Genomic DNA, 68,966 nt, shown 5'->3' with positions numbered 1-68,966 from the left:
AGAAACGTCGGATGCGGCATTGGCCTCCTTCCTCCGCAGAGTCCGTGGACCCAGGGCGGGTCTTTCATTTGCAGACGACAGGACACAGTCCACCGGCAGTGGTTCTGCAGGTGGGAGTTCCCACCGCACAACTGGCTGCCCCGTGAGCCAGAGCTGGTGCCAAGGGTCCGTGCCCGGCGTGGTCCACGGGCTGCTCTCTGGGCCCAAAGCCCGCCGCCCCGCTTTCTGCCGAGCAGGGCGCCCGGGCCACCCGCAGCATCGCCTTCAGCACTTGGAGACGGAACTCAGACACAGTGAAACCCGGACAGGTGACTTCTCAGTGTGACATTCGTGACCAGGGACGGTGTGCTGGCCCTGCAGCTGTGACAGGAAGTTAGATGTCACCCGCGTTTTAGTGCAGGTTCGCTCCCAGACCAAGCACTTTGCAGTGCGTTGAAAATGTTATCCCTGGGCTTCCCTGGTGGCGCAGTGGTTAAGAATCCGCCTACCAATGCAGGGGACACGGGTTCAAGCCCTGGTCCGGGAAGATCCCACATGCCGCAGAGCAACTAAGCCCGTGCGCCACAACTACTGAGCCTGTGCTCTAGAGTCCGTGAGCCACAACTACTGAGCCCACGTGCCACAACTAATGAAGCCCGCGTGCCTAGAGCCCGTGCTCCCCAACAAGAGAAGCCACCGCAATGAGAGGCCTGCGCACTGCAAGGAAGAGTAGCCCCTGCTCGCCGCAACTAGAGAAAGCCCGCGCACAGCAACAAAGACCCAACGCAGCCAAAAATAACTAACTCAATAAATAAATTTTTAAAAAAATGTTATCCCTTACAAAAATACAAGTTCTTACAGAAGTGACATAAGTGATGTACGTCACTCGTTGAGTGGAGGCTGACACTGGCCTTTTTATATTTAGATTATACTTTATTAAATAAAGCTGTCGTGACATGCAGATAGGAAATTAACTCTTTTTTTTTTTAGCCTAAACTCATGTCTTTATTGAAAATGGCAACATGGTAAAGGGGTTTGTGAGCCAGAAAGGCAGGCGGACAGAGCTGGGTGCCGGGGCTCCTGGGGCTGCTGGTGGGGCCTGGCGTGTGAGGGCGGCGTGAGGGCAAGCGCGGCCCTGGGGTCACAGTCTGGCGGAGACGGCTGCTGGCTGCAGGCTGGGGAGGCCGAGGGGTCCGACTGGGGGCCGAGCCCCTTCCCCGCGCTCTCCATCCTGAAGGCTTCCTCGTCCCTGCCCCCGGGGCCAGTCAGGGAGGGGATGTGCCCCTAGGGGACTGGTGAGCTGTCCACCCGAGGGTCCTGAAGGTCCATCCTGGGGTCTGGGAAACTGCTCCTGGGGCAGCAGAACCCCGGAGTGAGGACGGGGGAGGTGGGGAACCTCCACATAGACCAGGCAGCTGAACTGCCAGCTGCCACCCCCAGCCTGTCCCCACCTTCAGCCAGGGACACAGCCGCAGACAGAGCCATGGAACCGCCAGCCACTACCCCTCACCTGTCGCCGCCCCCCGGGACCCTCGGCCTGCCCTGCTCGTCAGTCAGGGACCTCCAGCCCTGCCTGCTCTGTCCCCGGCTTGCGCTGCGGCCGTAGGGCGGGGGGCGGAAATGAGCACTGATTCCCTGTCGTATTTAACAGGCTTCCTGTCCTCACTGGCACAGTGAGCATCTCTGTTACGTCGTTTAATGTGACCGACCGTGGGTTAATTGAAACATCTCTGGAGTCCGGGCAGCAGCAGTAACAGCTGGCGCTGGCTGGCCACAAAGTGGGTGATTTGGGGTTCTTCTCCGTGCTCTTGTAGACTTTCCAAATTCCCCACAAAGTGCATCAGAAAGAATATCATGTATCCCAACAGCCGTGGAAAGGTGTGTCTTGAAGCCGCACACGTCCGCGTTTGTGGTGTGACCTCACAGGAGCAGGCGCGTCTCTGAACACAGGCCGGGTTCCCGTGCCCAACGCTCACGTCCAGTGCGTTGTGCCACGCCGGGAACGCGGGCCCCTCCGCAGGTGTGCGGCGGCAGGCGGTTTCCCGAGCCCGGGGGGAATGGCCGGGTGTCCGTCCGCCCGCAGGATCCTCTCTAGACCCTCCCAGAGCTGGTGCCACTGCGCCCCGTGCAGAGCCAGGAGCCCACACGCAGCCAGGCCCGTCCCGCCTTCATGCGGGCTTCCTGCAAAAAGGAAAACTTTAGATAAGAAAGCTGAGCTGAGGGACTGGAAGGGGGAGTTGATCGCATTTCCAGTTACTTCGATGGGCAGGAAGGAGACTCCAGGACAAGTGGCTCCCTGTGGTCGACAGAGGAGCTGAAACGCCCCCTCCCATCCCCCGCCCGCCTGGTCCTGGGGAGGGAGGCAGCACCCCTGAGGTGTGGCGGCCGCGGTCTCCCGGCCCTAGACTTCTGAGGCCCGCGTGCATTTACGTGCAGGTGCATGTGCCCTTGTGTCCGTGCGTGCGTGCGTGCGTGCGTGCGTGTGTGTGGATTCACATCTACTCAGAAACCCTGCTCCAGGAGGGAGGCATCTTTATTGGGAGGCTGTCATGGGCCCAGCAGACCAGAGGTAACCGAGGTATAACAAACAGGTGCTGGGGAAGCTTGGAGAACAGCAGCCTTCCCACAGGTTTCTTGCCCTGAACCAGCAGTGCTTGCCCAGAGGGGCTGCCTGGGGGGCCCTCGGCAGCGCCCCCCGCCACTGCCAAGACAGGCCAAGTGCAGATCAGCCCTCTCCTGCCACTCCCCTGGAGAAAGCCTGGGGCTGCAGGCGCCAGCCAGGGTGCCAGGAAGGCCTGGGGAAGGAGGCCCGCTGGCCCTGGCGCCCAAGGTCGAGAGCGGGCAGACGCCTTCCTCTTTCCCAGCAAGCAGGTAGCGCCTGCTTAGGGGCCTCCAGGGCTGGAGGAGGCTCGCGCACTTCCTCGCTGAGCCCGTGCTCGCGGGGGGGGGAATGTTCTGGATCTAGTCTCCATGTGCTGCGTGTGGAGTTTCCCAGGCGGCAGGCTCAGAGAAAGTAAACACAGCGGGGCTTGCCCGGAGGAAACGAGCTGCCCCAGTGGCCTGGCCGGGGTTTCCCGCGGCTCCTGTGACTCCGGGCCAAGACCCACACTTTCTCCAAGCGCTTCCTCAAACACCTGAGTTTGGGGTCCGTCCACGCAGCACGTCGGGGAGACGGCAGCTCTGGGACAGAGGCGACGGCTGCACAGGTCTGTGGATTCTTGGTGCCCCTGAGTGAACAGTTAAAATGGTGAATTCACGGTGTGTATTTTACCACAATAAAAACGAATGAGTAAATGGGAGAAGCCGCAGGCACTTATCGGCTCGCCCTGTAGGTGGCAAGTCCAGCCCGGCATGGCTGGGTCCTGCACGAGGTCGCCGGCGAGGCCTGTGCTGGCCAGGCTGCGACCTCGGCTGGAGCTCGGGACCCCTTCCACGCTCACTGCCGTCACTGGCGGAACTCAGGTCCTTGCGGTCGCAGGACCGAGAGCCCCATTTTCCTGCTGGCTGCTGGGCAGGAGCTGCTCTCTGACCTGGACGTCGTCCTGGGTCCTTTCCTGGTGGCCCTCCGTCCCCCAGCCGGCAGCAGCCCGTCGACTCCCGCGGGGAGGACTCTCTGCTCTCGAAGGGCTTGTGTCCCGGGGCCCCCCGAGCCTCTCCCTACTGAAGGTCCGCGGGGTTGTAATGTAATCACAGGCTCGGGTCTCTGCCAAGTGTCCACGACCAGTGGGGAGCGTGGGCCTGAGACCCCCCGTCCCCGCGCTGACGGGGCGCTGGGGTCAGCCTGCTGTCCCTCCAGCCTGAGTCCTTCCAGACCTTCTCAGGACGGACTGCGCCTGCGTCACGGGAGCCCGTGAGACGCAGGTGCAGCTCGGGGGTCCGGGGTTACCCTCCCACGGTGCCCAGGCTGCCGTCCACATCCCTGAGCAGTGCGTGCAGAGCTCGCACCTGTGTCAGCCCCTCCCCACGGGCACTATCCGACCCCACCCCCGACCCGGGGCCCACGAGCGCCTCCTGCCCTCCCGGGCTGAGCTTAATGCGGCCCTGGTCGGAATATGGCTCCGCCCACCAGCTGCCGTGCTCAGGAGGCTGTGTCTGTGTGCGTGTCTGTGAGTGTGTGTGATGTCTGCATGTATCTATGTGTGTCTGTGTTGTGTGTGCATCTGTGTGTGTGCTTGTATCTGTGTCTGTGTGTGTCTGCTTGTATCTGTGAGTGTCTGTGTGTGTCTGCTTGTATCTGTATCTGTGTTGTGTGTGCATCTCTGTGTGTGTCTGTGTCTGCTTGTATCTGTGAGTGTGTGCATGTGTGTGCATGCGTACGGGTGTGTGCGGCTGCAGCCCGTGCAGACCCCGGCGTGGCAGAATAGTGCTGGTGGCATGTTCCGGCCCCGACGACACCGCTGGGCAGGGCAGAGCAGGAATTAGCTGGTCATCAGCCCACATGGACCCCACGATCCCCGAGATCTGCCCCCTGCCCTTTGGGGAGAGCAGGACCTGAGCGGCTCCCAGGAGCCTGGGCTGCACGCAGGGTGGACCCATGCAGGCCTGCAGGCCGAGGCCCGTGGGTGGGGTGGTCCCAGGGGAGCGGGAGGCCCCCAGCTTCCGCTGTGTCGCTGCTCCTGGCTCGGAGCCGCTGTGCCACTGCACCTCTGCGGCAGAGCCTGGTTGCGTGAGCGTCTTTCTGACGCTTTTTAACCGTATCTGCTGTACCACTCAGGGTTCACTTCCCCCGCTATTTTATCGAGGAGCAGTTGACACCCGGCAGGGCTCTCGGCTGCAGGTAGTGGAGGCTCACTCGGCCTCACAGGGCTCTGGGGCCAGCGGGGAGGCAGGAGGGGCCCGGGCCTGGGCCGCCCACCAAGCGCTGCCCAGATGGCCTGCTTCTGGAGCACATGCCCCAGACCCCCGGTTGGGCACAGGGATGTCCAGTGGCCAAACTCAGGCCCCAGGCGGGGCGCACTGGGCCTTTCCGCGGCCTCGAGCCTGCGTCTGCAGGATGCCAGCAGCTTAGCTGTGGGCAGCAGCCTGTCCGTCTGCACAACTGCACGTCCCAGTTACATGGTGCGGTTGGCGTGGCCCATGCGACGTGAACAGAAAGACTAAGGACCTCGGGTCCCTGATGGCCCCGTGGACTCTGTGCCAGCTGTGGTGCCCGCCCCACTTCCTGGTGCAGGAGAAGAAGTAACCCCCGCCCCAGTCTGAGCAGCCCTGGTCTTACCTTGGTGCCTCCTGGGCGAACCCTGCAGCTTGTGCCCCATCGCCACGGGTTTGAGCTTAGCCTGCAGGGGATTCCAGCCCTAGCCCTGCTCAGAGTCACCTACTGATGCCCACGGAGAAGGGGCAGTCTGGCCACGTGGAGCCCTGCCATGTTCCACCCCCCAGGCTGAACAAACAGATGCCATTGTGGCAGCCGCTGGGTTTTGGGGTGTCTGTTGCAGAGCAGCGGATAAGCAGAGCACAGCCAACAATCACATTTGTGAAGAAGGGAGGCTGCCTTCAGGGGCCGTGTGCTGACGTCTCATTGGATCTGGTCTCTGCTTTCATCCTGCCAGGTCTTCTGGGGCCCCGGCCCCCCACGCGCTGGCCAGACCTGGCCCTCGCCCCACCCCTGCCCACTGGAGTGTTTACACCGTGGAAAGAGGCAGATGCTAAAAGTCAAGGCTTTCCTCCCAGGAGAGGCAGTGTGGTCCCTGAGCAGCAGAGCCTGGCGGTCCTCGCCGGCTCCCCTCCAGGGATACGTGTGGCTTTCTGTCCACCTCTCCCCTAGCCTGGTGCTTGCAGACGTGCTGTGCTGGCCTCAGGGGCCGAGTTTGGAGCTGCTGCTCTGTGACCCAGGGAGGGACGGGTGCGGTCGTGTGGAGGGAGCCGTTTGGGGAAAGCGAGGGTCGTGAGCCGCGCTTGGAGAAACCGTGTGTGGGTGGCGAGTCCGCCGTCCCTGCTCGGTCGTTTCCGAAACATGATTCAATGAAGGAAGCTTCTATTGGGCCCACACCGCCTCGGGGTGTGGGAGTGGGGGACCCGTGAGGTGCTGGGGGCCTCAGTGGAATTCATCAGCTAAAGTGGCCCCTGGCCAGGGTCCCACCCCGTCCGGCCATCGCGCTGCTCACCCGCGCGGGGACTGAGGCCCAGCAGCCGCAGAGCCATGCAGGAGTCAGGCCAGCCACTCCGGAGCTGCAAGGCCACAACGACGGAGCCGGCGACAGGGAGGGTGGCGGCACAGCCCCCAGCTTCGCGCACACCTGCCCTGCCGGTGTGCTGCTGCCCCGTGGACTCTTCACCAGTGGCCGCGAGTGGTCTTTGGACAGGCGGCTGGCGGGCCAGGGGCTGTCACTGTCGCGTGCGGCGAGCTGGCATCACCGGCTGAAGCTCGAGCCTGAAGTCGGCCTTCACCCCACAAGGTGATGACTCTTGTGTCTCTTACTGTGGTACAAGTCCACAGATATCAGCTACGGGGCCCTCTTGCCAAAACTATTTAACTTGAGTCTAACAGGCCTTCAGAGCGAACTTCCAGCTGCAGGAATGACAAGGGACAGGACAACCCGCGACCAGGCAAACCCAGGCAGGGGGCTTTTCCCGGAAACCGGCGCTCGCTCCGCACATCAGTGTCACGGAAATGGCATGTGGTCTGGGAACACCATGCCCGGGGCTGTCACGATCCGTGTGCGGTCTGGATCAAGTCCTCTTTGAGAGACACCAGCTGTGGAAGATATTCTTGGGCAGTTTGGGAAATCAGGACATGAACTGGGGATTAGACATTATGAAAGAATTTGTCCGATTTTGTTAAGGTGATGATATTCTTTGTTTATGGGAGAAATATTTGTATTATTTTAGAGATGCAAACGGAAGTGCTTCAGGGAGGAATGGCATGATGTCCGTGGTGTGCTGTCAAATTCTTCAGCATGAATTAAGTAGAAAGAAAATATGCCAGTATTTAGGGTGAGATTAATGCCTTTGGGGGTCCCCTTACCCCTGGCTCCAACTATGTAATTCAGAATGAAACTTTGTTTTTTTGAAATGTAGTAATAAACATACACACAAATGGTAGAAGTAACTCACGTTATGTGAGGTAAGATTAGGTGATTCACTCTTCAGGAAAGAAGATATTTGTCTCTCCTTATAATTTCTTCAACCACGTAATTTCTAAAGGATTGATAAGGTCTGATGTTTAATTTTATGTGTCAATTTGGCCACAGTACTCAGATAGCTGGCCAAACACATCTGGATCTTGCCATGAAGATTTCTTTTTAGATGAGATTAACATTAAGTCAGTGCTTTGCGTGGAGCAGATTGCCCTCCAAAATGTGGGTGGGCCTCATCTCATCAGTTGACTCATCTCATCAGTTGAAGGCCGTAAGAGAAAACACACTGAGGTCCCCTGAGGAGGAAGGAGCTCTGCCTCCAGATGGCCTTCAGACTCGAGCTGCAGCACCAACCCTTCCTGGGGCTCTGGCCACCCTGCAGATTTTGGACTTGCCAGCCTCCACAAGCACGTGAGCCGACTCCTTAAAATAAACCCCTCTCTTCCTCTCTCTGCATAGCTATATCGCAATATAGTTATAGGTATGGATAGGGACCTAGACGTGGACATATCCCCTATTGGCTCTGTTTCTCTGCAGAACCCTGTCTCATACACAAGAGCAATGGGTAGACTGAATGTTACAAGGAGCTGCAAATCCGCCAGAAAGTATGGAGGGACCTGGCAGGAGGGAGGCGGCTGAGCTAAGGGTGCAGGTCACGGGAGTGGGATGGGGACCGGCGTTCCTTCTTATATGACCTGTGTCAAAGGACACTGGGGTGGGCGGGGGACCCTGAGACTCTGGTGCTAGCTGTGACCATGACAGCATCCCCACCACTCCCAGGTTCTACCTACCAGATTATGCCCGTCTGCTAGGAAGTGAGACCCCCAAGAGCCATCGTTCCTTGAAAGGTGAAGGTCTTAGCTTTTAGTTCTTTTGTAATCTTTGGATTTTATTCACAAATTCTACTTGAACTTCACTCGAGCTTCAGTCACTCGATTCCCCCGTTCACCATTTCCTGCTTTTGCTCTTACCTGTTTGTGGGTTTTTAGTTTGAGTCACCTCTTGTTTGCCTGGGTAATTTTTTGAGTTGGTTTTTCAGGAAGGGAATGTTCTTAGCACAATTTCTGAGCCCCTGGTGCCTGAGAACCGTTTTTTCTGTTGCCTGCACACGTGCAGAAGGTCACCCCACAGTGACCTGGCTGGGTACAGAAGTTGGGGCTTGCAGCCGTGGTGCCGTGGCCATCCTCTGTTGTCTCCTGCTGCTTGTGCAGAACTCTCTTGGGCCACTCTGAGTTCCTTTGTGTGTGCTTGCCTGACGTTGTGTGCTTGAGATTCGCACCAGACTGTCATTCATTTTTCTCGGTGCCCAGGGAGACTGTTTGTTAAATGGATTGAGATTGGTCTTCATTTCAAGAAAGTTTCTTCTACTGTAGCTTTGATTCTACTGTCTCTGCTCTTTTTGTTCATGTTTCTTCCTCTGGAAAAGCAATTCTGTACCTGGCGAGTGTCTAGCTTTCGCCTTCAAATGTCCTTTCAACTCACGACTGTGTCTTTATTCCACACTATTGCCCTAGTTCATCTGCTCTCCTCTCAATGGACATCTGTCTGTCCACCAACTTGCGCTCAATTTCAGTCGATTTCATCTGCATCTCAGCCCTTATTTCCTACATTAAAGGATTTCTTAAATTTTATTGACTGAAAATAACAGCCTGGATGTATTATTCTTCCTTCAGAATTTTTTTTCACGAGTAGGTCCTGGGTTTATGAAACAGAATAATGAATGGTTCCGTGCTGGTTTTATTTTTCTTTATACCCTGCTCCCTGGACAACCAGAACTTACGGAGGCTGGTGTTTCCCCCGACACAGGGCGGGCAGGTCTTCCTGACTCTCCTCCGTTTGCATTTGGTGGCTATGTTCCTGGTTCCTGCTGTCACTTTGTGGCCAGTGTTTGCAGCTGCTCCGGGGATGGGGTGGAGGAGGGGCACCGGGAAATTCCATGGTTCTCTGTCCTGTGGACTGAAGCCCATTGTGAGCCGGGTCCACTGCAGGCTGGGTCCACCCTCTGCCCTCCACTTGGGCCAGAACCTCCTCTGTACCGCCTGAGCCCTGCTCCATCAGGGAGCTTGTGCCCAGACTTCCAGCCCAACAGGCACAGACCCGGCTCCGACAGGCGCTGTCCCTGGTGGGTCGGGGAAGCACTTTGCTGCTCGGCCCTGCCGTGAGCTTCCTGCTCAGCCACCTGTACCCGAGGTGCTGAGGTCCCCTGCCTGGGCCCTGGCTGCCCTCATAGCTCAGCCTCCACGCCAGGGGCTCTGGGGTCCCAGACGCCTCTCCCTCAGTTACTGTCATCTTCCTTTGAAACAATCAGCTGCACCAGCGTCCGGGAGGCCCTGGGTGAGGCCTCCGCCCACAGGCCCACCACCCCTGGGCTTCAGTCAATGGTGTGCTCGGGGTGCCCTGGCTCCACAGGCCGTGTGGTCTGTCTGCACTTTGGGGAGCTTTCTACCCAAGCAGGTGAGCCTGGGTGGGACAGGAGCAGGGCCCTTGTTGCTGTCAGTGGTCCCCCAAGTGTCCCTAAACTACTGGCACAAGTTTGCTCCTGTGTACAGCCACTTGTCCCAGAACTTAGGGACCTGGAGACTTAGGAGGGGGAGGGCAGCCTGTAGACACAAGCCCTTGCACACCCAGCTCCGGGACCCAGCACCCCCGCCCCCTCCTCCATGCCCCATGGGCCCAGGAGAGCCCGGCTCACACAGTTGCACAGGTGAAGGTGTGTCAGTGAGCCTAGACCCAGCGATGGGGGTGCTTCTCCCCAAATGCACTGTGCTGTCCTTACCCGTCACACTTAAGCAGGCAGGTGAGAGGTCAGGAGCCCAAAGGGGAGCCTGGTCCCCTGGGTGGCTAGTTGTCCGGCCGTGGGCGAGCTCTGTAACCATTCGCTGCCTTGATTTCCCCACGTGTAACTTAGAGGCAGCCATCCTGCCCCTCCAGCAGGTGAGCGGGAAGGGTAAAGCTATTTTGCTCACTTTTACTATTATCGTGAGCACCAGATAAAGACGCCAACCACTCCACGTCCTCCGAGGCCCCAGCGTGACCTTGGCCGGTGGGCTCTCAGCCCAGCCAGCCTGGCGTGCCGTTTGCTGGCCTCCTCGGAGGGGCCGGGAGGGGATGCGGCTACGGGGGAGAGAGGTGGTCTCTGACCTGCCCGTCCTCTGCCTAAACTCCTGTCCATGGACAGCCTGGCCCTGACCTCTGACCAGGGTGGGCACAGGGCCCAGAGGCCCGTCAGACCCCTTCCTCAGGAACGTGGAGCCGCGGCTACAGCCGCCCGCCCACGATGCCTGGACTGAGGGTGAAACGTTCTCAGACTGGGGGTGGCCCAAGTTCTCACCCTGCGGACTAGAGCAGGAGGGGGCGATGGGAGGGGGTGTCCTGCCCCAGAGAGGAGCAGAGAGAAGGGCTGAGACCAGAGTCCACGTGTTGGGCATGCCTGCCATCTGCTGCTTCCGGCCAGGGCTGGGACACCCCCGTCACCCTTCTCATGTATTCCCTGCCTGCATCTGCAAGACTGAGCTGTGTGCCGTGACCTGCAGCCAAACTGTCACAACCAGGAGCGAACCCTTCTCCTATCCTTTGGTCCCTCCAACGACACGATGTTCTCCATCTCCCAGAAGTTTCCCAGCCCATCTGGACACAGGACTGCTTTTTCACCTCTCCCTGCCTTCACTGAGCCCCCTGGTAAGGCCGTTGGTGGAGGTCCTGTGCTCCTGTCACTCACCCACCCCTGGCTCAGGCCACAGACACTCTCTGTATTCCCTCAGGCCTCCCAGGGGGCTTTTGTTCTCTGATGCTTAGCCTGGGCTCTCTGCATCTTCTTCCGTCGCTAACTTTTCTTCTTAATGATGACGGTTCTCCTGCTCCTGAACCATCCTTGCATTGCTAACAGAAACGCTTTGGTGATCGTGTATGATGATTGGATACTTCGGCACAATGTTCAGTACATTGGTAGCGTCTTTTGACAACTGTTTGATCTAGAGTGTTGCATCGTAGACATAAGTGAAATAGCATCGTTTTCACATCTATCTTTAGGAAAGTTATGTTTTCACAAATTAAAGGAGGCTTTCCATCTTTTTTCTGTGGCCTAGAAAAGTTTACACAAGTTTGAAATATCTATTTAAAAAGTAAATAAAATTTAGTTGAATTTGAAATTCAGGACTGGAATTTTTCCAAAGATAGATCTTTAGTCACCTTTCTAATGTCTTCTGTGGAAGTTGGACTTTATACATGTCCCAGTTCTTCTAGGACTGATTTTGGTAATTTCTGTTTTGCTAGGAGAGCAACCATTTCCTCCATATTTTCATGCGGATGGGCTTGGCTCCCTCTTCTGCCCAGCCCCGCTTCCCTGCCCACCTCTCTACCACAACTCTGGGCGGGGGCCATGGGTCCAGCTTGGGTCCGAGGTCTCCCTTTGGATTATGTCAGATTGTCACGTGGCTGTGCTTACTGATAGGATACTCTCACTTTGGAAGAAAACAATGGGGTGTGTTTTCAGGGCAGGAAAATAACAGACATTTTTAGGGCCAGGTGAGAAGGGCGTTGCCGTCTTAATCAGCAAATGCCGTTCCTACCCCACCGCTTTGGAATAGTCTCCACCAGATATTATCTTATTTGAAAACTGGTTAATCAAGTTCAGGGCCAGCAAGCTTGGGTAATTTCCAGCCTCTTCCTAATGCGCAGTTCATGTCTTTTAAACACTGATTGTTATCCGTCAGCTTTTTATTAAGGTTAAATTCCCTTTAATGTCTTAAGTTCTATTATAATTTAATATATTCTTTTTTCTTTTGAAGCATTGCAAATACCTGACAAGAAGCATTTACACCACAAACACACCAAACCTCTCAAACACTTAAATTACTCTTATTTATGTCATAAATTAAGCTTATAACAAATCAGGTTCACATGCACATTCTAATACTGTTTTACACACTTAAATTATTTAACATCTCTCAGCTTAAAACCGCACCTCTAATAGAAATAATAGGTCATTCCTAAACTTAATTTTAAAGAGAACTAATGCAAGAACATTGATATAGCGCATTATTTCTATTAAATGTTTTTGTTGCTTCGCTCCATTATAGCTTAATGCTAACTGTGATACGTCTATAAAGAACTTGCTCTGTAATGCTTAACATTCTATTATAAAATATATATGTAGTTACGTTTAGCCTCTTTATTCTTTTAAATTGTGGTAGAATGTATACAACATGAAATTTACCATTTTAACTCTTTTGAATGTACAGTTCAGTGGCATTAGGTACATTCACTTTGTGGCGTAGCCATCATTGCTGTCCATCTCCAGGACTTCTTCCTGTTGCAAAACTGAAACTCTACACCTGTTGCGCAATTCCCAGCCCCTGGCAACCACTGTTCTGGCTCCGTGAGTCTGGCTCCTCCAGGGACCTCAGGGAAGTGGATCATACACGACTGGTCCTTCTGTGTCTGGCTTATGTCACTGAGCATGATGTCCTCAAGGTTCACCCATGTTGTAGCCGGTGTCAGAGTGTCCTTCCTTTTTAAGGCTGAATAATATTCCACTGTGTGGAAGGACCACATTTTGTTTATCCATCATCGCTGATGGGTGTGTTGACATTCCATCTTTTGCTTTTGTGAATACGCTGCTATGAACACGGGTGTGCAAATATCTATTCAAGTCTCTGCTTTCATTCCTTTGGAGTACGCAATTGCTGGATGATACGGTGATTCTGTGTTTAGTGTTTTGAGGCATCACTACACTATTCTCCACGGCAGCTGCAGCATTTTACATTCTCACCGGTAGTGCACAGGGTTCCACTTTCTTCACATCTTTGCCTACACTTTGTTTTTGTTTTGTTTGTTGTTATTGTTGTTTTAATAATAGCCATGCTGTTGGATACGTGTGGTTTTGATTTGCATTTCCCCAGTGATCTGTGACACTGAGCATCTTTTCATGTGCTTAGTGTCCATTTTTATATCTTCTTTGGAGAAATTCCTATTCAGGTCCTTTGCCCATTTTTAAATCAGCGTTCATTGTTTTTTGTTGTTGTTTTAGAAGTTCTTTGTCTGTTTTGTATCTTAGCCCCTTATCAGATACATGATTTGTAAATATGTCCCTCATTCTGTGGTTTGCCTTTTCACTCTGTTGATCGTGTCCTTTGACGCACAGTAGTTTTTAATTTTGATGCGATCTAATTTCTCTAGTTCTTTTCTTTTGTTGGTTTGTGCTTCTGGTGTCAGATCCCAGAAACCATTGCCCAATCCAGTGTCGTGAAGCCTTTCCTCTGTTTTCATTTGAGAGTTTTACAGTTTTAATCCTACGTTTAGGTCTTTGGTCTGGTTTGAGAAAAGTCTTGTATGTCCCACGCGTGGGGTGAGGGCCCCGTTTCATTCCTTTGCTCGTGAATGCGCTGGTGGGCTTCTTCAGGAAGAGGTAACTGTGCTTTCTAGCTGGAGACTTTCCTGCGTTCTAGCTTTGCTTGCCTCCAGCTGTGCTTCCGGCACGGTGTGGGCCTGGGACAGAGTCAATGTTTGATTAAGACCATTTGTTAATCTTGACTTGGATGTGCAAGTAAACACAGAGACAGTCCTAGACATCCTAAACCACTAGATGGGTCTCAGCTAAAAGCAATGCAAATCCACATGTGGGTGGAGACCTGATGGCGTCCTGCCGCTGCACCGGTTCCTTGCTTTTGCTCACTGGCAGGGGGAAGGCTGGATGAGGCGTGGGTTCTGGTCGTTCACACTGTGGTACCCCCGGTCCCCACTACCCTGAGGCCGCCCCGCGGCCCCCTCCTGCCCGGCCTCCTCCCAAGCCAGCAGCAGACAGGCAAGGGAAGTGGGATGCTGAGAAAGGCTGAGAGCGGCACGCAGCTCACTGGCCGGGTACGATGGCCGAGTTTGATGAGACAGAGAGCCCAACAGTGGCTTCTGAATGACGTTTCTCGTTCCTCTTCCTCTGCAAGGACTTGGGTTCCCTTCACCACGAGACACACCAGCCAGTCCCCTGGGCCTGCCGGCCCGCCCCTCCTCGCTTGGCCATAGGCCTGGGCTGGTCCCTGCTGGGCTGCGCAGTCTGGTCACTGAACTCGCCCTTGACGGCAGGTCATTCTTGGTCTCGTCTGTCACCCGGAACGGCTGCACGACGCACGGTTCGCATCTCTGGGCCTGTGTGCTCTGGGCCCGGGCGCTGTCTGGGGTCTCTGGGCCTGTGTGCTCTGGGCCCGGGCGCTATCTGGGGTCTCTGGGGAGGCGGCGCCTTCTGGGGTCTGGGGACTGGGGAGGGGCCAGGGAGGGAGCCTGTGTAGAGGGCGAAGCCCCTCCCTCCCTGGACACAGGGCTGAAAAGGCATCTCCCTCATCCATTGCTATGATGTCACATGAATGGATGCAGAGCAGGGGCCCCGGGCACCAGGCTGCTGTGAGTGGGCCTGGGAGGGGGACCCCAGGTCATCCGGGTGGGTGGCTGCAGTGGGGCACCGACCCCGGCTGGCTGTGCTTTGACCCTGTGTGCGTGGCACCGTGGTGACAGCACACTGAGCCCCCAGGGCACCTGTCGTAAGCTCATTTTTTAGAGGAAGAGCATAGAAACAGAGGGAAGTGGCAGGGCCTCTGCATCCTCACCTCACCCTTACCGGGCCCGTCTCACGCCAGCCTCATGGCCAAGAGACCAGGGCACCCTCTCTGGGCTCCCGCATACGCAGGTGTCCCAGCTCTGGTTCCACAGCTCAAGGGTTCCAACCAAGATGGGTGCCCTCTTGGGGGTCAGGCCTGGGGACTGGACTTCCCTGGGGCAAGGGGTCCCCCTCCTCCCCCATGGGAGGGGCTCGTGTCCCTCCTCTGTGTCCCAGGGCCTTGGCAACACAGCTGGGCAGGTGGCCTGCTCCACGCGGGGCGCGGGGGGGGGCGTGTGGACTCACTTCTCGGGCCACGGGGCAGGCCCAGGTGTATGTACGTCTGCAGCCGGGTCCTTCCAGGTGTGGCCCTCCTCCGCCCCTGTTCAGGTCAATCCCACGGCACGTGGTGGCGACCGGAGGTAGGGCCACACCCAGGAAGGCGACAGGTGCTTCCTCACAGCCTCAGAAAACCCAGGTCTGTTCCCGCGGCCTGGATGGGGCTGCCTGGCGCACCGCCCTCCGCCCACCCAGCTTCCGTCTCGGAACCGTCCGGCAGCTGCAGGCGTGGATGTGGCTCCCACAGGTCTCCCCAGATGCACAAGCCAGTGCCCGGGGGTCGCCAGGCTTGGTGTCCAGAAAGGCCTTCTGCCGAGAGTCCCCGCAGCGTCCCAGGAAACCCAAGAGGAAGGGCGCCGCCCCAGATGGACCTGCGAGCAGCCCCGGACTGATTCTCGGCCTCCCCCCCTCCCCCAGGCCCCCAGCACCCGGGACTGATGTCTTAGGGGGCCCCTTGGGCCTGCAGGAGAACGTCCCACCCCAGGCACATCCAGATCTGAGGACCTGACCACCTGGGGAGGCAGCTCTTCTCAGGGTCCCTCCGGGAGACACTGACCAGGTCGGTGACGACAGAGGCTGTTGGCTGTCCTGGCTCAGGGCCTCGCCTGCCCTCCCCTGCCCCTTCCTGTTCGTCCTGCTCCCTGACCCGTTCCCATGCATCCCATTTATGCTTTTCTGCTGGGGCGCAGGCAGGGAGGAGTGACCAACACCCTAGTCCACCCCCTGCTGTGGGGTACACGGATGTGGCTTGAGGGAAGATGGACGGGGGAGTGTGGCCAGTGCACTGCTCGCCCACAGTGGTCGGTGTCTCCCTGACCCCGCAGGCGTTGAGCCTGACCACACGACTTGCTTTGGCCAGTGGATGTAGGCATGTCTGAGCCAAAAGAGCCCACGTGTTCGGTCCTTCTCCTCTTGCTCTCTCTCCACGGTGACAACAGAGGTCCCAGGAGATCCTGGAGTAAGCAGTCACTTGGAGCCAGCCAAGCCCTCTGCTACAGTGGCCTCCGTCCTCACATAACGTAATGTAAGCCTCTGAGCTGCTGGGGCTGTTTGTTGCTGCAGCAAACGCTGACTGCTACAACAACCCAAAGGAAAGAAGAGCTAACAGTAGAATTTAAGATGCCAAATTTATTTTGAGAGAGGATACCAATGTGTCACGTGACAGAGGCCATGAAATAAATGAGGAGGACACAGTACTTAGTGGCATGGCAGGGGGTGGTGAGCAGGGAGGACCCAGAATCCAAACTCAAGTGACCAGTGAAAACACACGAGAGGTGGTTCTGGGGATGACATATCATCTGATCCTGGCCAGGGCTGGAGACGGAGAAATGTCCTCTGTGTCGCCGTGACCCTGATGGCCTTCATGGGTACGAGGCCGCTCCTCCTCCTTCTGGGAACAGGACTGATCCATGCCCCAGCCTCCCTCACGGGCAGGCAGAAGTGACATGTCACCCCCAGGCCTGGCCCTAAAGCCCTCCCGGGCCTGAGCCCCCAACTGCTCCTAGACCGGTCTGAGTGGGAGGAGGGCGGAGCCATGAGAGGGGAGGAGCCTGGGACCCCCAGGGGCTGCGTGGAGCAGACGTCCTGGACTGGACTCTGACCAGATAAGATGCAAACTTGCCTTGAGTTAAACCGCAGGCACCCGCTTCCCCGGGGACGGGAGACCTGCCTTGGCCGTAGGATGAGCCTGGGGGGTGCAGCAGAGTGAGGCGCAGCCCCCCACCCCGCCCCAGCAGGTGGCCGCCTCCTGTGTCTGCAGGTCCACTTGGGCCCCACCCGCAGCTAGCACGCACCCACCTCTCACCTTCTGTGAGCCCCGCGGCCCCCGATGGCCCATGGGATGACATTTGGGTGCTGAGGCTGACCCGGCTGTCCACGGGGCCGCCCCCCCCATGCCCCCACCGACGTGGTCTCAGGCGGCCCCCAGACCCCTCCCCAGCCGGCACTGCCCCTCCCCCCCTTCCCAGACCAGTGTCCCTCACAGGCCCCTAAAGGAGTCTTGAGAAATCCTGTGGCCCCCAGTACATTTTTAAGTTAACAACTGAGGAAACGGACAAAGACCAACCAAATCGAAGGCTCTTTATTCAGTGTGCCGGGCAGGGCCTCGCGGGCAGGCAGTGCAGGGGGCGGCCTGCCGCCGGAAGGGGAGTCGCGGAGCCCCGGGAGGCCGAGGGCGTGGGGGGCAGGGCGCGTCCAGGAGCTGCGTGGCTGTCGTGGAGCTCAGCCGTCTCCCTCCCGCTGGTCCTGAGCTGGAAGCAGGAGAGAGATGAGGGCAGCCGGCGGTCACAGGCCGAGTCTTATCCGTTCTCAGCTGAGTTCTGCTGGTCGTTGTCTGGCTTCCTGGGCTCGCAGACGACCGCGGTCTGGCCTTGAGCCGCTGTGACCCACAGGCCCGTCCCAGCTGGTCCTGGAGACACGGTTTGGCCCCCCGGGCAGGGGGCTGCAGGCTGTGGGTCAGAGTTTCATCTTTTATGTTGTCTGGCCACGGTCCCTGGGTACATTCAGCCTCTAACAACTAAAATTTCTCCTCCTAAGTTTAAGCGGTAGCGTCTGACATATTGTAGAAACCAACACTGAGACGGTAACTCCGAGGTCATTCTCTTAACGTGCGCCGGCGTGTGTTGTATGGGCCAAGATGAGGGTCACTCGGAATAAACTTCCTCGATGAACCGTGAACACGGAGAGTCAACGTGCTTTGTCCTGTCGCCGTGTTTCAGCAACGCAATGTCACGCGTGGCCAAAGGTGGGCTCTTTGTGAAGCGGGGGGCTGCCCCAGGCATGGTGCTGCTGGTGAGGGGGGTGTGTGTGTGAGAGCCCGCGTGTGAGCCCGTGAACGAGCGTGCGTGTGCGTGCACGTGTGTGTGTGCTGGGGGTGAACTGGACTCCGTGCTCATCAGTTATCAAACAAGAATCCGGTGTGAATCAGGTAGCATGGCTGACCCCATCCGCCCGGAGGTCAGCTTTCCCATGTTCTCAGCAGACGAGGGCGCAGGTGCCACATCCTGTGGGTGGGGACCAGGCTGGGAAGCAGTTTGCCTCTTCCGGGCAAGGAAACGCCACTTCTGCCCAGGGCGGTGTGGAGACGCGGCCGTGCAGGAAGCTGTCCCCCCCCCCGCTCACGGGGCAGAGCCTTGCCTGAACCGTCGGTGTCTGGGTGCTTTTCCTCTCCCCGTGTCACACCCTCGGAGGGGTGCTGGGGTTAGCCAAGAAGGTGGGCACCCCTGAGCTTGGAGAGCCAGTGTTGGGGTCCCCCAGGGGCTGGCTCTCTGGCCACAGTTGGGGAGCCCAGAGCATCACCTCCCCTCCTGCTCCCTCACTCGGGGTCGCTCCAGAACCCCTGGGGACGTGTGCAGGCCACCAGGGATGCCGGGGAAGGGCCCCCTGTGAGCTGACTCCAGAAGGGAACACAGGGATGTTGAAGCTTCAGCACCTGGTCCCCTCCTTGTGTCCCTGGGAAAGAGTGAGGCACTTCTGTGCTCCCAGCTTGAAGGCCACCAGCCTAGAGAGCCCCCTCTGTCCTGGCCCCTCGTCCCCCGGGGCTCACCTGGCCCTGGGTACCAGCTCCTCCACTGCACGGTCACATGCATCTCACCGCATCACGTGTAGGCGCATCTCCCCCGACTGCCTGCGTCCTGGGTACGCGGGCCTCTCACTGCTGTGGCCTCTCCCGTTGCGGAGCACAGGCTCCGGACGCACAGGCTCAGCGGCCATGGCTCACGGGCCCAGCCACTCCGCGGCACGTGGGATCTTCCCAGACCGGGGCACGAACCCGCGTTCCCTGCATCGGCAGGCGGACTCTCAACCACTGCGCCACCAGGGAGGCCCCAGCATTCATTTTTTTGTGTGTAATTGAAGAAATATTATTTTATAATAACTGCACTTAGTAAAACAAACAAACAAATCTGGAATGTACAAGACACTCTCTGTTCCCACCCCTCCCCCCCTGGGGCTGGTCCACTGAGATGACCACGTCTAACTCTTCTCTGAAGGTCATCTCTGCTGTTCTTTGTATTTTTTTCACTGTCAAATACTTTCCTATTTAACTGGAAAGCTTTGCTGCAAACTTGCACAAAATCTAGTTGAGGTGCCCTGAATCGTGGTCCCCCAGAGGGGTTCACATCTTAATCTCCAGAACCTGTGACTATGTCACCTAGCAGGGTAAAAGGGGCTTCACAGATGGGATTAAATTAAGGTTCTTGAGATGGGAGATTATCCTTATGAGGAGGCGGAAAGGTCAGAGAGAGAAGTGATGACGTAAACAGACCAGAGAGGGCAGAAAACGTGATGCTGCGTCTTTCAAGATGGAGAAGGAAGCCACAAGCCGAGGATAGGCAGGCGCGTCCGGGAGCTGGAAAAGGCAGGAAATGACCCTACCCTGTGCCCTCCCCACCTCCCCCGAAGGAATGCAACCTCCACACGTCGATCCAGCCCACTGAGGTTGGCTCCTGACCTCTGTATCTGCAAGATAGTCATTCGTGTTGTCTTAAGCCACTCAGTGGTGGTAATTTATGAGGAAACTAATACACTCTGGTTATCAAAATACCCATAAAACATCCTTAAGCAGCATGATTGAAGACATTTGTGTAGTGGTTACGGAAACTGGCCTAACAAGACTGCATTTAAGAAAAGCCAGATTAAAAATGAGACATAATCGTTTAGTAATAATAAACAGGGGCAAGTACATCTTAACAGATGGAGTGGCCTCGGTCCAGAGCCTTGATACCGATGTTTATTTTGCCACTTCAAAGAGTCCGATGGCTTTCATCTTAGTTGCACTATTAGGGAAGTTTCAGTTGCGTTCTTGCTGGCGGCCGCCGCACAACACATCTATCCAGACCCTGGCGCTGGCTTCCAAGCGTCCAAGGAAGACAGGCTCCAGCTGGCTTCTGCTGTGGAAGCCTGGTCTCTCCAGGAACAAACTGAGGCCCAGTGGGGGTGGGAGAGTTGGAAGGGGGACCAGCCCCACTTCCCCTCCCATCTGCCCCCACGCCACTTTGCACTCTGCCTCTGAACCACTGGGGTCGACACCTTGAAGAGGCACCCAGATCTGTCCCATTGTCATTCTCTCTAAACTTCGCAGGACCCCCATCACTGAGGGGCTCCTCGGGACGGGCCAGCATCCCGCTCACAGCTGGGGGTGATCTGATCAGCACCAAGGGCTGGGGCTGCTTATGAGATGGAACAAAGTAAACAAAAGTTTGTTGGTTTTTTTTTTTTTTTTTTGGAATGTGAAATTCCTTTGGAATGCTGTTCTTTGTGGTAAGACTGGGTTTAATTGTTACCATTCCTGCTGCTTCTTACAAGAAAATAAAATTAATCTATGTGAGTTTCTAAAACAAATATTAAAACCCCACATAGACTGCTAGAAAGAAGATGTTCCCAGACCAGGCCTGCGGAGGGTGTTATTTTGTGTGATGCCCTTTGGATCCCTTCTAGGGAGAGACGGGCACTCCTGACACAATGCTTGGGCATGTTCCCGAGTGATTTTGATGGGCTGGAGACCCGTCTCTGAGAAGTTAGATTTGCTCCACCCGAATCATTGGTCTGCCCGGGAACCGGAGGACCCTGAGCTTTGTGGGATGCTCTTACGTATATACTTATTTAAAACTTAGTCTAACAGCCATCATCCAACCATCTTTTTCCTTTTCTCTAAAATATCTCTGTCGAGAAGGATCCATGTACATGCTTTTATGGAACTGGTTCTCTTCCTGGCCACATAGAAATAGAACCTTGCCCCACGCTCCTGACCAATTCACTGGAGAAGTAGTGTAAACGCCTTATCTGCGGCCTGAGATGGTCAATGTCATCTTTTCTCGTGGTGTGACTCTGACTATAGGGACCCCAGAGGGTCAGCCGTGGCATAGCCCATTCTGCCAGTCAGTAGGATGGGGAGGGGAGGGCAGCGGGGAAGGGGCTGTCACAGCAGAGAGGGAAGCCCAGGTCCATCCTGCTACTTCTTGGCTTCCAATTTCTAGACTGATCTGTTGGCTTCTTGCTGTGAACGATCATATTTTAGCCCTTCTGCACCCTAATTTCTCCTCCTTATCCTCTCAATGTCATGATTTTTAATCAATAAATCGTGTTTATGTTATTTTGATTGAAAATAGTGCTTATAGCAGAGGCCAGTGGTATACTATGATGACACTTCTTTTCTGGTACTGCTGTATGGTTTTCCTGGCCTTGCTACATGCCTTTGTTTTTTTCCTTACACTGTTTTAATCATATCCTCATCTGTTTTCAGCTCTCCATCATGTCAGGTGTGTTAGTTTCCTGTGGCTGCTGAAACAAAGTACACACACTGGTTGCCTTAACACAACAGAAATGTATTCTTTCAGAGTTAAGGAGGCCAGAGGTCCAAAGTCAAGGGGTCGGCCGGGCCGTGCTCTCTCTGCAAAGCCTCGGGGGGAGGAGACTTCCTTGTCTCTTGCAGCTTCTGACAGTTGCTGACACTCCTTGGAGTTCCTTGGCTTGAAGCCATGTCACCTCAGTCTCTGCCTTAGTGGTCACGTGGCATTCTCTCTGTGTCTGTCTCTCCTCTTCTTATAAGGACCCCAGGCATACTGGGTTAGGGCCCACTCTGACCCTGTATCGCCTCACCTTAATTTGATTATATCTGCAAAGACCCTAACTTCCAAATAAAGTCACAGTCACAGGTACCAGGGATTAGGACTTACACGTATCTTTCTGGGGGACACAACTCAACCCGTAACCTCACGTGTCCTGTCACACCCCCCCGGGATTTCCCTCCAGAGCCCCCATCGTCCTGCACCACCCTGGACGGGCTGCTCTCCAGACCTGCTGAAAGGATTTTCTTGGATTTCCCGACACTGTCCCCGTGAGTTGGAGAGACTGTTTTAGGGACCCATGTCTTTTCCTTTCTTGGTTTATCTCCTCATTTTGCTGAAGTGTGTCCTCAAGGAGTGTCCTACGAAAGGGTGTGTGGGCAGTACATTTTCTGGGTGTTTACGTGCCTACAAACAGCCTTATCCACGCTCACGCTTGATGGAGAGTTTGGTCAGTGAATGAATTCTCAGCAAAAATAACTCCTGCCAGCATCCAGAGGAACTGCCCCGCTGCCTTCCAGCCTCTCGAGCTGCAGGCCGTCTGTCCTCGCTCTCTGTGGGTGACGTGTACTCTGTTTCTCAGAAATCTTTGAGGATCTCCTTTTCCCCCTTGGTATTCTGAAATTCACGGTGGTGCATCTGATGGGGGCTTTCTTGTTATTTTCATTCATTTTTTTGGACACTCAAGTGGACCCTTGCAGCCTGACAGCTCACGTCCCTTCAGCTGGAGAAACTCTCTTCTGTTATGTCTCTGGCAGCCTCCTCAGCCCCGTTTGCTCTGGTCTCCCTTTTGCCAGAATTCTGGGTCATTATGCAACTGACCTCTTCTGTGGATCCTCACGGTCTCCTGTCCTTTCTGTCTTATTTCCTGCCTTCCTTTTCTGCTTTCAGAGAGACTTCATCTTTATCTCCAACCCCTTGAATTTTCAGTAGTGCTTTTATTTTCATTCTGAGAAGCTTCCCCTTGTGCTTAGTCCTGGTTTACGGAGGCAGCGTCTTCTCTGAGGACGTTAGCAGCAGGTAACTGTGCTAAGTCCCCCTCCTTCCTTGACTCACCTGTCTCCCTCGGCATCTTCATTTTCCTCTGTGTCTTGGTCTCTCTTTTATGTCACCAGATGACCCTTGGTTGTCTGCTGTCTCCAAGAACGAGACGATAAGGATCCAGGGGGATGTACTGACCTCGTGCTGGGGGCCCCCTACATTTCTGAACGCAGGCAGACTGTGTCAGGGATTCATTTTGCTCCTGACACAGCCACCCAGGCCAGGACTGTTGCCCCCTGCCACCCCTGCCCAGCCCACCTTGGGAGCCTGGCAAAGCAGGGGTCTGGGAGTGAAAATCCCTGTTGGGAGCGGGGGTGTCATGCCGGCATCCACCGAGCGTCTCCTGTCCCTTGGGGCTGTGCCCTGGGTCCCCTTAACACATTGGTCAAACCTTCTCCCCACGGCACAGGAGGCCAAAACCACTGAGGATTTTCAAAACTCTAGGATATCAAGGAAGAAGAAAGAGCAGATGCTTTGGGGATGTGTCCACAGCTGAGGAACGCCCAAGCAGGCCCCTCTCCCCGGGGAGCCAGGCAGGCTGCCCATAAGTACACACTGAGCAGGGTGAGGAAGCGTGGCCCCCTCGGCTGGCGCTGCCCTACACGGAGCCTGGCTGACCCTCCTCTCCACCTCTAAGTGTGGGCGGGTCCTCTCTCACCTCCTCCTCTACCTGTGCTGGCCTCACCCCTTGGGCTGGAAATACACCTGCTGCCCCCACCAGCCAGGGGCTGCGTCCTGTGTGTCCCTGCTGGGCTGTCCATCCCCTCTCCCTCCCAACCTCTGCACTCTCCACCCAGGCCCCGGGAGGGATGGGACTTCGTCCTGTCTGCTTCCTGGTCCCCAGGCCAGTGGGGAGCAGCCTCAGAGATGCTGCAGAGGGACGGCAGGGTAGTCGTCTGCTCACCAGGGTGAGTGGGCCTGAGGCCGGGCGGGTCTGCAACTCAGATAACCCGGGAGGGGGCAGGGGGAGGCGAGGAGAAAGCCACTTCCCCTCTCCCAGGCCCAGAGCGAGGGTGGCCCCTCATCCTTTGACAGGTGTTGACGGTGACGGCTACGGGACAGGCACCGTCCTAGGCTCTGGAGACACAGGGTGGAGAGGCCAGGGTCCCGGAGCTCGGGCCTGAGGCAAGTGCAGAGCAGAGTGGCCATGAGTGTGGTGCAGGGGGAGAGTGGGTCTCTCTGAGCAGAAACAACTGAAGTGAGCGGGGTGTGCCTGCTGACCCCTTAGGAGCGGAAGCAGCAGGTGCAAAGGCCCTGAGGCGGGCGTGCCCTCGGCCAGCTGAAGGAACTGCAGGAAGGGGAGGAGGAGCGGGCAGAAGGTCGGGGTTGCGTGGTGGTGGTTTGGGTTTTCAAGGTGGGTCCCTTGGACCCTCAGACCCCCCGTTCACAGCACAGCCTACCAGGTCCCCCAGGTCCCGTGCCTGCGGCCCCTGATGACCAAAGGGCATAAAAATCACGTCTGTCATACTGGGAGCCTGGAAACGATTTCTGAGGGCCAAGTGTGAGGAAATTTGGAAAAGCAACGGAGATTCAGAGACGAGGGGCAATGACTCCTTCTGGGGTTTCTGAGTCTAGTCTCTTATTGCCTCTGTAAACATTAGATAACTGATAGCAATACAGGTAAGTCTTATTTATAGACAGTGGGTTGCATGGTGCCCCCAAAGAGATATACTCACACCCTAAACCCTGGTACCCACGCACATGACCTGATTTGGGAATAGTCTTTGCAGATGTAATCAGGTAAGGATCTTGGCGTCAGGTCATCCTGGTTTAGGGTGGACCCTAAATGCCATGACCGTGGTCTTCGCAAGAGAAAGGAAAAGGAGATTGGAGCGTCGGGTGCCAGCTTGGTGGGACCGGCTGGCTTCCTAACGAGGCGGCCTGGTGGGTGAGGTTGGCGTTGAGGCTCCTCGGGCGGCAACAGGCCCCCCGGCCCAGGGCCACGCTGAGGGCCGAGGGCAGGTCTGCGTCCCCGACAGAACCTGTAGGCTCTGTGTCCCCGGGGCCGCCTCGGTGGCAGTGCGGGGACGTCGCAGCTGGGGCCCCGGGCCGCGAACCACGGGCCGCTGCCCCGGCTCAGCCCAGGCCGTCTCCAGCCACTTCCACCTGCACAGCGCCCCACAGCCCTGCTGCCTCCCCTCCCCTCCTTCCACGTCCCCCCACCCGAATGCCGGCTCCCCAGCCCAGGCTGTTGAAATCAAGAAAGGCACAGATGACGACGAAGGCAATAACAGTAACCCTAGCGGGCGTCGGTGGAGGCTGGGCTCAGGATGGCTCTGTGGGCGACGGGGACACTGTGGTGGCTTCTGCCCTCTCCCGAGGCTGGCTCTGTCCTGGGCCCACCCCGCTCACTCCCCAGCTGCTGGCCCAGAGACTCAGCAGCCCAGCAAGGCACCCTGGGCGCAAGGGGACCAGCTGGGCTCTGAGCCCTCCATCTGTGCAGAGGGGTCCTCGCGGCTCGCTGCAGGCGGCCGCCCAAGCGCTGACGCGTCACCCTGGTCTCTGGTTCCTCCCGAGCATGAACGCACACCTGCTCTTGCCCTCAGCTTTTCTGGAGGGGTTTTCCAAGGTGGGACGGTGACCTCACCTCCGGGGCAGGGAGGCCAGAGCTGGGTGACATAGCATCTCCTCTGCTCTCTCTTCCATTCTTCTTTCACTGGTTCGTTCACCGGCGTGTTTGTCCCCAGTGCTGGCTTGGGGTCAGGGAGGCGGGCGCGTCTGCTGTGCGCAGCGCGCAGCCAGCGTCACCCCCACCAGCGGCCACACCACTCACTCAGACCCCGGGGGCGGGTGGCTCAGACACGGCCGTGGTCTGGGGACGCGGCTCGGTGGACACCAGAGTTCTCACCTGGCATGACTTGGACCTGCAACGTCTGGAGACATTTGGGGTTGTCACTGCCGGGCAGTGGGTGGTGGCAGGGCGCTGCTCAGCAGCTGCAAGGCCCGGGACAGAGTGAGGTGACCCCGAACGTCCAGGGCGCTGAGTGGGGGCCCTGCTCTGGCCTAGAGATGCGCTGACTTCCTCATGCTGGGTTTGTCTTGCGTCCGCTGCCCAGCCTGTGAGGTGGTCGCGCCCCGTCCGTGACCGGCCCCTGCAGCACACCCGCAAGCCCGCTTTTCTCTCTCTCCAGCCCTGAACCCTGGGCCCGCCGTCTGCGTCCGCCTCCTTCTCCCTCCCTTGGAGATGTTGCTCCCGGGCCCTCTGGGGGGCGTCCCGCCCTCCTTCCTGGGGTGCACGGCCTCCGAGTGGACCACAGAGGGCGAAGGTGTCAGCCCGGCGCATCAGAGCCCCGTGGGGTGCCAGGTCTGGGGGCCCACGGGGCCCACATGGCCTTTCTGCCTCCTGTTGAGGAGCTGGGCTCCTGTCACATCAGTCCCCACTGGAGCTGTGGGGAAGGCTCCACAGGGACATGGGGCCTCGGAGCTGCTGGGCACAGGAGGGGAGCAGAGGCCGGACAGGGGAGGGACGCTCTGGGGGGAAGCCCGTGGTGGGTGAGATCAGGGCCTCTTGGCGGCCAGGGACGGCCTGAGCCCCTGGAGGGGGCGTCAAGGGAGCAGGGGGCACAGAGCCCTGCAGGTCTGGGATGGGGGCCCCTAACACAGCTGCGTGGCTGGAAGGTGTGTGAAGCTGAGCAGGGAGGAGGGGATGAAGGGCCCAGCCTCCGGAGGTTGACCTGGACGATGTCCTCATGCAGGTGTTGTCCCGCATGTCCCTCCCATGCCTGTCTGCTCGCACAGGTGCAAGTCCCTCTGGGCCCACAGACAGGCTGTTCTTAAGGGGTTATTCTGGGCTCCTTATTCTAAATCTTGCTTTCTCACGTGCCTCCAGGTCCGAAGATAAAGGTCTGGTTTGTTCCGTCACCACAGAACAGGGCCCTGGGGGGTTTAGGACCACAGAGATGGGCCCTGGGGGGTCAGGACCACAGAGAAGGGCACTGGGCGGCTTAGGACCACAGAGCAGAGCCCCAGGGGTGTCAAAGCCTCAGAGATGGTCCCTGGGGGTCAGAACCACAGAAGAGGACCCCAACACTTGCACGTGGACACCTGACGTGGCCACTGGGACCTCTGAAAGCCAAGGGCACTGACAGGTCATTTCCAGGCCTTTCTCCGCTGAAGCACAGGGGTGTCAGCTGTGTCAGAGCACACGATGAGTCATCACCTGGAAGCAGATTCTGGAAGAATGTCCCCCAAGCTCCTGACCAGCCTGGGAAATCCTCAGAGCTCCCTCCTCCCACCAGCCACAACTAGAGAAAGCCCGTGCGCAGCAATGAAGACCCAACGCAGCCAAAAATAAAAATAAATAAATAAATACAATTTTAAAAAAAAGAAACCCCTATAGAACTCTAAGACACAGCCCCTCACCCCCGTCTCCTCTTTTATTCCCTCTAGAGCTCTGATCCCTCCGTGTCGTCATGTTTACCTGACTTCTGTGCGGCTCACCTATGACCTGATGCCTGGAACGGTTCCTGCCCCCCACACGGCTCTCTGTGAGCACGTCCCCTCCTGGGGGTCGGGGTGGTGCTGAATGAGTGACCCTGGATGGATGAGTAAATGAACAGAACTGGCGCCTGCCCGGCACCCAGAGTGCTGCAGGGGACCAGCTGCACGAGAAGAGAAATCTCCGGGAGCGTGAACCTCACCAGACAAACAGGGGGCCTAGGCTGAGAAACCTCAGTGTTAAAAATAGAGGCCGTTAAAGAAGTGTTTTTAACCAACGGATGGAAATTCCCTTAATCGAAAGGAGCTGCTGCAAATCAAGCCACAGAAGTGATGTCCAGGCGCTGAGGACCGTTTCTTGAGCAAAGAATGCTGTCTCTGGGGACTTCCCAGGGGCGAGGCTGTGAGCAGAGGTCTGCCGGACGCCGACAACCTGCTCCTGGATTTGGCAGATAAATGACGGCCCCGTGCAGAGGGGTGTTATTTAGGGAAAGTGCCCTCGGCCAGTTTGTACTGGGGATTTTGGGAGACGGAGCAGCACTTCACCGGGTAGGACGATAGGACAGGAAATGCAAGGACCCAGATGAATAATTTGGGGGAGGGTCCCGCGCTAAGAGCGGGCATCAGAGACCCGGGAGCCTGCGCTACCCCAGCCCGCATGTGGGGGCCTGGCTTCTCCCTGCAGTTATTTGCAAGCTACCAGCCCTGTCACAACCGGCTGCAAACTGACTGAATGTTTAAGGCTGTTTCCCACCGCCTGCGGTCTGTGGTGCCCAGAGAGCCCAGATGCAGAAGGAAGGCGCGCGCAGGTTCAAGTGCGCACCCTCGGGTCCTGGGTGAGCCCACCTTGGACCTTTTGTGCCCGGGTGTCTTGTTTGTCTCGGCCGGGGGTGGCCCTGTTCTCGGGCCAGCTCAATCACTGGCTTGCTCGCAAGCCCCCTGGGCCTTGTCTTCTTTCTGTAAAATTAGGAGGCGGGAGCCATGGTTAGCTGCATTGCCCAATCCTGGGAGCCAGGTTTCCTGGGGCAGCGGCAGCAGCGATTCTTAGCCTGCAGCCCAGCCGAGGCTTTCTGCTGTAATTGGCCTGGTTTGCAACTTTGCTGAAAGCTCCCAGGCAGCCTTAACGGGACCTGGGGTGGGTACCCGAAATCTGACCCTCTGGGGGACACCCAGCAGCCCAGATGGCGCAGCAGGGGCATCTGGGCACAGCAGGAAGAGGCTAGACTATGGCATCGGAAGATTCCGCCTCCAGCACTGTGATGGGCGGTGGGTCACGCTCGGCCTCCCCCCGGGGAAGCAGCAGTCACGCGTGTGCCACTTGCCTGACAATGTTATCAGGAAGCTGTGACTCCTGTCTAGTCACGGTGTGGCTTTAGGAAGACGCAGGCTGGGGGTCATGCACACAGGCGGCAGAGTGTGACGGGCTCTGCCCTCTGGGCGAGCACCTGCAGAGTGGCCACCACCCTGATGGAGGCCTGGACCAGGGCACAGCCTGACCCCTTGCGGGGGAGCTGGGGGAGATGCCCTTCTTTCTGCTCTCCTGCCCCCACTCCCACTGGCTGAACCCAAAGGGGAGGGAAGAGCCAGGCATGGTCCTGTGGTCCGAGGTCCCCCCTAGGTGTTCTTGTCTGAACAAAGGAGCCTGATGTCTTCTTTACGGGGTGAAACCAGGTCAGCCCGAGAGTCTAGTGGAGTCCGACTAGTCTGGAATTGTTTCAGAAAAAAGTTGCAGGCGTTTTGGAATTTGATACAACTTAAAACTAGTCTGTGTATGTATCTGATCACGCCTTTCCATCCACCGTGGTTTCCCATCTACACCTTACTCTCCGTGTCTGCTTCACGCCTGCATTTGCTCCCTGACCTACCTGCCTAGGGATGCGCATCTGCAGGAAATCGGTGATGTGCACCTGCTGACACGCCCAGGGCTCCAGGGACCCTGTGGCCTGGGGGGTACACCCTGGAGCGTCCAGGCTGCACATCCTGACGGACTGTCCTTGGGCCAGACCCACTTCCTCTGAAGGACTCCAACGGAGGTCTGGGAGGGACGAGCCGCCCTTCCCCCAACCTCATGGCCCACCTTCTCATCGACACCTTGCAGCCTCCCTGGGAAGCCCCTGGAGCAAGGCCAAGGGGGAGCCGGACGGCTTAGAGCTGGACCTGGCAGATCTGGGCACGGGATTCGGGCAGCGCTGAGCTGCATGTGTGGAGTTGAGCCCACCTGGCAGAAAGGCTGCCCCAGCTCTGACCAGAGGGTCTGCCTCGGTGGCTGGGCCTGGTGGTCCCTCCCCCAGGGTGGAGCTGTCACAGCCCAGCCTGAGGACAGCTGGACACTGGGGCAGACAGGCTCCCGCTCTCCCCATCCCCCCAGTATCTGACGTGCTGCCCCCCCATAGACTGCAGCCCCCCACCCCGTCTCCCTGGAGGAGGAGGACCGTATAACCGTAAATGCAGACTTAACTAACATCCTAACAGCATCCTGTCGCTTTCCTGAGCATCAGAAGCCCTTTCTCATTGGTCCTCACAGAGCCCTGGGTGGGCGGGTGGTCAGAGTGCAGCACTGCCCCCAGTGGCGGGGCCCTGCTGGTCCACCCCAGACCCAGGCCCCTCGCTGTGGCCACAGAGCCGCCCTCACACCTTCTGGGAACCGGGGACTGCCTGCCGTCCTCCCGGTTCTGGAAGGAGTGCCAGCTAGCTCTGGGAGCGCCGCACACGTAAGAGGGTCCTTTCTGACTTGGCTTCTTGACTATGAAGTGTCACTTCCTTTTTTAGGTGCTAAAGGCAGACAGGAAGTTTGGGAAGTAATTTCAACCGAGTCTGCTGCTTTGCCTCTACCCGGGCTGAGCTCTATTGCGATTCTCCCAGGCTGCGGGCCGGCGATTGTCAGGGACGCCTCGGGCCCAGGCAGGTGTGCACAATGGTTACAGCCAGGTGCGGACCCGTTCCCGTGACCCCCCACCCGTCAACCCCGAAGCCCAGACCCCGCCTGGAGCAGACGCCCACATGGTACCCACTCGCCCCACGGACAGGGCCACTGCCCCCAAGAAGGACGGCACCAAACCCACTGCCAGGGCCAGGACGCCAGCCAGCCGTCCCCTCCACAAGGTCCTTCCAGGAACGTCTCGCTAAAGTCAGAGTCATTAAGTCTGATTCTGCGTCGTGACTCCTCCCAGTGAAGAAGAATGCAGGGTCATTCCTTCTTCAGTACACGGCAGGTCCCCCTCTGGCTGTGGCTCTCCTGATGTGGGGTCTCCCTCTGAGAATGAGGTTTCCCTCTGGCCGTGGGATGCCCCACCCTGAACTGCGGGCCTCTCATCTACAGCCAGTAGCCTTTCCCAGACCTGGAACCTTGTAATTTACAGCTTTGTCAGTGCCCTTTGTCACAATACGTTACCACTACTTTTTTTTTTTTTTAATATATGTATGTATTTATTTTTGGCTGTGTTGGGTCTTTGCTGCTGCGCGTGGCCTTTCTCTAGTTGCGGCCAGCGGAGGTCACTCTTGGTGGCGGTGCGTGGGCTTCTCACCGTGGTGGCCTCTCTTACTGCGGAGCACAGGCTCTAGGCAGGCGGGCCTCAGTAGTTGTGACACGCGGGCTCAGTAGTTGTGGCTCGTGGGCTCCAGAGCACAGGCTCAGTAGTTGTGGCACACGGGCTTATTTGCTCCACGGCACGTGGGATCCTCCCAGACCAGGGCATGAACCTGCGTCCCCTGCATCGGCAGGCGGACTCTCAACCACTGCGCCACCAGGGAAGCCCTGTTACCACTACTTTCTGCTTGACGCTTTATTTTATTATAGCGGGTGAGGGATTCCCGGGTTTACCCCATCATTAAGCAATGGTTTATAAATAACCCCGCGCAAGTTGGGGAGATTTTGAGGCCCTCCAAACCACAAAGTGCAGCTTCTCCCATCAACAGCCCCTGACCCTGGCCAGCTCTTCCCCCTCCCCCCTTCGCCTACCCATTCCCACCTGGCCCCCCAGAAAGGACACACTAAATCCACACAGTGACGTGAACGCTTTTCCTTCCCAAAGGGGTCTGCTTAGACACCCAGGAAGTGAGTTTCTTTTTCAGATTTGGAGGTTTCATTGGAAGATGATCAGAGACCCCAATCAGTTAACAAAAGTAGAAGGTTCCAAGGTTACGATCGCAGCCGTGGGTATAAACGGAAGATGTCTCAGGTGCTACACGCTTCTGTGCACACAGACCCGACGTGTCCAGCGGTTGGGGGCAGAGGTGGAAAGTCCCCGGCAGCTCAGGTGCGCGGCTCCCGGGCGGGCTGAGACGTCAGGGACCCGTGCCTTCCTATGCTCTGGCTGCAGCCGCCCCCCATCTTGTGTGTCGCGCTGCCTGACCCAGTCCCCACAGGAGCGGCCCTCAAGCTGTGGCCGAGGCCGGGGGTCCCTCCCGCAGACAGCGCCCCTCTCAGGGCAGGAACTGCTGCGTCTTGCAGGTCCGGACACACCAGACCCGAGTGCGCTCTGCACGGCGGGGTCTGCTCCCTGGGATGGGGGCCGGGCTGTCCTCTCCTCCCGTTTCACTCACAATTAACTGAAAACTTGGTTGGAGTCCAGGCTCTGCAATTCATACCCCACGCCTGTTTTTTAGGAAGTGGTTTGGTTTCTGTTTTTTAAGTAACTTTTTCCTCTAAAAAACTAGAGTGGCTCCGAAGCCTCTTGATTTTGGAGTCTGGGGTGGAATCCCGATGGTGACATTTCTGTCTGGGTTAGGGTAGAGGCTGGCCTCCACAGGCACCAGGCCTTGTAGGGCAGGGAGTCTGCAGCGACCCTGGCCCTGGCCGAGGTGGGAGGACACAGTGCCTGGCATTTGGGGTTAAAGACGATTTGCTGGACCGAGGTCCTCCTGAGCCCGAGCCCCGTCACTCTCACGGTCCCTCGCCAGCCGCCGTGGCCACGGCTGCATCTCCCCTGTCACTCCTCCAAGGTCAGCCACTTGTCTTTCGAAGGACCCCCCGCCCTGCCTGTTCTCACCCTCAGCTTCCTCCAGCCTCAGCCTGGTCCCTGCAGCCTCCTGAGATCAAAGACTCCGTTTCCCAGCATCCTTTGCAGCGGGGCCACATCCAAGTGCACGTCCTGGGGGGCTGCCCACCCACCTGAAGGGCTCCGACCCAGCGGGCCGGGGGCACAGGTCCCGGGGAAGGCCCAGAGCAAGGTGCAGGCCTGCCCCTCCCTAGGCTGTGCCAGCCTCCTTAGCCACCCTTGTGGGCTCCGTGCCGACTGCAGGAGACCGGCCAGGAGTGGGGATCACGGTGAGGACGACCTGGGTTGCCAGGGCCAGTGCCCGTGCAAAGGGAATCGTGGCCCCCGATGTGATGCCCCACGAGGACGCTCCTGCAGGGGCAGGGGCAGGACCCGACCCGCTCGGGGGCGAGGGCTGGGGTTCACCCACCGGGCCCAGCTCGTGGTGGGCACCCCTTGCAGTGGAGGCATGAAGAGGGCCGTAACCATGCGCGGCTGTCACACGGGACAAAGGAGCGGCGGCCGCTGGGCCACGGCTGTGGGTCTGGACCTCAGCCCGGCTGCAGGCTGGTGCCCAGGTCCCCACCCTCCCTCTCGCCCCCCCGCCCCCCATCTCTGCCGTTTCCTAACCCTCCTCGTGTCCCTTCCCCATCTCTCCATCCTTCTCTCTCCTCCTCTTGGGAGCTGTAGTGAATTGCACAGGGTCCCCCAAACTCACGTCCCGGAACCTCACTTGGAAACAGGTTCTCTGCCGATGTCACTAGTGAAGATGGGGTCACCCTGGGTCGGGTGGCCCTCAATGCAGTGACTGGCGTCCTTGTAAGGGAAGCAGAGCGCCAGAGACTGAGGGCTGTGGGCTGCACCAGGGGCCACCTACAGCCACCAGAAGCTGGACGAGACGCGGAAAGGTCAGGGAAGCAGCCCTGCCGACGACTTCATCTTGGACTCTGGCCCTCCAGACGGAGGAGTGGGGTTCTGTTGTTTAAGCCGCCCAGCCCCTCCCAGGAGCACACAGCCTCAAGCCTGGGTGAGTCCCGCCGCCACCCGCCATGGCAGGCAGACCCCGCACAGAGGCCCTGCCTGTCGGGGTCCCTGGCTCTGGGCCCAGCAGCCCTCCCAGGCTGCATTTTAGCCAAATCACAGTGTCCTTTTCTGGGTTCAGGTGAGGTGGACCGGCCCTGGATCTGCTGAGAGCCCATGGGGCAGTGCCTTTGGGACATTTTGAATCACAGGTGCACAGCTGTGTTCTCTGAGAAACGCTCCTTCCTCTAGGCCAGCAGCTTCCTGAGTCCCCCCTCCAGCTGCCTCTCAGAGCACAGTCCGTGCCTTTGTGGGGGACTACCCCTCCCCCCTTCCCGGTCCCGGCCCAGGAAACCCCACTCTGGTGTGACAGGTGCCCCCCCGCCGCCTGGTCGGCCCCCTCCCAGCAGCCTCGGGCACCTGCGACCTTGGGCTCAGGAGGCCCACAGAGCAGGGATGAGCGATGAGTCACTCTCTGGTTCTGGGGCCGGGGCGGGCGGGGAGGGCCGGGCTCTCAGGCCACAGGACAGTGTAAGCGGGCAGAGAAGGACCAGCAAGGGGAGGAGGGAGGGCAGCGGGGGAGGACCCTGGCCAGTTCCTGGCCGGCACACTCCTTGGTCACTCTCCCAACACCCAGACCGGGGTCGTTGGAACCTTGGATCCTGGTGTGGCCCTGCGTCTGGCCCTGACACAGGCTGGCTGACCAGGGGCCTGTGCAGCTCCTGGGCCCTGCAGCTTGTCAATGTCGGTCATGCGGGGCCCATCCCTCGCCCCAGGAAACGTGCACTGTACCCTCCCAACAGGGCTGTGCCGGAAGCCCCTCCCCAGAGCCCAGGGTGGGCCACACCTCTGGTCACTGGGACAAGCCCCTGAATTCCTGACACTGAAGACCCCAGCCTCTTGCTTCTCCCTGATGACGGCAGGACCAACACGGATTCAAGGAAACCGTGCCCTGTTTACTAGTAACTACAGAGGCTCTCCTCTTGGGACTCCAGAGTCTGGAAGGGCCACGGGAAGCTGGGGATCCAGGGGGCGGGGCTGCGTCAGGGCTGGAGAACGGACACGGTTGGGGCAGGCAGGGGCTGTGGGCCCCTAGGGGGGCAAGACTGCCCCCTTCAGCCCCAGATGATCTTTGGGCTGTGGGGCGGGGCGTCTGTCACCAAGGACAGAATCACCCCAGATCACGTAAGCTGCCTTCTCGGTGGAAGCGTCCTCTTTCTGAAAAGTCGGGCCTGGAGGGAGATGCACACAGGATGTGCCTGTCCGGCACTGGCACTGCCCGGAGCCGCCGGCGGGCCCCGCCGCTGACCAGCGGCCAGCGTCACAGCACTGGGGCCGCGCCGGGCAGTGGCAGAGCAGGGTGGCCTTCTCCCGAGGTTCTCCAAAGCCTCGGCTGCCCTCCCCAAGGTGAGGGCTGCGGTCACGGGGCGGGTCCGAGCTGCAGGCAGAAGCTGGCTCCGGCCTTCTCACCTGGCGGGAGGGTGAGGCGCTCTCGTCACGCAGCTGCTACTTCCCTCTGTCCCCTGCCCTCGAGACGAGCCTCCATCTGCTGGCCTGGCTCCGCACGCTGCGCAGCTACTGTGAGCAGGGCTCTGGGGCAGGGGCCACAAAGACCAGGACTCCGGCTGCTGGGACGGCCAGGTGGCCTCTGCCCCACGGCAGTGCCAGCACCTCAGACTCTTGCTCCAGGCCGGCCCCTGACCTGGAACGTTCCCTGGGCCTGACCCTGAATCATGAGTCGCCTCTCCTGTGCCCCGTGCGAGGGGGACCGGGACAGCGGCTCGCTACCCTGCCCTCCCCGGGAAGGTGACACGGGATCCTCACCCTCAGGTCACTGACCTCTGGGTCCCCATCCATGGTGGGACGTCGAGCAGTGTCCCGCTCACCACCCGTTAGAAGCCAGTAGGAACCCCCGAGAGTGACAACCAAAATGCCTCCACGCTAACCAACGTCCCTGGGGGATGGGGCCACCCAGGTGAGGACGGACGGGGCAGGGGCAGGGTCCCCAACGGCAATCAGGACGGGCTGAGTGCACCGAGCCTGCGCGCACACTGACCAAAGCTGCCAGACACAGCCACGCCGACTGCCTGTATTCTCCAAAACCAGGCTTCCAGAAACGTCAAAATGTGGCACTCGCACACTGTCCACGACACAGCGTGCGGCGCAAGCCACGGCCCCCAGGGTGGACAGGCCCAGGGTGACCTGTGCGAGCGGGGCAGAGCGCACCGTGGCCCCAGGGCCCAGAGGCAGCGGTGAGGGGCCGTTGGGGCCCAGCGGGGAGATGATGACTCAGGGTCCGGAGCCTGCAGGGCGTGGCCTCGACCGCCCGGGAGCCCAGGGCCCAGGCAGAGCCCGCAAGCACATGCGGGGAGAGCCCCGGGCGGCCGCGTCACAGGGCCTGAGCGGGAGGCCGGCCTAGCCGCTTCCCCAAGAAGGAAATCCCTTCTGATAGGAAAGCTGGAAGCACACTCAGTCTCCCTGCGGCTGCCCTGTCCTGCCGGGCGGAGAACGCCGCCCCGACCAGCTCCAGGGGCCTCTCAGGGTCTGCAGGCTGGACTCCAGGCAGGACGGCGGAGAGGGCCCTAGGTGCACCTGTCCTGGTGTCACATCACAGTCACTGGGGACAGGCCTGCGACCACCTGCTGCACTCAGGGGCCCCTCGGGCCTTCTTGCTCGAGGCGCCGTGAGTCGCCTGCTGTCGTTCTTCGAGGAGCCACGCTTGTCTTCTAATGCTTTCATGCTCAAGTCTGTGTGGATCCCTCACACCTATTAAAAGCCACGTGAGGGCTCCTGGGTACAGAAACAGACACACACACGCTCGGCTTCTTGGAACGCTGCTGGCTGGGGTCCTGCGCTGAGCCGGCCTTGCTGAGTTTGCTGTAAGTCTGGGTCTGGGGAGCGCAGGCCTCACGTGCCCGTCGGTGCTGAATGACCACAGGGGCAGGGGCAACAGACCCGTTTCCTGGGGGCGTGCCCACCAGGGTTACCTGGCAGCCAGCTTTGCAGAACCTTCTGGAAACAGTGAACTGCCAGATGCAATGCAGGAATCAACACGGAAACCGCCTGGGCAGGGTCGGGCTGCCGCCTCCGTGGACTTGGCCACTGCCCCACTCCAGTCACCCCAGGGGCCCAGTGAGCTCCGAGGAACCCGGCACGTGAGGTGAAGTCTCCGTCACGACCGTGCAGGTCCCCAGGGGAGGCCCGCGAGGGGCCCTGGGGGACAGTGCGGGGCCGTCAGGGGCTGCCCAGCAGGATTCAAGGGAACTGCTTCTGCGTTTGAAGAAAGGCGGCCACGCGGCCGGAAGGCCGCCCACCGTCCACTCACGGCCCCAGTTTGAAGGACTGTGACGGTCACCTGTCCATGCTGGTGTCTTCTGGAGATGTGTGTCCCAGCCCTGCCTGCCTGTCCCCTGCAGCGGAACCCCGGGCCACCACGCCCAGCTGCACCGCCCAGCACAGACCTTCTCCCAAAATTCCACTGTTTTTGTTTTTTCATTGTGTTTTTGAGGAGGGAAACCTAGCTTTTGACCAACAAATGAGGTCGGGTTTTCCTCCCAGGGAGTGTTCTGGAGGGACATGAGTTCCAGGGGTCTGTCTGGTGCCGCCCGCTCAGTGCTTCAGGACGCGTCTGCACAGACGCCGGGTCCTCAGGGCGGAGGTGGGGCAGGAGACTGACCGGCAGAGCCAGCACGTGGCCCCTGAACCTGGAGCGAACACGGCCTAGCGCAGGCCATCCCGGAAGACAGTGGCCTCGGAAGCCCGTCCGGTCCAGGATGCTGAGAAGCGCCGCAGGCTCTCGGGGGCTGGTGGTGGAAAGGAGCCGTCACAGCCCTTTTCTTGTTCTGTGTTTGGCAGCAAAGGTGGGCAGCCCACCTACTTGGGGGCACACGTATCCCCGAGGAGTTGTCGACCTTTTGAAAGGGCTGCCAGGATCAGGTCAGTGCCCGCCACGTGCTCCCTGGGGTCAGCGTGGCCCTTCCAGGGGGCGCCTGCGTGTCCCCACAAGGCCAGGTGGCCCAGTGTCCGTGCAGCCCCCAGTACGGGCGCAGACGGTGTCCTCTGTCCAGCCTGCCCGGGTCAATTCTCAAGCTGCCACCCGACGTCCCCACTGGTGGCAGGTCCTGGGGGAGCTCTCATCACACGTGCTCTTGGAAGGAAAGAGGAGAGGGGCGTGAGCACAGAGCTGGCTCATTCTCTCTGCAAGCAGAGACTCATCTTCTCAGGAACCAGGACGGTGAAAACAGGGTTGAAAACGCCTGCAGACGGGCGCCGCATCGGACTCTCGGGTCAGCAGGCCCGGATTCTTTAGCGAGCTGTGTCCCGCATCGTCTGAAAGCGGCCTCGGGAGGGAATCTGCTGCAGCCCCAGGCAGCCGCGTGCCCCGGCATCACCTGGGTGAACAGGTGGGCGGCCACTGCCGTGTGGGTCGGGCTCACCTCGGGCCCACCCTCCCCCGACGACCCTTCTCACAGGTGGAGAAACGGGGCTCAGGGCATGGTCGTTGGCCTCAGGCGTGGAACCCGCTGGCCTGACCACCAAGGCCTGGCAGCCCGAGGCACCTGCCAGTAGGAAACCGAAACTGAAGGCCCTGCGCGTGGCTACGTTCCCAAACTGGGGCGGGAATCACTCTGACCTTCACTCTGGGACGGTGAGGTGCCCGTACAAAGGGTCTGGACCCGCTGGAGAGGCCCCGCCCCCGAGGGGTGGGGCTGAGACGGAGGGAGAACAGGAGGACGAGCCGGGCAGCCGGGGAGGGGCAGCGGGGCTGTGGTCCCAGGCTCTCTGCTGACATGTACGCGTGGCTGTACGTTTGGAAAATCCCATAGCACAGTGTCAGCGAGAGGACGGGCTTACACGCCAAGGAAGGCCAGGGGGACAGGCCTTCGCTTGGGATTTCACCGTCTCTGAAACTGGAAACGCCTATTTCCTGGTCATCGAGTAGCACCCGTGCTGAAAGGCGGGCACAGAGAGAGTGGAGCGCCCAGCTCGCCCGAGCCCGTGGACCCACGCTTCCTCCACGGGTCTCCTTCCCTCCTGGCAAGCTGACCCGTGAGCTCCAGCTCCGGCCTCGCAGCCTGGGCGCCTGTTGGGACAAACCAGAAACACTCAGGGCGGGCCGTGAGGGGGCCTCTCTGAAGACCCCAGGGGCCCCGCACTCAGCAGCGCCCCACTCCATGCTCCTCTGGCTTCCTGCTCGGGTGAGGGCTCCCCAGGCCGCCCTCATTTCCAGGACGAGACTTTGTAAGAGGTCAGGGTGGGAAGCGCTTCAAGATGCTCAAGGGCCTTCAGCAGCCTGGCTGGGTCGGCAGTGGGGCCGCGGGCAGTATTTCTGGGCAGACGGCATTGGCAACCAAGTGGCAGCTCCAGGCGGCACGTAGCAACCCCTCCCGTCGGGCAGAGCTCCCACTGTGCGCAGGCTCCGCAGTCCAGCCGCGCTCCCTTCCACACCCTCCCAGGAGTCCAGGAGGAGCCCGACCTGGTTAAGAAGACCTTTGGGGATGCCCGCTGACCCCCACCACCAGGCCGACCCGGGGAGGCTGTGCTGCCCCCCCCGAGGCCCCAGCCCTCAGGCCCTCTTGTGGCACCTGGGTGCCCCGGGTCCACATTCTAGGCTCTTCCGCTCCCCACTGTGAGCTCTGCTTCTTTGTTTCATTCAGTCAAAACCCAGACTTTCTGGATCTGTCTTCGAGCTTGGCCAGGACTGGACAGACGGCCTTGAGGGACTGAAGGCAACTCGGCTTCCACAGACACACCACGTCCACACTCGGAGTCCGCCGTCCCCCCCCAGACCCAGAGACCGGACTTCCCTTCTGGGGCGCAGCTGTGTCAGGATCTCGGAGGCTGAGGTCACACCAGGGGCACTGGGGCTGCTATCCTCACAGGCGTGAGCACGATTAAAGCATGCTTCCCGCGAGAGCGGCACCACGCAGGGCTTGGAAACATCCTGGGAAAGGCCAGCCCTCACCCCAACAAAGTAAGTGTGCGCTGTCTGCAGCGCGGGCTTCTCTGATACCTGCGTAGCTTCTGTAGGGACATCTCCGCCTGCACAGCCAGCCCGTGGCCACGGCCACGGCCACGGCCACGACTAGCACAGCAAGGACGCTGAGCACCGGCCGGTTCACCGCATCTTGGGTGTCGTCCACTGGGTCCTCTGTGATGCTGTCCTTGGTTCCCGTGAACGTTTCTGCAGGAAAGGAAAGTAACCCAGGACTTAACAGGGTCCGGAGGAAAAGGGGGTTTCTTCATCCTGAAGGAGAGAGTGCTAAGGGGTACTGATCCACCAAACCTTCCCAGAGGTGTTTTGTGATTTTTAAGCTATAAAGCTGATGGAGAGAAGGGTTTCCCCCTTCAGGTGAACCTTCATCTCTTTCTGGGCTGTCATTCCTCCTCACCCTACCTGTGTGACCTGTAATCCCAGCCCTTCCTAAAGGTCCACACCTGGGAATGGGTGTGGTGGTCTTCCTGGCTTTTTTTTTTGGGGGGGGGGTGGTACGCGGGCCTCTCCCTGTTGTGTCCTCTCCCGTTGCGGAGCACAGGCTCCGGACGCGCAGGCTCAGCGGCCGTGGCTCACGGGCCCAGCCGCTCCGCGGCATGTGGGATCCTCCCGGACCGGGGCACGAACCCGCGTCCCCTGATCGGCAGGCGGACTCTCCACCACTGCGCCACCAGGGAAGCCCCACAGGCTAAGTTTTAAGGAACTAGCAGATTGCTCTTCACGGCGGCTGCACCATTTCCCGTCCCACTGGCAGTGCACGAGGGGGCCAATCCTCCTGTCCCAGTGCCCAACCATTGTGCCCTTCCCTGGGCAGCTTGTTACAAGTGTCCCGTGTTTGCCGAAACCCGAAGGAGCCATGAGCCAGACAGTGGCTAGGCCTCCCACGCACCTTAGAACCATCTGGAAGCTTTTCAACATGTCCTGTTGCCTGGACAGCCCAGAAGTGCTGATTCAGAGGGTCTGGGCACAGGGCGGGGTGATGGGGGTTGACAGGCTTCCCAGTTGTCCCCCAGAGCAGCTGGGCCGAGACTACGGCCCCAGGAGACCCTCCCATTCCCCTTCCCCTGCACCCGGCTGCCCTGCTGGGACGCAGAGGCCAGCGGAGGCCTCTGGTGCAGCCAGAAGACCGTGACCGCTGAGTCCCAGGGCTGCGCCTGCATTCCAGGAAGGCGAGTGCCCGGGCACGGGGGCTCCCGGCAGCTGGGCAGCAGGCAGGCCCCCGACACCCCCGTCCTCCAGCTCTCCTGCCCCTCCTTCCCTGGCGTCTCAACGCTGCTGACAGGGACACACAGGCTGAGAGAGCCTGTGGCTTCTACGAAGGAGTCACCCGCCTGCACCCTTCCACAGGGGGCCTGGGACGGCAGCCAGGCCCAGCCGGACCCCCTGGTGGAGGAGGGGTTCTGGTTTCCCAGGGGGCACACGTCCGAAGAGCTGGGGTGGTGGCTGTGCGGGAGGGGCTTCAATCCTGACGCTGCCGCCGCCTCACCTGCAGCTTCTGAGCGTTACGTGACCTTTCGGAGCCTCAGTCCCTCATCTGTGAAATGGGTCCCCAAAACTGACGCCCCCCCCAGGTGCATGAGGATTAAGCGCCCCGAGCACCTGGCCGGCCCCTGCCCTCCGCCGCACGGTGATGTCTGTCACCCCCTCGCCCTGCCACCACCTCTGAAGCCGCTGCTGAGTCACCTCATAGGGGCTTGTCTCCCACCTGAGAGGATCCCCCAAGTCCCCCCTGGCCCCCAGCCTTGGGTCGGGGTCAGTGCGCAGACCCGGGACCTTACCCGTCTGGCCGCTGGTCAGGTTCTGGTGAAGAAGCACGTTCTCAATGCAGCAGCCCACGTCGACGGGGGGGCTCCGCCCAATCCGCAGGACGCTGACCACGTTGTACAGGCCCCGCGTGTTTAGGGACACGGTGCTGTTCTGCAGGGCGTCGTCCAGCAGGCTGTTGTCCGTCTTGTTGATCCAGTACACTTTGGGCCACGGGTAGCCATTCGTGGACGTGCACGTGAAGACCAGCTCCTCGTCCTGGGATGGGCCGCTGACCACCGGCATGCTGTAGTTTGCTGCAGGGGAGGGAAACGGGCTGAGGGCTGCCAGGTTCCGAAGGTCACAGAAGAGGGGGGGGACACGGTGCCAAGGGCCAGGGTAGCAGGGAGGCAGCCGTCGCGCCCCAGACGCCGGAGCAGGGCCGGGACCAAGGCTGTGGTCTGGGCAGCAGCACAGGCCCTGTTCTACCAGAGTCACGCCCCCCAACCCACCAGTAGGGGCGCTGAGAGCCGGGCGGGCAGTGACCGGCACCCACGTCCCACCCCAAGGAGGTTGGCCTCCTTTGAGTCCAGTGACACGGTCAGCTGACAAGTCACCCGTCTCTCCACGGAACGGTGCCCCGAGCAACTTGCTGGAGGGGTTTAATTTTCTTCCTAAACTCTGATCTCATTTAGAGCCTTATACCACTCCCTCCTAATTTCATGAAAACATCTTGTTTGGGTTGAATTGGAGAGTTTCGAGGCAAGGACAGCAAGCTTAGGAGCTCCTGTGAGGAGGGAGGCACCTCGGCTACTGGAAAACGTTCTTACGAGCCGAACGACATTTCCACCACCTAAGCCGCACACCTGGTTTAAACAGAACCCCGCTAGAGGGATCTGGATTTCCTCTAAGGGAAGACACGGGTGAATGAGCCGCAGAAAACAGGTCTCACTGACACTTCTTCCGGGCCGTAAGGCTGGGCTGGAATCAACTCGGCAGCTCCGCCGTCTTACCTGCCACGTTTAGCGTGACCGTGACTTCCAAAATCTTTTCTAATTCTAAGGATTTCCGAAACACCAGGCAGTTGAACTTCTGCTCGTCCTGGGGAGTGACATTGTGCAGGTGCAGAGAGAAGTCGCCCTGCTTCATGCCGTCCAGGGACAGCCGGGCCCGGTCTTTGTAGTGGTTGTTAACGTGGCCGGCAGAGCTGTTTCCCGAGAGGTAGTAAGTCACCACAGAGTTGGTGTTCTGTTTGCCCGGCACGCTGATTTGCCAGTAAACATAAAGGTCATTTAAATCGAAGGTGTTTCCTTCGGGGTAAATGCAGCTGAGCCAGACGTCACTGCCCACCATCGCTCTGATTGCTTCTTCCTGAATCTCTGCAAACATCCAAAGAGAACAGAATTCATCTTCCGCGCTTGACGCGTAACTTTGAACTCACCCTTTGGAGGGACGGGGGAGCTTCTGGGTTGCAAGACTCAGACCCCAATTCTGACTCATTTCAGTAGGAAAGGAATGTATTAGTAATAAGATGCACATAGGAAAGCAACAATAGTTTAAAAATTCGGACACGGGCGGTAAGCTGCTCTGATACATCACCAGGGTCGGTTTCCAGTCATCATGCCGGGAGCCAGCCAGGACTCCTCCCTGTTTTTACTACTTCTTGGGAGTTTACAATGAATTCAGAATAAAAAGATGTCTTTAAAAAACTCAGACATTTGAAAAGAAAACATCAGCTTCTCAACAACATCATTATAATAGTGTTTGCAACTCCATCAGAGAAGGCCCGGCGAGGTTCTGTGGTCTGTTACAACGGCTCAAATGCCAGCAGGGAAAGTGGCCGTTGCCCTGACCCGCCGCCCTGTGGGCTGGAAGGCCAGGCAAGGCCTCAGTCTCCGCTGCGCTGCCATATCCCCGTTCTGCACTCTTCTGGAAGCTGGTGGCTTTGGGGAGCAAAGGGGTCACGGGAAACAGGAAGCCCAGCTCCCAGCTCCTCTGGAAAGCGGAGGTTCTGAAACACTTGGGGGGAACTGCGCTCTGCCTGTCCCAAACACGACACAAAAGGAGAACCACGGGGTCTGGCCGAGCCCTCCCCTTTGTGGCTCTCAATGCCACACATTACCCTGGGCTTGGGGGCCCCGTTTTCTCACAAGGGCCCCTGGAAAAGCAAGCAGGGCTGTGGGGAGGACCCCACTGACACCTGTACCCCGCGGTCCTCACTGCTCAGAACTGAAGGGCTTGGAAGGCTCCAGCAAGAGCACCGTCTGCACTTACCAGCTCGCAGGCCACAGAGTAGCAGCAGCAGTAGTCCAGGGCTGGGAAAAAACAACCAGAAAAGGGTGAGTCCCGCTCTCCCCAGTGGGGTCAGGAGCCGGTCACACCCACCATCCCAGTGGGAATACACCGCAGCCAGGCCATCAGCCCAGGCCACCCGGGCAGCCAGGGATTCAAGGAGCGGACGCAGCACCAACTCCTCCCTGCCCAGCAGGCAAGCCCCAAGGGGCTGGCAGCCCCTGCACGGGACCAGCTCCCACGTTAATAAAACGCCCCTCAAAGCAATTATGAGGGTGTGATAAAGGGTGTCGAGAGGAATCATCAGCCCCCTGGTGGCCTGGCTTTGCACGGATGGAGTCTAAGAAATTGTATAAAATCGGATAAAAACCCACTTTCGGGTTATTTGAAGTTTGAGAGACAGAGAAGATGTAAGATGCCCCTCCCCCCACCAGGGTCGGGTGAGCCCCAGGACGACCTTCTGAAGGAACGTGATCAATCTGAAACCAGATCTGCTGGCTCCACTGGAGCTGGTGCACAGCTCAGCCCTGGGGGCCGGCACACCCCTCTCATGACTCCCAGGCTCCTGGCGCGTTCAGCCTGGGAGCCTCTGTACCCCGCATGCCTCAGCGGTGGCCCCTGCCTCACCTGTCACTACTCTGCCCGTGCCCCAGCCCACTCCTCGTTGGGTCAGAGAGGAGAGAGCACAGACGGGGCCCCCTGCTCAGGGGTGTGGGTGGCTGGTGGCTGTGACACGGCAGTATTTTTATTTTCCATTCTTGAGGGAATAGTCTTTCCCTGTATTTCCAACTGGAGAGACTGGGTGGTGGGACCCTGGGGTGGGTGGGTTTCTGGGCTGTGCGTGTGGGACACCTGGGGATGGGGTACCTCACCAGCTCATCAAGGGAAACACAGGCTGACGATGCTAAGACTGCCCAGAAGGGGGTATTTTGGCAGAAAGTTGTTGCCTCCCCCTCAGCTGGCAAGAGACCAGGAGTGACCAGCTGGCCGGCACCTTCCCCAGTTTGCCTTTGCTGATGCAGGAGGGGGAAAACCCAGGCGTGCGGGGGGCACGTCACCAGTTGGTGGGCACCAGACGGCATTCGAGGTAAATAAGAGCGACCTTGGCACAGCAAACTCACACCCTCTTTCCTCTGGGCCACCGCCGGGGGCGGGGAGGGGAGGGGGGGGAAGTGAGAGTGGGTCGCTATGTCTTCTCTCCCAGCTTTCCCTCTTTCCCTCCCTCGGCAGGGACCCCGCCCCGGGTACACCCGCGTACTGCCAGCGTCCCGCACCGCCGGGAGGACAACGCCGGCAGGTAACCACGCCTCCCGCGGCCCCGCGCGGTGCCGCCCCGCTCCCGGAGACCGAGGCCCCCGCTGTGCCGCCAGGATCGGTTCCCCGCGCCCAGAGGGCGCGTCCGCGCACACGCTCACCTCCTCGGCCGCATGGTGGGGGCGGAGACCCCGGGCCACGGGGGAACTCGGACGGCGGGAGATCTCGGAGCACTAGAGACCTCGGGCCGCGGAAGCCGTCGGGCCGCGGGAGAGCTCCGAGCACGAGCACAAGCGACCTCGGGTCGCGGGAGCCCTCGGAGCGCCCAGCACTCGCTGCGCTCCCGCCGCGCCTCGGAGGCTCTGGGCGCTGAGCCGGCGACCGGCTCAGCGCCCTCCCGATCCGGCCCCGCCCCTGGTCCCACCCCCGGCCCGGTCCCTCCCACGGCCTTGGCCACTGGCAGGCGCGAGGGAACGGAAGCTTGGACAGTCACTCCCGAAAGTTCAGCCCTTCCCAGGAGAGGGCGTAAGTCGGGCCCCGCGGGTTGCAGGTTGGGGCTCCAGGTCCACCGGGCCTTGAGCCTGGGCGCAGTAGGTACCCCGGCAAGTCGGCGGCAGGGAAGGTCCGGTGGAGGAGGGCGGCCGAGCGCGCTGCTGGAGGGCTTGCCCAGCTGGAGGGGCCGTGGGAGGCTCAGTGCTGCCCCGGAGTCGCGCAGAACGTCCGCTCCCCCAAGCGCCCCGGCTCCGCCTGCGCTTGTCCCCCGCCCCAGCGGCCTGAGAGCCGGCGGGGCGCGGCGGGCTGAGAGTGAGGCTCCCGCCCTCCCTCCCGCTCTCGGGACGCAGCCAGGACCTCCAGCGCTTGGTGAAGTCAGAGCCCCAGGACCGTTCAGGGACGAATGAATGAGTGGCGGAAGGAGGGAGGGAAGGCAGGCCGGCAGGCTCCACCTTCCAGGCCAGCCCTAGTCTCCCCCGAGCCCGCGTTGCTGCCGCGTCCTTTGTCAGTCCTGGGCCACCTGCCGCGGCATATTTGCCTATTAAAGGCTCTGAAAAGCCCACCGCCTGGAAACCAGTTCGTCTTTGCTCCTCCAAGCGTGTGGGACTTCTCACTCTTTTTTTTTTTTTTTTTTTTTTCTGGTCTGGGAAAGGCGGCGCGGAGCCCCGGAGCTGGGGGCAAACGCCCCGTTTCCTTCTTGCCCAGCCCACCCAGTCCACGAGGCCTCCTCTCTTTAGGCCCAGCTGCGTCCTCCTCCCGCACCGGCCAGGTGGGTGCCGGCCAGGCGAGTGGGTGGAGCCATGAGGCAAGAGGCCGTCCAGCCCCCGGAAGGGCCTGGCCCCCAGACACCCCACCTCAGGCCTGGAGGTGAGGCCGTCCAGCCCCCGGAAGGGCCTGGCCCCCAGGCACCCACCTCAGGCCTGGAGGCTCCTGTCGGGTCGAGGCGCGAGGGGTGTGTCCTGCGGCCCAGGCTGATGGGGGTGCTGAGACCAGCCTTTGGGGCGCAGGACAGGCAGGGTGTAAAGTGAGGGCAGAGCCCACGGGGCTCCCCTGGCCCCAGCCACCTGCATGCTGTCATTCTTATAACAAAGATTTAGTGCCGACCTACCACACTCGGCCTATGTGAGTGCTAAAGAGAAAAGCTTAAAATAAGAGAATCTGCGCCTGGTGGAAGTTAACATTCCTGTGGCGACAAGAGCAAACAAGACAAGGAAGCAGGGCTTCCCTGGTGGCGCAGTGGTTGGGAGTCCGCCTGCCGATGCAGGGGACGCGGGCTCGTGCCCCGGTCCGGGAAGATCCCACATGCCGCAGAGCGGCTGGGCCCGTGAGCCATGGCCGCTGAGCCTGCGCGTCCGGAGCCTGTGCTCCGCAACGGGAGAGGCCACAACAGTGAGAGGCCCGCGTACCGCAAAAAAAAAAAAAAAAAGACAAGGAAGCAAAACAGCTGGGCTGGGAGATGGGGATGCTGCCGAGGAGGGGGATGGGGGCTGCAGGTGGCCAGGGAGAGAGGTGGGCCTGCGGTCCTAAAGCACAGGGGCTTCACCCCTCCCAGGTCAGGCTGCAGGTTGGGGCGGGGGGTTTACAGAGGCCAAGCAGGGTCTATCCTCCCTTTGGGGGCAGGGGGAGGAGAAGGGACAGGGGTCCTGGCCAGGACTCCCGTTCAAGTGTCCAGTGAGGGCACAGACAGCCTGAACTTGGGTGGGGGGCATCAGGAAGGGGTTGAAAGATGGGGGCCAGGAGGAAAAGTAAGATCTGGCCAGGAGAACCGGGCGTGGGTATAAATCAGATCAGAGATGGAGTCTCAGGACGCTGCCCATCCCCAGAGCCAGAAAACCAATGCCGCGTCTAGAACAGATGCAGCGGGGACCTTGGTGGGGGGGCGGTCACCGTGTCAGGCCCAGCAGGGCCAGAGGGGGCATGATATCGGTGGCCTTAGATTCCCTCCCGCGGGGTTGGCGGCAGCTGGCAGAGGAGGGCCGACCCAGCATCACCCGCGGGTGAGGAGAAAGGGACAAGGGACCGGCTGGGTCCGACACCTCCCGCCTTCCTGGGTCCAGTCCCGCCCCCACCAAGACCCTCCCCCACCCGCAGTGCTGGGGAGTGGAAGGGGTGGACCCCACACACAACCTCGGGTCCTGGGGGACGGAGAGGCCCCCTCGGTTAAAACCTCGCTCGCAGTGTCGGCTCACGTGGAGCGGGGAAGGAAAGGTGCCCAGTCGGCGTCCCGGGTCGCAGCCCTACAGTGCAGCGGGGGCACAGCCCCAGGGCAGCGGGGCAGGGAGCGCCGTGGGCTTCCGGAGGCGAACGCCACGGAGCAGCCGGCTGCTGTGGGGAAGGGGTCAGGCTTGGCTTCCGGGGCAGCCCTCCTCCCCGGACCCCGGAGGGCCAAGTGCTGCTGCCAGGCCCACCCAAGAGTGGGCACCCTGGGCCCAAGGAGCGCGCTGCCTGTTGAGCGGGCAGGCAAGCGGTAGGGAGTGCAGTGGGGCTGGAAGGGGACGTCCGAGCAGGACGGGGCGGGAGCGGGGGAGGGACACCCCGGGAGCGGGCAGAAGGCCAGCCCCAGGCCCCTGAGACCGTAACCCCTCTGTGCCTGTGTTTCCGCATTTGCGAAGGGGCGGCAGCGACAACGTCTTCCTCGTAACGCAGCTAAGTAGGTTCAGGTTCCTGTGAGTGAGCACACGTAAGGCGTCCGCACCGATGCCGGCACGTGGCTTATAGACAGAGGATTTCAAGACGGATGAGCGCAGGGGGCGGCCCTCGGGAGACTTCCTGCGGGTGAGCTGAGGTTTTCCTCCCCCGCCTTCACCTGCGGCCGTTTCTCAGGCAGCGAGGCGGGCGTGTTGGGGGTGCCGGAGAGAGAAGCCCACCCGGAAGGCTATCTAGGCCAACCTGGGAACCAAGCCGGAGTTGCTGCTGTGCTGAAGGCCCAAGGCTCTGGGTGCAGACACAGAAGCAAGACCCCAGTACCTCAAACTCGGGGCTCAGAACAACAGCAATGCACCGTCTCAAGTTCTGGAGGCGGGATGCCTGAACCAGCGCTTCTCCGGGGAGCTGGAGGTGAGGGTCCTTCCCGACTCTTCCGCCCCGGGTGCCCCAGGCGCCCGCTGTCTTGCAGCTGCGTCTCTGCCCCCACGGCAATGGCCTTCTCTATATGGGGTCAGGTCTCCTCTGCCACCCCTGGCGAGGGCCTTGGGGCTCACACGTGATCCAGCACAGTCTCCCCATTTCCATCTCATCACAGCAGCCAAGCCCGCTTTTGCCCATAAGGTGACATTCGCAGGTTCTGGGATTTGGGACAGGAACATCTTTCTGGGGTCATTATTCAGATGACCACAGGGGGTCACAAGGGGCCTCTGTGGGTAGGATTAGATACTTAGAGGCAGAATCTCAGGGTGTTATAAGGCTGCTTTGAGGGGCTCCGGGCCCCGCCTGGGAGCAGGCTGGCACAGAGCTGACGCCGGCAGACCAGGCCCCCCGGCGCCGGCTGCCTTGGGTGGAAGCAGCTGTTCCCAGCCCTGTCCCGTCAACCGCCGACACGAGTGCCTGTCTCTGCGGTCGGTTTGGGCCCAGGGCTTGGCCTCCCTGGAGGGTCTCATCTGTGCTCAGATGCTCCTGTCCCCACTGGCCCTCCGTGTTTTCTGGGGCTGCCATGACCTTGGTTTCATTACAGACCTTTAGCCCTTGGACAGGAGACCCGTGACATCACAGCCCAGTATTGTCCCCCTGCTAGCCTGGAGAGAAGGTCTTCATGAAGATGAAGATGTTTCTATCGGCCAGGGCTCTCTGTGTGTGTGTGGGTGTGGGTGTGGGTGTGTGTGAGAGAGGGAGAGAGAGAGAGAGAGAGAGAGAGAGAGAGAGAGAGAAGGACAGGAAGAGAGACAGGAAGAGAGACAGTTTGTTCAAGGAATTGGCTCACGTAATTATGGAGGCCTGATAAACCCAAAACCTTCAGGGTGAGCTGGCCGGCTGGAGGCCCGGGAAGAGTCGTGCTCAGAGAGAATTCCTTCTCGCTCAGGGCAGATTAGGCCTTTGAAGGCTTGGGACTGTCTCAGTCCGACGCGGCCACTATAATGAAATTCCACACACTAGGCAGCTTGTAAACAACAGAAACGTCCTGCTCGAAGTTCTGGAGGCTGGAAGTGGCAGGTCAGGTACTGGCAGGGTCGGGTGAGGGCCCCTTGCACGGTCACACGCTTCTCGTGTGTCCACACGTGGGCAGGGGTGAGGGAGCTCGCTGGGGCCTCTTTTGTAAGGGCACTAATCCCAGTTTGGAGTCACCTCTCAAAGGCCCAACCTCCTAATACGATCACCTTGGAGCTTAGCTTAGGTTAGGATCAACCGGTGAGTTCAGACCACAGCACCCACCCGCACTGTGGAGGGTAACCTGCTTTCCTCAAAGCCCACTGATTTAAGTATCAATGTAATCCAAAACGCCCTTCACAGAAACCTCCAGGATAATGTTTGAACAAAGGTCTGGGCACCGTGGCCCAGCCAAGTCAACACATAAAATTAACCATCACAACTTCTATTCTATTTCAAGATACTTTTAAAACACCCTTCAGGGCTTCCCTGGTGGCGCAGTGGTTGGGAGTCCGCCTGCCGATGCAGGGGACACGGGTTTGTGCCCCAGTCCGGGAAGATCCCACGTGCCGTGGAGCGGCTGCGCCCGTGAGCCATGGCTGCTGAGCCTGCGCGTCCGGAGCCTGTGCTCCAGAACGGGAGAGGCCACAGCAGTGAAAGGCCCGCGTACCACAAAAAACAAACAAACAAAAAAAAAACCACCCTTCAGAAAGTCCAATTGTAGCCCCACCTTTCTTCCACAAACCACTGTCGGCACCAGCAGTGGTCCCAAGCTTCCCCAGGTCACAGTGTAACGCCCAGGACAAGCAGAATCTATGTGCCTGTCTGAGTCTGGGTCCCTTTGGGGAGTTTTCTGGTTAACCTGGAAAGGCCCCTTTGGGATTCATCACATGTGATTTGAAGCCGGCTCTGTCAATGCTCCAATGGTCCTGTCCTCACCAGAGCCCGGGGCAAACTGCGACCCCGCCTTCTGCAAGCAAGTCCGTCTGGGTTAAGGAGGACCAAAGGTTGCATGCTTCACGAGTGGACCTGGCCTTGGCCTCCATGCCCTCTGTTCAGCCTGTCCTACTTGGCTGACCGAGTGGATATCTACACTTTGCAAAGGTTTGGGATGTTTCCTGTGGCTCTGATCAGGGTGGGTGATTTTAACCGTCAAGGCACATGGCAGCCGTGACGGCATCGGCTGCGTGTACAAATGGCACAGGTGCAGCGCGCGGTTATGACCATGTGTCCTGCTCGTCTTTCTCACATACTTTCCTATGTCCTACAGAATAAAATAAAGGCGGTGTTGATACACAAAAACACCAAAGAATGACCCACAACGATCATAATAAATATATTTTAACTTCCCAACTGGCACAAAGAAACATTTCCAGCAGCCCAACGTGCACGGTCATGTCAGGGTCTCGTCCACCGTTAGACCCGAGGCTTCGCCCCCTCCCACCAAAGGTCATGGTGGGAGCGGGGCCCTGTCTCTCCAGACCCAAAGGGATGATGGGCCTGTAGCGATCTCGGGAAATCCAAAGTCAAGCAAATAAAATAATAATTTGAAAAGGAAAAAAGAAACAATGTAAGGAAAGTTGTCTTTGTTCTAGGAAAAGTCTCTCTCTTTTTTTTTCATGGTATAATGACTCATTTATAAAGAGGAAGTGAGTTCTGTTGAAAAATACTTGAAATATTCTCTCAGGGGGAGAAAACAGTTCTTCACCAGCGTGGCTGGGCCCTGGGTGGGGGGCTTTGCTCTCTGCCTGTCCTGAGCCAGCAGGGATAATTCCTCCTGGGGATCCAGAGCTGAATGACTGCTGTGAAGGGGAGCGGGGGCTTGGTACCCACCGAAGGGCCCCTGGGAGCAAGCTGGGGGGCGCCCGTCTCGCTAGGTTACCCGAGGTCTCTGAGAGGAAGACCCCACCTGCCTTCTGTGAGGTTTCCACCGCGTGGTGGGATGACAAGCATGTCGTGGGCAGTAGGGGACGATGGCCCCCACACCCCTCCTGGGGAGGGGCCTGGCACCCGAGACGGGTGCACAGAGGGTCCCCAAGGGCAGCCCACTGGCCCAGCTCAGCAGGTCTCACTTTCAGGGTGGAGAGGCCACCGCGGAGCAGACCCACAGAGAAGGGAGGGCGGGACTCGTGGGCAAGGCTGGTCAAGCGGTGTTCCCTGGCCCTTCCAAGGGTCCTGCTGCACCCGAGCTGAGCACGGCTGCCTGTGGGCCCCGGGCTGCCTGTGCCGGAGGGCCACGCAGCAGGGACCCCGCTCGTCACGTGATGCAACCCTGGGGACTCAAGTCTCGCGGACGTGGCGCCTGGCACCTCGCTGGACTCGGGGGACATTTCTCGGCTCAGTTTTTGCGGGGGGTGAAGGCCACGGACAAGGTGCCAGAAACACACAGCGCCCCTCTTGGTGCCCTCCCTGCCCACCTCCTTGGGGCAGCTCCACTGTCCAAGGGAGGCCGGTGCTGTCTGAAGGCAGCTGCCCATCATCCCAGCAAAACGGTCCCTACTTCCAGTGAGGGGGTCTCCCTCACGACTGAGACAGTGTGAGCTGAAGGGAAGCACCTCCTGCGTTCCTGGGGCCCAGGCCCCGTCACCACCTCCAGGGGAGAGAAGTGGGGAGACGCCGTGGAGGAGGTGGGGTGACCCTCAGGTCCTCCAAAGAGATAATGTTTCGGAACCTGCCCCACCTGGCTCCCCACGTCCCTGCTACAGTCCTGGCTGGGGGCCGGGTGGGCGCCACAGCGTGAGCGGGGCGAAAGCTGGCACTGGGAGGTGGTGAAAAGAAGTTTCCAGGCACTGCCGGGGGAGGACCCATGACTTACTGTCCTGGAAGGTGCAGGCAACGTTGGTCCAACACAAGGACGAAGGCCAGATGCACGGGGCTTGGGGGAGGAGACGGCCTTCTCCTCAGGGCTCGGGGGGCCGTGTGTGGCGGGGACAGTGGAGGAGGGCAGGGTCCTGGCAGCAGAAAGGCTGCCTGAAGCGGTGGGGTGGCCGGACCAGGGCTGTGGGTGTGCAGGGCTGGCGAGGGGACGTGCGTGGGAATCGCCAGTCCTGAGAATGTTCCAGGAGCACCGAAGGCCGTGTGTGCGTGTGTGTGCCCGTCTGTGTGTGCATGAACGCGTGTGTGTACATGTGTGTGTGCGTGTATGTGTGTGTGTGAAAGCCCAAGGCAGGCCTGTTTGAGGGGCTGAAAGAAGCTCAGTGTGGCCCAAACGCACACAGTGGGGCGCCCGTGAGGACGTGAGCTTGTGTGAGTGTGTGCTCTGTGTGTGACGAGTGCGAGCCTGTGAGACAGCAGGTGTGTGCTTGTGAGCGTGGGGCTGTGCAGGGTGAGGCACGTGCCTGGAGCCTGGGGAGTGGGGACCAGGACCGGGGCACATGTGCCGCGTGGCTCCCGTCCGGGGGTTCGTCCGGAGGTGAGACGCTCAGAGGCACCAGTGCAGAAGCGGGGAGAAGGTCCCCGAAGTGGAAAGGGGGCACCGCTGACCTTGAGCTTGTCCAGAACTTGTGGGGCGGCCCCTGACCTGGGCCCAGAGACTGCCCCGGGCACGGCTCTGTGTAGAAAACCCTCTGCTCTCTTGCACTCTCAGACCTGTTTCCCTGGTGAACCCGAAGCAGCCTGTGTCCCTCCGAGTTTCCAGGGACACAAACGCACAGGAAATACCTCTTCATGGCGGGGACGTTGCTCCACACGTGCACGGCGTTCCGGAGGGTACGGCCACGGACGTCCTGGATGGTCACCGGCTCAGTCTGAGGGGTAAAAACGTCAACTAGGAACTGGGAGACCCACAGTGGGCACGACACCTGAGCCCAGAACAGTGTCCCGGGCCTCCCAGACCGATTATGTCACCCAGTCGACATTGCTTACATGTCACATCTTTTTCCTTATAAATCACCTTATAAGGAAAAAAGCCGAGATATTATTTGAGACCCTTTAACTGGTAGGTTATTTTCACTCCCACAGGCCACCTGGCCCAGGGACTCCCCGCCTGCTGCATGGCAGAGGTGGATTCCCGTGAAGGTCAAAGAAGTCCTTGCTCTTTGAGCCACGAGATATGTCATGTCAGGCAGATAAGAGGCTCTGCGGGCAGACGGCAGTGTTTCCTCAAGGGCCGATGCTTCACGATGCCCACAGGAGCCAAGGGCGTGGCCGGATCCTGGGGCCGCAGTCTCCGTAGAAAGCACCGGAAGGTCAGGGAAGGAGGGGCTGGGGGGGGGTCGTGGCAGGAGGGAGGTCATCCGGTCCCCGACACCCAACCAGGTGGCCTGAACTTTACCTCTCCGGACTTGGAGTGGTGGGGCGTGCAGAAAGGCCCACGTGGACCATTCCCAAGTCTGACCATCCCTGGACACATCAGTCTCCTCCCGTGTCCAGACACCTGGCCGGGAGGAGAGCTCACACGTGGATGTACCATCGGGCGCAGGGCAGAAAGAGACGGTCCTGTCTTGGGCACGTCTAGCTACTGCCTGCCATCGGCAGGCATGTGGTTCCACAGCAAGATGGGGGCAGTGACAGGACACGTGGGAAGGTCTCTTTTTTGCCTACTTCTGATCTGGGACCAATTCCGATCTACCAAATGTGCTCACAAAACGATCAAGAGTCAGCATCCTTGCTGTCCTCCGAGTCTGCGGACGGCTGGCTCCCAGGGCGGGAGCCTGTGCTTTTGGTCTGGACTCGCGGTTACTATTCATAGATTTTTCAGTAAGCAGGTCACCTTACAAGCCTTGTGACTGCTGATATGTGGTGACCTGTCAGTGTTTAAAGATTCCGGGCTTCCCAAAAAGGAGAAATAAGTAGGGATGCGGAAGAAAGTAGGAGAATCGTGAGGCCACTTTGCTCAACCCTATGAAAATGATGTTTAAACTTTAATTAAATGGGTGACATTCCGGGAAAACATAAATTACCAAGCTGACCTCAGAAAAGATTGAAAGTCTTAACAGATGGGTTCCCGCAGAAGATTTCCTTAACCTAGTGAAATGTATCAACCTCGACCTCAAAGCCAGCATCAGCTTAGTAGAGAAACACTGGACACATGTACGTGCAACTCAGGACCCAGGCAGGCATGTCCCGTCACTACTGTGGTTCAACGTGAGACGAGAGGTACAAAATTAGAAAGAAAAAACTATCATGACCTGCAGACAATCTGCTCAAATACCCAGAAAGTCTAAGCGAACCAACTATAAACCACTTTCATCCACAAAGTCATCCAAGAAGGCAGCAGAAGCTAAATTAATGTAGAGACGAGATCAATCGTTTCTTGAATCAAACCAGTAAGAAAGATACAAAACCAGTAAGATACAAAATGGAAGATCCCAACTGCATAGGAGGGAAGAAGACAGGACATTTGGGAGCCAAGGCGAGGGAACGCAGAGAGCTGGGGACACCCCGTGGGCAGGTGAGGGGAGCGGCAGCTCGGCCGCCGGGGGGGTGGGGGTCTGCGCGGACACCCTCCCGGGGCAGTGGCAGCATCCCTGAAAACGGCACATGGACCCCGCGGTCTCACTTCCAGAATCCACCCCGCAGATGTCCCCACTCATGCTCCCTCCTCATAGCATTGTTTGTAAGAGCAAGAGATTGGAAACAGCCCAACTCTCTGTTCCCGGGAACGGGTTAAAGGCATTTTTCACATCCATACAAAATAAAACTGCAGAAAACAAAACACATACGTCAAAACAAAGAGTGAGAAAGGTACTTTTCCAACAGAACGATTTCCAAGGTCACGGTTAAGTGAAAAAAGCCCGACGCAGGGCAGCGGGGCGGGCAGACGTGTAGGTTTGTGAAGACGTCCTGGAGGTGGCCAAGGACCCGGAGACAAGTGCAGTGGGGACAGCAGGGGTGGGGAAGCCAGGAGACTTTCACTGCGGGGACCCCGGGCCTGGCCTGGGGCTGCCCTGTGTGTGGGTCTGCTGGGAGGGACGGGCCAGGTCAGCCCTGGACAAACCGGTCACTGAGTCCAAAAGTGGCTGCTCTAACGGTCAGGACTTGGGCCTGAGGACAGAAACAGCAAGGCTGTCGGTGCCCCAGGATGGGTGTGAGTGTGTGTGTGTGTAACTGACCGGTGCACTGCGCATTGCGGTGTGCGACTGCGATGCGTGTGCACGTGTGAGTGTGCGTGCGCCCAGGTGGGGTGGCGGGGAGGAGAAGGACATGACCCGAGGTGGCGGGATCCTAAATCCAGGGCAGTGCAAAGGCACTGTTGGGACCTCAGTGGTGAGACGGCCCTCGTGGGCCCTGTGAACTCTGCAAACCCAGGCCTCGGGACCGGGACCTAAGCGGTGCCCCCCAGGGGCCCCAAGTGTCCCTCGGGGAGGCCGCGGCCCGCACCCACCTCCAGAAAGCGAGTGGCCACGACGCGGTCGTCCTGGGTCAGCACCAGGTTGTCCACGAACATCCAGAAGAAGGGCTGGGGGCTGCCTGGCCGCGGCCTCGCGTACCGCAGGATGCGGTGGAACTGGAACAGGTACCACGCTGGGGTGGGGAGCAATCAGGTGGGTCTGGGCTCTGCCTGGAGGGACCCGGGACGCAAAGGCGGGGCTCTGGTGGGGCGGGGCCGCCTGATCCCGCAGCTGCAGCCTCCAGGGCACAGGTGCGGGAGGCTGGGCGACGCCGCACAGGGACACACAGCCCTGCGGACAGGGTGGGAGGGGCACCAGGCCGCCCTGGGGTGACGGACCCGCTCGCTGTCCTGGCTGCGGTGATGGCTCACAGGTACTCACTTCAAAACCCACCACGCTGTACTCACTGAATACGGACAATTGACCTATGTCTCTGATACCCCAATAAAGCTGATTGTTTAAGAATGCAGACGGTTTGCAATTCCTGCCCTCCCTGAGGAGAACTGGGGTGCGTAGGAGGGCGTGGCGGACAAGAGGCTCTGGAGTCTGAGCAGATGGCCAGGCCTCTTACCTGGGGGCTGGCTGCAGGCCTGGCCCAGCGGGGGCGTAGAGCCGTAGGCGAGGTCAAAGGGGCCCCATGCTTCCACCTGCAGGAGAGCGTGGCTCAGGAGGGCAGAGAGCTCCCCCGGGGCCGGGCACCTTTCCTCTCTGACCGTGTGGTTGAGGCTGACCCTCATGGAAGGGGTCGGGGGGCGGTGAAACCCACCGGGTCAGACCCGCCCCTTGGTTCCGGGGGTGCAAGGAGCCCTGCTTTCTCTACCATCTCAGGGAGGCCGGCCCTCAGCAGAGCCCTGGGAACCCGAGCGCGGTGATTCCTTTGTGCCGGGCTTGGCCCTTACAGACCCCCCAGGGAGAGTGACACGGGGCCCCCAAGGATTCATGTGGATTCTGTGTGTTGCTGGGAAATACAGGTGGAAGCCCTGATGGGTCACTGGGCAGCAGGTAGCCTTCCCTGGCGAGCGGGAGCCGCCCCTGCTGCACCTCCCCCGCCCCCCAGCCCCGTCCAGGCCCCTACAGTCCCCCCTGAGCTGAGACGCTGAGGATTCCCTTCCCCCATCAGGGGCCCAGGTGACGGAGGGACCCAGTTAGAGACTCTAGCCCGTGTCACTCTTCTTGAAAAACAATTGAAAGACCCAAATACTGGATTCCTGGCTTTCTGACAGCAGCCCGTCCAGAGCAGACGCGGCTTCCCTGGACCCCTCCCCAAGTCACTTAACAGAAGCCGACACCCGACGTTAGCCCCCGGCCTCACGTGCCCCCGGCCTCACGTGCCCCCGGCCTCACGTGCCTTGTCTCAGTCAGCTCTGACCCTGACCCAGGCGCGCTCCTGGTGGCTTCAGCTCCAGTGAAGCCGGCTGAGCAGCGCAAGTACAGCAGGGGGTCTGGACAGGGAAGGGGCAAGGGGGCTAGAGGAGGTGAGCGTGGGCTGGGGGCCCGGGACCCGCATCCCAACACTCTACACGAAGGTGGCTGCTGAAATGACCCCAGGAAAGGTTGGGAAGGAAGCAAGGTCTTAGAGGGAACACCCCGCTGTCCCCGAGGACCCGCCAGTGTGCACTTGAAATCCCCCGAAACCCGCGGCCAGGTGTGGCTGTGCAGACGTGGAAGCCGGACAGCCCCACCTCTAGGGTGGGCTGCAGGGTGGGAAAGCCCAGGTTACAGGCCTCGTGAAAAAGGAGTGAAGCCAAGACTGGTCGTCGGGGAACCGGGTGATGACGGTACACGTGAGCCACTGTCACCCCGAGACGCGAAAGCTCATTGCGGGGGGGGGGTGTCTAGACCCGTGGCCGCGCCAGCGAGAGCCCCCCCACGTCTGATCTGTTCCTGCAGCTCTGCTACGTGGGGAGGGCTCGTGTCACTCTCCAGTCCCGCCTTGACCGTCCTGCCCTGGCAGGGAGGACCCCGCCCTGGGGGGCCTGGGACGAGTGTGCGGGTGGGCGCAGGCTCCAGAAACGCTCCCTGGTGGGACGTCCGAAGGGGCCGGAGGGGCAAGAAGAGAGCTGTCCTGGGCTTCGGGGCAGGGCAGACCCCAGGGGGACGGAGGAGACGGGCGTCTCCAGTCTCAGCCAGGGAGGAGGGCTGGCCCCTGGGACACGGCCCCCCGGCCAGACGGGGAGCAGAGCTGAGAGGCCCTGCCGGCACCCGGGGGGTGAACTGGGTCCCCCCACATTGGCTGCTGCCTTGTTGCCACCTTCTGTGGCCAGTGTTCCGGCCCCTCTGACCCCGTGCCCGTGGTTGTCGGGCTCTGGGGATGACGGGCTTTAATTCTCCTGTGAGAGGCTGTGTGGGCGAGTGGGTGACGGACCAGATCTTCCTTCCCTGAGGCCACAGAGGTGGCATCCCAGCCCTTTCCCATCCGCAGCGGCTCGCGGCCCAGCTGCTGAGTCATTTTTAGGCCCTTCTTCCAAGGCCGCCGTCCAGGACAGCAGGAAATAGCCTTCGAGGGAGCCAGACGTTTCATGACAGCGCTCGGAGAGTGTTTTCAAACAATCCGTGGTGGTTGTGTTCAAGACTCAGCACTTTATTTTAGGAGGGGGGATGCCCCTCCCTAGGCGGCACCGTCACAGGTGGTGGGATAGGCCCCTTGGGTTTCAACAAACCGGGCGGGAGCTTTGGCCAACGGTTCTCCTCTGGGCGGTGGGCAGCGGGGGGCTACGGACATGCCTTTCTCAGCTCTCCCGCCGTGGGGGGCCGACACCCCCCCAGGTGGGCCCTGCTGGGGACAGAGCATCTGGGCTGCACCTCCCCCACCCCATCCAGTCCCCCTCCCCCGACGCACTCCCTCCCCCCGGTCTGCTCTCACCCCTTGGTGCCTGGAGGAGCACAGCAGTACTTACGTCCCTCCTCACTACGTTGGTGACATCATCCAAATGCTTCAGTTTCCCCGGCTCGGAACCATGTTCCAAAAAGCCCAAACTCATCAGCTCTGGGTGGGGAGCAAAGGGGACACACAGGGCTGACGCTGGTTTTTGACCCCATGTGGAACTAAAGGGCTGCCGTTAGCAAGCAGACTTTATCTTTTCCACCGCATGACAGGGGGGAGCCAGCAAACTGCACTGAGAACTGATTTCAGAAAGTCAAGCAATTTGTTGCAAAGCCAGGCCCTCCTGGCTGCAGCGCCACTCTCTGGGTTAGGAATCCACTGGGTGGTGGCCGTCCACGCTGATGTCACCTGGTCAGGCTGTGTGACACGGATGGGTTACAGGGGAGTCTGCAGCCTGGGCATGGGACAACTAGCCCAGAAAGAATCCTAACAAATTGAACTAAGGATGCATCGTCCGGGCAGGGACTCGGAGGCTGGGCGGCCACGGGCTTCCTTCAGGGGAAAGCCGTGCCCACTCTGTGCGTCTCAGCCCCCAGGTCCCTGACACGGGTGTGCATGAGGCCGCTGTGACCGCACTACACAAGACACGGGGCGTAGCGCCAGAAGTGGGGTGGACGCCCCCCCCATTCCATTTGGCCAGAGACAAGGAGTATTTTCACGGATTCTTCTTACAACTGCCGGGCCCAGGAGAACCCATAGGATTTCCAAAGGCACCAGCAGGTGGGTCTGCTCAGGGTACAGAGGGGCAGGACACCCAGGAAGGCTGGAATGCAGCACGTGACCAGCCTGCGCAACCTGGGAGATGTGGGTAGAGAGGGGGGGTGCAGGGAGCCCTGCGAGGGGTGGGGCAGCCCTGTAAGGCGGCCAGGTGTGTGGAGGTGTCTGAGGTTTGGTGGCCGTGGGCAGGGCTGTCCTAGGCAGAGAGCCTGGGCCCCATGGCCCTCACTACAGCGTTTCACACCCACCGTCTTGCTACGTGAACTTTCTTTCCAAGGCGTCCCTGCTGAAGGAAGGAGCCCCAGGTGCTCCTCAACCCTCCCCTCCTGAAAATGACCCTCAGGTCCCCAGCCTCAAACATGTAGCAAGTGCATCATAGGGGACATTTTGACCCCGCCCACCGCCCACTCCCCCGGTCCCCCATGGGTCTCGCTCCAGGCAGACCCATCTTCCATTGTCAGTCCTCAGACATCACTGCACCCACCTTTCTTGATGTCCCCAAAAAGGGACAGCACCCGGATGGGCTCTCTCTTCCACACGGGCACAGTTTTGTACATCTCAAGGGGACTCTCCTATTTATTTTTTTTAAAAAAAAGGATGTTCTGATGACTGCTTGGTTGTACAGCCCATGAGTGACAAGAAAAATTCTTTCTGGCTCTGCAGAGGCTTTTCCCCTGATGAATGAGGACACACCGGCCGAGGCGGCTGGCCCCACCCTGACTGCACTGACCCCCAGGCCTCCGTGAGACCCCACCCATCGCCCAGGATGAGGGCTTCTGTCCTCCACACCAAGCCCCCAGCCTGGGCCATCTCTAGCAAAGGAAAGGCAGGTGCGAGGGCATTTTCCTGACTGTGAAGGAAGATAATTCTATCCCGAGAGAAACCACTTCCCTTGTATTTCTTGGGAAGAGTCTCAGACCTGGGGGATTCTGAATACCCACGGCCATGGGATTCACCCAACCCCTCTCCGTCCCCTCTGTGGGCTCTGAACGTGGGCCTCAAGCCACACAGCACCCCTGAAGGCTACCAGTGTCAGGCATCTCCCAGGCCAGGCCTGAGCCAGCCCCTGAGTCCTGCCATGAAGGAGCCAGGAAGGCCTAGGGTAACACCCGCCCACCCCGCAGGGCACCCGGCAGCAGAGACCCGATGGATCTATTCATGAAACAAGCACCCCAGCGCCACCTGACCCCCAGGAGGTTGCACTTGGGAGTGCCTGGCCTCCCACGAACTGTGGATGGGATTCCAGGCCTAGGCAGGGGCACTGCCTGGGGGCGGGGGAGGGGGGTCCCAGGAGACCCTGAGCCCCAGGGGGAAGGGTCTGCCCAGGGCTGGAGCAGGTGGGCACCCAACGCAGGCAGCGAGTGAAGCGGCGGGCCAGTGTAAGGGAGGGCAGGCTGCCCGGAGGAGGAGGAGTGGGGAGGTGAGAAGGGCGGGGCGGACCCCGTGCAGGCACAGCCCTGAGGGACACTTGCGGACACACGTCCTGGTCCCCCGCGGCAGCCGCAGGAGCAGTGCCTCCTTCCCGCTGTGCTCCGGCTCTAGTGGCAGTAATACCAGCTGTGGGCATCAACCCCTTCTCCCTTCAATGAGAAACTCGTCCTGCAGTCTGCCAGCACGGGGCCTTTCTGCACCGAGAGGGAGCGTTTCTGCCGCTCACCGGACCGCGAGAAGGCTCTACGGGGAGTGCAGCCACCTTGCTCCGAAAAGCACCATAAAGGCACCTGCTCCCATCTGGTTTCAGGGAGCTCTGGGTGGTGGGGTACCATGTGCCCCCGTGGTGGCCCAGCAATGCCGTGTGTGGCGACTCTCCAGAACCAGTCTGGCTGTGCGCCACAAGGGAAAGAGCCCGAGACCCCAGGCCGCCACGGTGAGCACCCAGCCCTCCCCATCACGTGGCCACCCTCCCTCTGTGCGTCTCTGTCCCCTTCCTTCCTGTTAGATGACACCAATCATTGCATTTCATGTCACCCTCATCCAGGATGACCTTACCTTAAGATTCTTAACTAAATTACGTCTGCAGAGACCCCATTTCCAAAATAGGCCATGTTCACAGGTAACAGGGGTTAGGACGTGGATGTGTCTTTGGGGGACAGAGCTCAACCCACCATGATGAGCCCAAACTCCTGCCTAGCTCCCGGATCCCGACCTTGATCCTGGAGAGGACCCACGTCTGTGCCAGCTGTCCGGGCTGGACCAGGAGAGCCTGCCCGGGCGTTTGCTCCCACTTGCTAGACCTAGAGGCACACCTCTGCGGGGCCCCTCTCCTACGTCCTACAAATGCCTCATTCCCAGGCTTGGAAGAAACAAAACTGCCATGCGAAAGTGATTTGTAGAGGGACTTCCCTGGTGGCACAGTGGTTAGGAATCTGCCTGCCAATGCAGGGAGCACGGGTTCGAGCCCCGGTCTGGGAAGATCCCACGTGCTGCGGAGCAAATAAGCCCGTGCTCCACAACTACTGAGCCTGCGCTCTAGAGCCCGCGAGCCACAACTACTGAAGCCCATGTGCCACAACTACTGAAGCCCGTGCGCCTAGAGCCCGTGCTCCGCAACAAGAGAAGCCACCACAATGAGAAGCCCACGCACCGCAACGAAGACCCAACGCAGCCAAAAATCAATAAATTAATTTAAAAAAAAGAAAAATGTTAAAAAAAATAAAGTGACTTGTAGAAGACAGAGCATCTAGCAGACAAAGAGGGGAGGAGAAAAGCGCATTTGCTTAAAAGCCCTTAACATCGTTGTGTAAGAGGGAGCGGACGGGCATTTTGCAGCCCATCACCGGAGGAAAGGAACCAAGTCAGGGCCGCCGAGCACCCGCTCCCGCTCCCTCTGTGTCCTCACCGCCTCCCGGTCGCAGAAGGCCTTCAGCCACCCCCGCCACTTCTTCCTCCTCTGCAGCAGCCCACTGCGGGGGAAGGGCAGGCACAGGAAGCAGACCCAGTTACTCATGGCCTGCACTTTCCCCGAGGTCCCGGGGCCCACCAGGCTGTCGATGCACTCGAAACAGTAGCACCTGGAGTCAAACAGAGAACCACAACGACAGGCCTGCCACTGCCTTGGCCGCCAGGTGAAACCCCGGTGGTCCCCCAGGCAGAGGCGAGCCTGCTCCGTGCTCCGGAGTGAGGGGTGGAGGCCACACGCGGGCTCAGGGGAGAAGACGGAGCTGGCAGGGGCGGGAGGCGGGGCTGCAGCCCGGGGAAGGGGGACGGGTCCCTCTTGGGGACCCAGAGCGCCGGGAACCCAGCCATCTGCAGAGGACAGCAGGGGGTCTGTGGGTAGTGACAGATTTCACAGACTCCCCTAAGCCAGCTGGCTCCCTCCTCCAAACTCCAGATCCTGAGAAACCAGGCAAGATCTCTGCAGGAGCGCCCACTGCGGGGGCGGGGCGGGGCTGCAGACTTGGGGCGACGCAGCAGTAAATACCGGGACGCCCGGAACGACTGAGGGGAGGGGACCACGGGTAACGCTCGGGCTGTTATGTAGCAGGGAATGACTACACCTCGCCTGACCCCAGCCGCGTGGGTTTCCTGTCGCTGCCCTGCTTAACCACGGAGGGAGCAGCTATGTCTTGGCGATAAAAACAGAAAGAAAAATCCCGAGCACAGATCTTCCGACACACCCTTCCCCTAGGTCACGGCTATTCACCAAATGAAACGTTTGAGCTGGAAATGGAAAGCTTTGGAGAAAGTCATACTTTTGGGAGGTGAACCCCTTTGGACTCTGGGATGCGGAGCTGAGAAGAATGGGAGTTTCCCAGGCTTGTGGGCAGTGGTCCTTCACCCCTTGCCCGGACCCCCCGGGCCCCTGGCCTCACCGCGTGCAGTCGGGGCTCTCGCAGATGAGCAGCGTCTCTCCCGCACAGCATATGGAGCAGTAGGACAGGTACCCGTCCTCGTCGTACAAGAAGAGGCACTCCAGGAACTTGTCCTTGGCGAGGGCAAAGCCAGGCTGCCTCCTCTGTTCCAAGGCCTCCACAAAGCCGCCCCATGCCTCCCTGCTTACCTTGCACCGAGTGCACATCCCTCCCTCAAACAGAGGGTGCTGTGTGTGCACCTGGAAACTTCCGCAGCAGATACACATGTCTGAGGCGAAAACCCACAGGGCAACGTGTCACAATGCTGTCAGGCACAGCAACAGACTCAGGAACAAGTTTAACAATAACAAAAAAAAGGCATGACCTGTACACTGAAAACCACAAACTAGTCCTCAAAGAAATTAATGATCAAACAGATGGGAGGGCATCCCATGTTCATAGATCAGAAGACTAAACAGTGTTAATATGGAGAGCTTCCCCAAATCTGGTTTTGAGAAACCAGATCCTTCTCAAAATCCCAGCTGGCCTTTTCCTTTCTTTCTTTCCTTTTTTTTTAGAAATTGCTAAGATGATCCTAAAATTCATATGTAAATGCAGGGGATCCAGAATGGGCAAACCCAAAGAGAAAGAAAGTAGATTTGTGGTTGCCTAGGGTTGAAAGAGGGGAGGCAGAGGGATGAGGAATGAGGACGGACTGTTGATGGGTACCAGTTTCTTTTGCGGATGACGAAAATGCCCTAAAATTAGACTGTAGTGATGGGTACACATATCTATGATTATGCTAAAAGACACTGAAGTGTATGCTTCAAATGAAGTGTCAGGGTCCTTGGGGCAGGTGGAGGGGATACGAGCTGGGCACCAGCGGCATACGCTGCCCTCTTCCACGGACGGACAATGAGTGAGGCTGCAAGTCTTTCCTCAGCTGGCTGACGTCCCTTCACCTGGGCAGGTGTGCGATGCTCACCTTCTATGTCTCGCTGGTTAACCTTGACTTCATATGCAATGAGATCTGGAAAAGAAAATAAGTAGCCCCTTCCTCTGCCTGTCTCCTAATTTAGACACCTCAAGAGATGAGCCTCACAAGTCCTTGGTGAAGGACTTCTGACGTCACAGGAACCAGAGGATCAGCCCCCCCCGCCCTGTCCCCTCCGCCTTTCATGGCGACATGTTAAACGTCTGAGCTGGTGGGGTGGGGTGGGGTGGGGGAGGCTTTGAGTGGGGCCCTTCTGCTCCTGAGTGACGTGGGAGCATTCCAGAAGCCGGGAACCCTAGACTCTGCCCAGGCCTGGGGTCAGCACCCCAAGTGATGGAGGCAGTACCTGCATGAGCCCTCACCTCTGCGGAGCCTGGGTGACGGTGGGGATGACTGCTCGCTGGAGCGCGGGATGATGTCCGTGCTGTGCTCTGCTTCCCGGTCCAGGACTGCAGCAGTGGCCGTGGGGACACCAAACCAGGAGACAGGACGCACACCAGACAGGGAGAAAGTGTCCCATCAGCCTCCGTCTTGGAGCCCCAGACCCCCAGCACGGGGACTGAGCAGACCACCCAGCCCGGCCCCTACCCACCTCCCACCATGACACTCAGCCCTCTCGACCCCCAGGGTCAAGGGGCAGGAAGACCAGTGGGGAGCGCCAACCTCGAGAGGGGGCTCGGTGGGTGCAGTAGGTGGGCCGCTCCTCCCCACAAATGGGAGGGCAGGGGGCCTCGAAGGGCCCAGGGCCCACCATGGCCCCTCCCTCCTTCTGTGTCCTCCCTAGCTGTGCACCCCTCAGCCACCCCCATGCGCCTGCCGCCCCACTGTCCCCCAGCCCCCAGCCTGTGGTCTCTCCCACCCGACCCTCAAAGGCAAGGGGTCAATGGAGAAGGAGAAAGGGCCTCACTGATTTCACAGGGCTGGGGACACGGCTCCCCTTCCAGCAGCGGGGCTGGGTCAGGGTCCGAGCCATCCAGGGCTTCCAGGCTCAGGGTTCCCGGGGAGGAGAGGGCCATGGAACCTGGGAAGGGGCCTTCCAGAAACCAGCAGGAACCGGGGGTGCTGGGCCCGCTGGGCGAAGGGGGTGCGAAGGGTGACGTGACGTGCGGGGGAGGCGGAGTGGGGAGGGGCGGGGGAGCCCTCAGTGCCACTGGGTGTTGGCTGGAAGGGTGGGGGGGCTCGCCCCTGTTGGGTGGGGTTAGGGAGTCTGGGGAGGGGGGGAGGGTGAGGGGGGGCTCAGTAATGGGGCGCTGAGTGTGGGGTGGGGGGGTGGGGGGCTTAGGGGCGGGGCTGTGGTCTTGAGGGAGGGGCAGGAGGGCAGGTGTGGGCAGAGGGAGGTCAGTGGGCTTAGGGAGATCAAGGGTGGGGGTGAAGGTGCTGGGTGAGGGTTGGGGGGGAGTTTACTGCGGTGGGAGGGGCCAAGGGGCAGTGAGGGGGAGGGGCTCAGCTGGGGCCTGGAGGGGGCATAACTCCCCCACCTCTGCTGGGGTGTGGGCTGGGCATCCTGACTCCCTGAAAAAGCTCAGCGCGAGGCGGGGGGGTCACTTTGCAGTGAGAAACCTGACAAACACAGCTCTGCCAGGTGGTCAAGGTCGACGTCAAGAGTGGAGTGGACAGGACTGCCCTGGAGGCACTGAGATGAGGATGGCCTGTCACCTCTGTGGGCTCCCTCCCCACGCATGACCCTGCCTCCACCCTTGAGAAAAATACCAGAAAATTCCAGGGGAGGAACAGCGAACAAAATATCTGCCCAGGACTCTTCAAAACTGTCATGCTCATCAAAAGCAGAGAAAATCTGAAAAACCGTCACAGCCAAGAAGAGCGTAAGGAGACGTGATGACTAAATGGGACAGAAAAAGGACATTAGGGGAAAACCAAGGGCATCTAGTAGACTACAGCTTATCAGTGTAGTGAATGTTGTATCAGCATTGGTTCATTAATTGTAACAATTGTATCACACTAATGCAAGATGTTAATAATAGGGGAGACTGGGTGGGGTTTGGGGGAATTCTGTCCTAGCTTCACAAATGTTCTGTAGATACAAACTATTCTAAAATAGTTTCTGTTTTTAACGACACAGTATTATTGACTATAGTCACCATGCCGGTATATTACATCCCTATTTTTGGGAATTTATTTATAACTGGAAATTTGTATCTTTTGACCCTCTTCACCCATTCGCCCATCCCTCAGTCCTCACCTCTGGCAACCACCTTCTCTGTTTCTATGATTTTTTAAAAATATTTATTTATTTATTTATTTGGCTGCACTGGGTCTTAGTTGTGGCATGTGGGATCTTTAGTTGTGGCATGTGGGATCTTTAGTTGTGGCATGTGGGATCTTTAGTTGTGGCAGGTGGGATCTTTAGTTGTGGCATGTGGGATCTTTAGTTGCAGTGGGATCTAGTTCCCTGACCAGGAATCGAACCTGGGCCCCCTGCATTGGGAGCGCAGAGTTGTAACCACTGGACCACTAGGGAAGTCCCAGGTGTTTTTTTTTTTTAATTCCACATGTAAGTGAGATCATATGGTATTTGTCTTTCTCTGTCTGACTTGTTTCACTTAGCATAATGCCCTCAAGGTCAATCCATGTTGTCACAAATGGCAAAATTTCATTCTTTTTTACGGCTGAGTAATATTCCATTGTATACATACACCATATTTTCTTTATCCATTCATCCATTCATGGGCACTTAGGGTGTTTCCATGTCTTGAATACTGTAAATAATGCTGAACGTGGGGGTGCAGATATCTTCTCAAATTAGTGTTTCCTTGTTTTTGGATGAATACCCAGAAATGGAATTGCTGGATCGTATGGTAGTTCTATTTTTTCTTTTTTGAGGAAGCTCCATACTGTTTCCTGTGGTGGCTGTACCAGTTTACATTCTCACAACTGTGCACGAGGGTCCCCTTTTCTCCACACCCTCCCCAGCACTTGTTATTTCTTGTCATTTTGACACTAGCCACTCTGACAGGTGTGAGGTGGTAACTCACTGTGGTCCTGATTTGCAGTTCCCTAATGATTAATGTTGTTGAGCACATTTTCATGTACCTGTTGGCCATCTGTATGTCTTCTTTGGAAAAACATCTATCCAGATTCCTTGCCTAGATTTTATATCAAATTGTTTGTTGTTTTGCTATTGAGCTATGTGAATTCTTTATATATTTTGGATATTAACCCCTTACTAGATATATGATTTTCAAATATTTTCTCCCATTCAGTACATTGCATTTTCATTTTGCTGATGGTTTCCTTTGTAGTGCAGAAGATTTTTTAGTATGATTATAGTCTCATTCGTTTATTTTTGCTTTTGTTGCCTTCGCTTTTGGTGTCAAATCCAAAAAACCATTGCCAAGACCGATGTCAAGGAGTTTACCACCTATGTTCTCTTCTAGGAGTTTGTGGTTTCAGGTCTTATGTTCAAGTCTTAAATCCATTTTGAGTTAATTTTTGTGTGTGGTGTAAGATAGTGGTCCAGTTTCATTCTTTGGCATGTAGCTGTCCAGTGTTCCCCAACACCATTAATTGAAGAGACTGTTCTTTCCCCATTGTATATTGGCTCCTTTGTCATAAATTAATTTTCCATATATACGTGGGTTTACTTCTGTGCTTTCTATTCTGTTCCATTGATCTATGTGTCTGTTTTTGTGCCAGTACCATACTGTTTTCATTACCGTAGCTCTGTAACATAGTTTGAAATCAGGGTGTGTGACACCTCTAGCTTTGTTCTTCTTTCTCAAGATTGCTTTGGCAATTCATGTCTTTGTGGTTCCACATAAATTTTTGGATTGTTTTTTCTATTCCTGTGAAACCTGCCATTGGAATTTTGATAGGGATTTCATCAAATCTGTAGATTGCCTTGGCTAATATGGTTATTTTAACAATATTAATTATTTCAATCCATGAGCATATCTTTCTAAATATTTTAGAATATTTATTTACAAGAGTTTATTAAAACTTTTTTAGTGGAGGGAAGACAATACTGATGATGACAATGAAATCATTTTCCCCATGTTTGAGTACGTTGTCTTGATTGCCTTCTCCTCCTTTTACTTAGTTTAGCTTTGTTTTTTAACTAAGACGCCAGATTAAAAATTATTATAAGGACCAGGAGTGACTGGGGTGCAGGCCTCTCTGTCACCTGACCACACCACCCAACTCCCATGTCACACCCCTGCTCCCCACTCTGCCCTGTCCATGTTGTTCCTGTAACGGAAGGGGAATGTGGGGATTCCAGGGGCCCATTCCAGCTCCACGGAAGGGACTGTCTTCTCGTTTTGGGACCTGAACAGCAGGGAAGGCGTCCTGGGGGCAAGATCACCTGGCCTGGTGACGTGGAGCAGAGGCTCCTGGAAGGTTCCACCTAGGGTACGTGGACAAGTACGGGAGTGGGGGGAACCCAGGACACTCCCGGGCAGGTGCCTTCCGGTCAGGGTCTCGGGTCACCGTATGCCCTGCTGCAGCTTGACCAGCACTGTCTGGGGGGGTGGGGGGGCCCTAGTGGTTTGGAAACAGGCCTCAGAGGAGCTGGCCTCTTGGTGACCAGCTCAGTCTCTGAGGCCACCACCAGCATCAGACCCTGACATGTCAGGACCCTCTGCCGGCCAAGGGTACCCCTGTCCTCACTCATGGACACCCCAGGAAACCCGAAAATCACATGCGTGGGAGCAAAGGGCGGGACACAAAGCAGGCCTCCATCTCCATGGGGACCATCCTCCAGCTCCACCTCCCCCTATGGCCCTGCACCCAGCAGTGGCCACACTCTGCGAGGGGCAGATCTGAAGCTTCCTGGGTGAACCCCAGTCCCTCCCAGCCCAGTCTGCCTGACAGCTCTGCCTTCCCTGGCCCGGACTTCTGCAGGGCGGGCGCGGGCCCAGCGAGGACCTGCTAACACCCCTGCGTGAGCCTCGGTGGGCCTGTGGTTGGGTCCCGCCTGGCCTGGCAGTCACCCTCTGGGTGCTGGCCTGACAGGGTGACCCACAGCTTGATCTCAGCTCGGTTCAGAGGCTTTTGGGCCCAAAGGCATCCTGAGCGGCACCTGACTCCTGTCGGGCTCGGCCCCTCCCCTGAGGCTGTGTATGGCCTAGGAGGAGCCTGTCCTGGTGCTGGGGCACCGACCACTGACCACTCCCCTCCTACACTGCTCGGTCCTCATGCTGTACTTCTGCATTCCTGCACAGCCCCAGAGTAGCAGGGGGTCTCGCAGGCACCTGAAGAGGATTTGGGGGCCCATGAAGCAGAGGGGGGCTGGCAGCGGGCGGAGCCGTGCCTCTGTGAGAGCGTACACTGGCGGGGGGGACGATGGGACCACTGTCCAGAAGCTGCATGAGGGAAGCCACAGGAGCGCGAGGGCCATCAGGGACTGGGGTTCAGATC

At 58.8% G+C, this 68,966-nt stretch overlaps 2 protein-coding genes across 2 annotated transcripts; both read right to left on the bottom strand.

Annotated features, from left to right (window-relative positions):
• Nucleotides 1-37,816: 37,816 nt before the first annotated feature.
• ICOSLG (inducible T cell costimulator ligand) lies at nucleotides 37,817-43,061 on the bottom strand. Its single transcript, XM_082840283.1, has 5 exons — nucleotides 43,029-43,061; nucleotides 41,768-42,133; nucleotides 40,790-41,071; nucleotides 39,030-39,200; nucleotides 37,817-38,099 (listed from the first exon to the last, which is right to left on the bottom strand). Exons 2-5 carry the CDS (start codon nucleotides 42,105-42,107, stop codon nucleotides 37,948-37,950), a joined length of 945 nt encoding a protein of 314 aa, XP_082696409.1. The 5' UTR covers nucleotides 42,108-42,133; nucleotides 43,029-43,061; the 3' UTR covers nucleotides 37,817-37,947.
• Nucleotides 43,062-50,508: 7,447 nt separating this feature from the next.
• DNMT3L (DNA methyltransferase 3 like) lies at nucleotides 50,509-64,606 on the bottom strand (the record flags this gene model as incomplete). The annotated part of the gene is made up of 11 exons (XM_082840411.1): nucleotides 50,509-50,674; nucleotides 52,533-52,618; nucleotides 55,198-55,337; nucleotides 55,776-55,851; nucleotides 58,102-58,190; nucleotides 59,290-59,377; nucleotides 61,645-61,816; nucleotides 62,618-62,885; nucleotides 63,582-63,626; nucleotides 63,953-64,039; nucleotides 64,498-64,606. 11 exons carry the CDS (start codon nucleotides 64,604-64,606, stop codon nucleotides 50,509-50,511), a joined length of 1,326 nt encoding a protein of 441 aa, XP_082696537.1.
• Between the last annotated feature and the right edge of the window lie 4,360 nt (nucleotides 64,607-68,966).

This window comes from Leucopleurus acutus (genome assembly GCF_964270905.1).
Source record: "Leucopleurus acutus genome assembly, chromosome: 5".
NCBI classification, from domain to species: domain Eukaryota; kingdom Metazoa; phylum Chordata; class Mammalia; order Artiodactyla; family Delphinidae; genus Leucopleurus; species Leucopleurus acutus.
This window is presented reverse-complemented; position numbering and strand designations above follow the sequence as displayed.

Coding starts and splice junctions, on each gene's coding strand:
- ICOSLG (XM_082840283.1), bottom strand. CDS start 42,107: ATGGTGGGCAGTGACGTCTGGCTCAGCTGCATTTACCCCGAAGGAAAC. Junction 41,072..41,767: donor GGTCACGCTAAACGTGGCAG/GTAAGACGGCGG, acceptor CCTCCCCTGCAG/CAAACTACAGCATGCCGGTG. Junction 39,201..40,789: donor CCTGACCAGCGGCCAGACGG/GTAAGGTCCCGG, acceptor CCTTTCCTGCAG/AAACGTTCACGGGAACCAAG.